At 59.1% G+C, this 67,857-nt stretch overlaps 1 protein-coding gene across 1 annotated transcript; it reads left to right on the top strand.

Annotated features, from left to right (window-relative positions):
• The first annotated feature begins 12,563 nt into the window (after positions 1–12,563).
• Positions 12,564–64,271, top strand: LOC104297811 (tetraspanin-15). The gene is made up of 8 exons (XM_009897809.2): positions 12,564–12,792; positions 23,295–23,480; positions 31,448–31,522; positions 38,016–38,111; positions 47,053–47,166; positions 48,127–48,180; positions 49,592–49,708; positions 63,832–64,271. Exons 1-8 carry the CDS (start codon positions 12,706–12,708, stop codon positions 64,069–64,071), a joined length of 969 nt encoding a protein of 322 aa, XP_009896111.2. The 5' UTR covers positions 12,564–12,705; the 3' UTR covers positions 64,072–64,271.
• The last annotated feature ends 3,586 nt before the right edge of the window (positions 64,272–67,857 follow it).

Genomic DNA, 67,857 nt, shown 5'->3' with positions numbered 1-67,857 from the left:
AGAAATTTTTCCTCATGGGCAACCTGAACCTGCCCTGGGGTGACCTGAGGCCATTTTCTCTTGTCTTGTCCCTTGTGCCTTGGCAGAGGAGTCCAACCCCCACCCGGGTGCAGCCTCCTCTCAGGGAGCTGCAGAGAGCCAGAAGGTCTCCCCTCAGTCTCCTCTGCTCCAGGCTCAACATCCCCAGCTCCCTCAGCTGCTCCTCCCCAGCCCTCTTCTCCAGACCCTTCCCCACCTTCCTTGCCCTTCTCTGGCCCTGCTCCAGCCCTCAAAGTCCTCCTGGCAGTCAGGAGCCCAACCCTGAGCCCAGCCCTCAAGCTGTGGCCTCCCCAGTGCCCAGCCCAGGGGACAATCCCTGCCCTGCTCCTGCTGCTCACTCCAGGCCAGGCTGCTGGTGCCCTTCTCGGCCACCTGGGCACCCCCTGGCTCCTCTCCAGCTGCTGGCACCCAGCACCTCCAGGGCCTTTCCCACCAGGCACTTTCCAGCCCGGAGCCTTCCTTGGGTCATTGTGCCCAGCCCTCGGCCCCGTTGGACCTCATCCCATTGGCCTTGGCACATCCACCCAGCCTTGGCACAGCTCCCTCTGCCCCTCCACCAGCTCCCCACAGCCACCCAGCTTGCAGAGCTTCCTGAGGCATCCTCTGTCCTCTTGCCCGCATCATTGCCGCAGCCCCCGAAGCGCCCCGGCCCCGGCGCTGCCCCGGGGGAGCACGAACCGCCGGCTCCTGGCCAGGCCGTGACCTCAGCGACTCTTTCCCAGCTCCCAGCTCTACGTCGGTCCTTTAGCCATGGCGCTGAGGGTCCGAGCTCCGCCATCGCCTCCGCGCCCGGTGCCGTGGCTGCGCGGCAGGATGCCGCAGCTCCCCGGCTGACGCCGGCTGACGCGGGCTCTCCGGCGCGCTCGGCTCCGGCCTGACATCGGCTTCCCGCAGGGGCAACGTTTGCCGGCGCTGGGATTGCGGCTGGATGATGGAGTGCTGGCTGCTGGGGAGCCGTGACTCCTGCTCTGGGCAGCTGGGGACTTCCAAGAAGTCGTTGTGCTGTCTGCTGCTGCGCTGCCTGTCGCTGCCGTTTGAAACGGGGAACAGGAGCGCAGCGGAAAGGGGGAAGGGAAAGAAAGACAGAGGAGGAAAAGCTAAGCTTGGGCTAATTTGTGGATGGTTAAACTCCCTCTGGAGAAGAGAGGAGGCCCCCCCTCCCCCCCCCCCCGCCATTCCCCCTCCATGACTTTGTGGTTTAGCACATTCAGCTTGGGAGCTCGGGGCTGGGACTGAGTCTGAACCCAGCAGCGAGAAATCCTACAGTGGGTTGGGTTGGAAGGGAGCTCAAAGCTCAGCCAGTGCCAACCCCCTGCCACGGGCAGGGACACCTCACACCAGCACAGGTTGCTCAAGGCTTCATCCAGCCTGGCCTTGAATAGCTCCAGGGAAGGGACATCCACAGCCTCCCTGGGCAGCCTGTGCCAGGCTCTCCCCACCCTCACTGCAAAGAATGTCTTCCTCATCTCCAGTCTCAGTCTCCCCTCTCCCAGCTCAAAGCCATTGTCCCTCATCCGGGCACTCCCAGCCCTTGTCCAAAGTCCCTCCCCAGCTCTCCTGGAGCCCCTGCAGGTACTGGAAGGCTGCTCTGAGGTCTCCCTGGACCTTCTCTTCTCCAGGCTGAAGTGCCCTACCAGCCCTTGTATGGATACAGGAGGGAAACTGCAGCACCTCCATCCCCAGCCTGCGCCACGAGGAGAGGCTGAGAGCCCTGGGGGTGCTGAGTGTGGAGAGGAGAAGGCTGAGAGGGATCTGCTCAATGGCTCTCAAGAGCTGAGGGCTGGGGGGCAGGAGGGAGGGGACAGGTTCTGCTCAGCTGCACCCTGGGACAGGCCAAGGGGCAAGGGATGGAAAGTGCAGCACAGGAGGTTGCAGCTCAGCAGGAGGAGGAACTTCTGCCCTGGGAGGCTGCCAGAGGCCTGGAGCAGGCTGCCCAGAGAGGTTGTGGAGTCTCCTTGTGTGGAGCCTTTGCAGCCCTGTCTGGATGTGTTCCTGTGTGCCCTGGGCTGGGTTCTCTGTTCCTGCCCTGGCAGGGGGTTGGGCTGGGAGATCTGTGGAGGTCCCTTCCACCCCCTAACATCCTGTGAGCTGTGATCCCGTGTCCCAAGTGGACAATCCTCTCTGCATCCCTCCCAGAGCACAAGGTCAAGGTCCAGAGAGGTTATTTTCAGTGCTGGATTATTTTTAGTGGTGGGAACCCACACAAGGAGTTTGTGATTTGTTAGAATCCCTGAATGGGTTGGGTTGGAAGCGACCTTCAAGCTCATCCAGTTCCTACCTCCTGCCATGGGCAGGGACACCTCCCACCAGCCCAGCTTGCTCAAGGCCTCTTCCAACCTCTGAAGGCTTTCCAGGGTTGGAGTCTCCCTGAGCACCCTGCTGCCATTTGCTGTGGGTGAGTTCATGAAGGAGAGCTTTTGAATGGGGAGCCCCTGGGTGACTCAGTGCTCTGGGAAGAGGCTTTGGGGCTGCGTTTTCCCCTCCACCCCTCCCACAGTTCCCCTCCAGTGCTGGGGGTTTTGCTCAGCAGCTCAGGCAGAGCAGAGCTGGCACAGAAAATGGACTCAGCCCCCTGCTTGCTTCAGGTTTATGAACTAATAAATAATCTTTAAAGTGAAAGGGAAAAGAGGAGGGGTGGAGGGGGAGGGTAAACAAAGAGCCAGGAGAAGGCAAAGCTGCCAGCTGTGAGCTACAACTTCACCTGGGTTCTGCAGTTAGGAGTTCTCTGCTGGCAGAGCCTGGTTGCCTGGGGCTGTGAGTGTGGCCATCCCTGCACCCTTTAGCCTCAGTGATTGGAGGTACTTTGCTGAAGGGAGGTCTGCCAGGGGTCCCTCCATGACTTTCTAAGCCCAGCTGAGCTCTAGAGGTCTCTGCCTCCAGCTGCATGGCTCCAACACTGTGCCTTGGAAGAGCAAGTGGCCAGAAAGGAGACACCAAGAGAGTTAAAAAGTGAGGGAACAGAGGGGGAAAAGAAGTGATCCCAGAGAATGTGACCTGCAGCAGCTGTAAGGCAGGAGGCAGAAACTCTGGGTGCATCTGAACAGCAGCCTGGCCTGGGGCAGCAATGGAGTGGGCAGCAGGAGCAGGGCAGGGATGGTGCCCCTGGGCTGGGCACTGGGGAGGCCACAGCTTGAGGGCTGGGCTCAGGGTTGGGCTCCTGACTGCCAGAAGGACTTTGAGGGCTGGAGCAGGACCAGAGAAGGCAAGGAAGGTGGGGAAGGGTCTGGAGAAGAGGGCTGGGGAGGAGCAGCTGAGGGAGCTGGGGGTGTTGAGCCTGGAGCAGAGGAGGCTGAGGGGAGACCTTCTGGCTCTCTCCAACTCCCTGAGAGGAGGCTGGAGCCAGGTGGGGATTGGCCTCCTGTGCCAAGGCACAAGGGACAGGTCAAGAGGAAATGGCCTCAGGTTGCCATGGGGAGGTTCAGGTTGGCCCTGAGGAACAATTTCTTCCCCTTGAGGGCTGCCCAGGCCTGGCCCAGGCTGCCCAGGGCAGTGTTGGGGTCTCCATCCCTGGAGGGGTTTGAAAGCCCTGGAGCTGTGGTGCTGAGGGTCATGGTTTGGGGCTGCCCTGGCAGTGCTGGGTGAAGTGCTGATCTTAAAGGTCTCTTCCAAGCTAAACCATTCCACAACCAATTGAAACAAACTGGAAGGGCAGGGAAGCTGGGGAAGGGTCTGAAGAAGAGGGCTGGGGAGGAGAAGCTGAGGGAGCTGGGGGTGTTGAGCCTGAAGGAGGCTGAGACCTTCTCTGCAGCTCCCTGAGAGGAGGCTGGAGCCAGGTGGGGGTTGGACTCTTCTGCCAAGGGACAAGGGACAGGACAAGAGGAAATGGCCTCAGGTTGCCCCAGGGCAGGTTTAGGCTGGACATTAGAAGAAACTTCTCGAAGGACACTGAGACTCTTGAAGGTGTCCAGAGAAGGGCAATGAGACTGGGGAGAGGCCTCTCTGTGAGGAGAGGCTGAGGGAGCTGGGGTTGCTTAGCCTGCAGAAGAGGAGGCTCAGAGGAGACCTCATTGCTGTCTCCAACTCCCTGAAGGGAGGTTGTAGCCAGGTGGGGGTTGGTCTCTTCTCCCAGGCACCCAGCACCAGAACAAGAGGACACAGTCTCAAGCTGTGCCAGGGGAAGTTCAGGCTGGAGGTGAGGAGAAAGTTCTTTCCCAGAAAGAGGAATTGGCCACTGGGCTGTGCTGCCCAGGGAGGTGGTGGAGTCCCCATCCCTGGAGGTGTTCAAGAGGGGATTGGATGTGGCCCTTGGTGCCATGGTTTGTTAGTCATGAGGTGTTGGCTGATAGGTTGGACTTGATGATCTCTGAGGTCTTTTCCAACCTTATTGATTCTATGATTCTGTGACTGAAATGGCTCTCAAAGCCTGGCCCAGGCTGCCCAGGGAGGTGGCTGAATCCCTATCCCTGGAGGTGTTTCAAAGCAACCCAGATATGGAACTCAAGGAGATGATGTAGTAGTGGTAGAGTTAGATAAAGACTGGACTTGGTCAAGATCTTTTCCAATCATAGTGACTCTGGAAACCACAGAAGAGAGCAACTGTGGAATGGGGACACTGAGACTGGAGATGAGGAAGAAATTCTTGAGAGTGAGGGTGAGGAGACCCTGGAACAGGTTGCCCAGGGAGGTTGTGGATGTCCCCTCCCTGGAGGTGTTCAAGGCCAGGTTGGATGAGGCCTTGAGCAAGCTGGGCTGGGGGGAGGTGTCCCTGCCCATGGCAGGGGGTTGGCACTGGCTGAGCTTTGAGCTCCCTTCCAACCCAAACCCATTCCATGTCTTCTCCACATCCCTTTCACCATCACCTTGGGCATCGCAGCCTGGCGTCTCCCACCCCACTCCCTTCCTTCTCCTGCTCCTGTAATCAGCAGTGGTTTGCAAATCAGCCAGTTGCACAGGGACACCACTTTGGGTTCCTTCCTGCTCATCCTCCTCCAGCCTTGCTTGCTTATTATCTTAACTCCCGGGAGCAGCTCCTCCTCCCCCCTGCCGCTGCTGGCTTTGTTCTCTGCCGGTCGCGGGGAGCCAGCTGCGCCGAGGAGCAGCTGAACGTTTCCCACTTTAATCACTGCCTGGGAAGAGTGAAACACAGGGGAAGGCCAAGGGGAAGGAAAAAGCAGAGGCCAAGTTGTCAGAGGAGGAATGCAGCTGCCCGTTGGGAGCTCTCCCCGTGCGCCGCTGTGGTTACGGTGGGGCCGGTGCCCTCCGGCCGCTGCAGGAGCTGATGGGAGCAGGCAAGGGGGGACCTGGGGCTTAGAGCCAGGCCTTGGGCTGCAGCACCTGGGGTTGGGTGGAATCAGAGAATGCCAGGTTGGAAGGGACCTTGAGGGAATGGATGGAAGCTGGAGGAGGGCAAAGTGAGCTGGAGCCCTGGGTCCGGGTCTGGGCTCCTCGGTTCCAGAGACACAGGGAACTGCTGGGGAGGCACCAAAGTCATCAGGAAGCTTGAGGAGGGCAGGTTGAGGCTGGAGATGAGGAAGAAATTCTTCACAGTGAGGCTGAGGAGAGCCTGGCACAGGTTGCCCAGGGAGGCTGTGGCTGCCTCCTCCCTGGAAGTGTTCAAGGCCAGGCTGGATGAGGCCTGGAGGAAGCTGGGCTGGTGGGGAGGGGTCCCTGCCCATGGCAGTGGGGTTGGAAGTAGATGACCTTTGGGGTCCCTTCTGACCCAAACCATTCTCTGAATCTATGAATTGGTTGCCCAGGGAGGTGGTGGAGTCACCATCCCTAGAGGTGATGTGAAGATATGGCACCTGGGGACATGGGGAGATTGAGATTGGCTGTGAGGAAGAAGTTGTTCCCCAGGAGGGTGGTGAGAGCCTGGCACAGGCTGCCCAGGGAGGTGGTGGAAGCCTCATCCCTGGAGGTGTTTGCAGCCAGGCTGGAGGTGGCTGTGAGCAACCTGCTGTGGTGTGAGGTGTCCCTGGCCATGGCAGGGGGGTGGAACTGGCTGAGCCTTGAGGTCCTTTCCAGCCCTGCCAGCTCTGTGATTCTCTGACTCTCTGGGTTGGTTGGGTGAGGCAGCTGGGCCAACCTTTCCAGGTGATGGTAGAGTGGCAAGGAGCTGGCCCACAAGCCTGGCAAACTGAGTCTGAAACCTGCCCCATGTGGGGGACCCCACTGCTTCCCTTGGGGAATTTAAGGAGATTCAAACTGGAGAGACAGAAGATATCTTTGACCCTGAGGGTGGTGAGAGCTTGGCCCAGATTGCCCAGAGAGGTGAGAGCTGCCCCGTGCCTGGAACCACTCCAGGTCAGGTTGTTTGGGGCTCTGAGCAACCTGCTCTGGCTGGGGAAGTCCCTGCTGGACTGGATGACCTTGAAAGGTTCCTTCCAACCCAAGGCAGCCTGGGATTCTATGATGATTCCAGCATCCAGCTGTCCTCATGGGCAAACATTTCCTTCTGGACTGCAAGGGGAATGTCCCCAGCAGTAACCTCATCACCTCTTGTCTTTTCCATGGGACTCCTTGTCTCCATCCTCCTGCTAGCCACCCTTGATGTCCTAATCCATGGCAATAAGGTCTTTCCTTAACCTTCTAGATTCACAGTACCACAGAATCACCAAGGTTGGAAGAGACCTCAAAGATCATCCAGTCCAACCTGGCACCACAGACCTCATGACTAAACCATGGCACCAAGTGCCACATCCAATCCCCTCTTGAACACCTCCAGGGATGGGGACTCCACCACCTCCCTGGGCAGCACATTCCAATGGCTAACAACTCTCGCTGGGAAGAACTTTCTCCTCACCTCCAGCCTAAACCTCCCCTGGCACAGCTTGAGACTGTGTCCTCTTGTTCTGGTGCTGGGTGCCTGGGAGAAGAGACCAACCCCCACCTGGCTACAACCTCCCTTCAGGGAGTTGGAGACAGCAATGAGGTCTCCCCTGAGCCTCCTCTTCTCCAGGCTAAGCAACCCCAGCTCCCCCAGCCTCTCTTCACAGGGCTGTGCTCCAGACCCCTCCCCAGCCTTGCTCTGGACACCTTCAAGTCTCTCAATGTCCTTCTTGAACTGAGGAGCCCAGAATTGGACACAGGACTCCAGGTGTGGCCTAACCAGTGCTGAGCACAGGGCAGGATGACTTCCCTGCTCCTGCTGGCCACACTCCTCCTGATGCAGGCCAGGTGCCCAGTGACAGCTCAAGACACAGACCTGAGCATCAGAGGTTCCACCTAACCACCAGGAGGAACTTCTCTAATTGAAGGGTGACAGAGCCCTGGAGCAGGCTGCCCAGAGAGCTGGTGGAGTCTCCACCTCTGGAGATATTCCCAACCCACCTGGATGTGCTCCTGTGTGACCTCCTCTAGCTGACCCTGCCCTGGGAGGGGGCTGGGGCTGGAGGGTCTCCAGAGGTCCCTTCTGTGACTCTGTGACCCCTGCACGTGGCTCAAGCACCGGGGTGGAGAAGCTGCTCAGCTTCTTTGGTTTATTCCCAGCTGGGAAGATGTGGGAGAAGGAGGAGCTTGGACTTGCTGTTGGAAAAAGTAATCCTGAGAATATATCCATGGGGGAGTTGGGGGGGGGGGAGAGACAAATCAGGGGAAGAAAATCCTTTGTGCTTTTAAACAAGGGATTCTGACTGCTGGAGGCAAATGACCTGAAGGCAGAAGTGATCAAATGAGGCTGGAGAAGTCCCACCTGAGAGCCTGGGCCTGGGGTTAAGACTAACACAAATATTTGCTCAGGGAGTTGGAGGAGCAAGCAAAGGCTTTCTGTGCCTCTGGGATGGCCAGGAGGAAAACAGCACCTCCAGACCTGGGCTTGCATTTGGGCTCCTCGCTCCAAGAAGGGGTTTTGAGGGCTGGGGCAGAGCCAGAGGAGGGCAACAAAGCTGGGGAAGGGTCTGGAGGACCTTCCATTTCCATCCATTTCTTCCCAGTCCCTCTCAAAAACAAACCCCAACCCCTTTCCCCCCCTCCTGCTTTCACCTTTCCCCCCCCCCCCCCCATCAGCTTCCCAGTGCAGCCAAGGGATCCACCTGAAACCCTCCTTAAGGATGCTCTCCATGCTCCTGAGGAGACAGCTGACAGGCTCAGGCTGGCCAAGCCAAGCAGCACTTTGGTGCCCAGCCTCATCCAGCCCTGCCAGGGAGGTGCAATTAATATGCCAAGGAGCTTCACTCAGGGGAAGCAGCAGCAGCTTCCTTGCAGGCATTTGGCATTGCAGCTGCCTGTGGAGCCAGCCCAGCCACCACCAAAGGCACAGCCTGGCCCTTCACAGGCTTTCAGATGCTGCCCTGCAGCCTCAGCTTTTGGCTTCCCTGGGTGACTGCTGGGAAACTTTCTGCCTGTAAAGCCCGGGCAGGGACTTGTGGGGTGGGAAGGGAATCAGGGGATGATAGAATGGGTTGGGTTGGAAGGGACCTCAAAGCTCCTGGGGAGCACCCAGCACCCCCAGGGCTCACTCTTCAGGGCTGCTCTCAACCCACTCTGCCCCCAGCCTGGAGCTGTGCCTGGGACTGGCCCAAAGCAGCAGCACTGTGCTCATATGGACTTGCTCCAACAGTTCCATGTCCCTCTCATCCAGCTCCAACCCCCTGCCAGGGGCAGGGACACCTCCCACCAGCACAGCTTGCTCAGGGCCTCATCCAGCCTGGCCTTGAGCACCTCCAGGCTTGGAGTCTCCACAGCCTCCCTGGGCAACCTGTGCCAGTCCCTCCCCACCCCCACTGCAAAGAATTTCTTCCTCATCTCCAGTCTCAGTCTCCCCTCTCCCAGCTCAAAGCCATTGTCCCTCATCCTGGCACTCCCAGCCCTTGCCCAGAGTCCCTCCCCAGCTCTCCTGGAGCCCCTTCAGCTCCTGGATGACTGCTCTGAGGTCTCCCTGGAGCTTTCTCTTCTCCAGGCTGAACAGCCCCAGCTCTCCCAGCCTGTCCCCACAGGGGAGCTTCTCCAGCCCTCTGATCATCTTGGACCCTCTGCATCAGCTCCAGGTCCTTCTTGCTTTGGTGGCTCCAGAGCTGGACACAGTGCTTCTTGAGGCAGTGAAGGGAGATGAGGCTCTGCTGGTGGAGCATCTGCCTCCAGCAGCAGTTTCAGCCCCCCAGAGGGCTCCAGCCCCTCAAATGTTGGCCAGGCAGTGGTTGATGTCCAGTGACTCAAATGGTCCCTTCTGGTGCTGAGTGTTGAATGCTGGCTGAGTCACTTCTTCCTGCAGTTAATGATTGCCTGGGCCTGAGGCTGCCAGGAGCAAGGTTGTGTTAATGATTAAATCATAGAATCAGGGAACTGTTGAGGTGGGGAAAGCCCTCTGAGGTGTATCAATCCAACCTTCTCCCCAGCACCTTCATGGCCACCTCCTGACCTTCCACATCAGCTTGCTTCTGGAGCACCTCCAGGGGGGGTGACTCCACCACTTCCCTGGGCAGCCTCTGCCAACCCCTTGACCACTCTCATTCTCCACACCCCACAACCTTCCCCCAGCCCCAGCAGCGCTGCCAGAGGGGGCAAGAGATGTGCTGAGACACTGGAACAGGTGGCCCAGAGAAGCTGTGGATGCCTCATCTCTGGCAGTGCTTAAGACCAGGTTGGATGAGGCTTTGAGCAAGCTGGGCTGGTGGAAGGTGTCCCTGCCTGTGGCAGGGGGTTGGAGCTGGATGAAGAGGACATGGAACTGCTGGAGTGGGGCCAGAGGAGGCCACAAAGATGCTCCAAGGGCTGGAGCAGCTCTGCTGTGAGCACAGGCTGAGGGAGCTGGGGCTGTGCAGCCTGCAGAGGAGAAGGCTCCAGGGGGACCTCAGAGCTGCCTGCCAGGAGCTGAAGGGATCCTGCAGCAAGGCTGCAGAGAGACTTCTACTGAGGGTGTCTAGAGCCAGGCCAAGGGGGAATGGTTTGAAGGTGAGGCAGAGCAGGGTTAGAGTGGAGCTGAGGAAGAAGCTCTTCAGTGTGAGGGTGGTGAGAGCCTGGCCCAGGCTGCCCAGGGAGGCTGTGGCTGCCTCCTGCCTGGGGGTGTTGGAGGCCAGGCTGAATGAGCAGCTGAGCCTGGCTGAGAGCTGTCCCTGCCCATGGCAGGGGGGTTGCAGCAGATGATCTCTGAGGTCCCTTCCAAACCCATTCTCTGATTCTGTGTACTCAGGAGAAAGCCCTCCCTGTTCCCATCACCCTTCTGGATCCCTCCATGCCCCAAGTGATGTTCAACAGAGCCAAGAAGCTTCAAGTCCTGGCTTGCAGAATTTCAGTCCATTCAGTGTTAAGCTCTTTAAAGGGCTGCACCTGCCTCTCCCTGGGCTCCAGCAGTGTCTGGGCAGCATGGTCCCAGGATGGCAATGGGAGAACAGCTAAATGAATGGTTTCTGGTCAGCTCTGGGTGTGCTCATGGCTGGAGATACCTCAGAGTGAGGTTGTGCTGCTGGAGGAGCACTGATCCCTCCCCAGCTCGTTAGCAGAAGGGAAAGCTGGGAGTGGAAAACCAAAAACCCAACAAAAAGTTATCATCTCTGGAGGTCTGGTGGAGGCAAAGAAGATGATGATGAGCAGTCAGCATGGATTCAATCATGCTTGAGCAGTCTGATGGCCTTCCATGGCGGTGGTTCTGGCTGGGCAGATGAGGGGAGAGCAGTGGGTGGTGGCCACCTGGATTTCAGCCAGGCTTGGGGCACTGTCTCCTGAGGTATCCTCACAGGGAATCACAGGATCACAGATCAGAGGATGTTAGGGGGTGGAAGGGACCTCCACAGATCTCCCAGCCCAACCCCCTGCCAGGGCAGGAACAGAGAACGCAGCCCAGGGCACACAGGAACACATCCAGACAGGGCTGCAAAGGCTCCACACAAGGAGACTCCACAACCTCTCTGGGCAGCCTGCTCCAGGCCTCTGGCAGCCTCCCAGGGCAGAAGTTCCTCCTCCTGCTGAGCTGCAACCTCCTGTGCTGCACTTTCCATCCCTTGCCCCTTGGCCTGTCCCAGGGTGCAGCTGAGCAGAGCCTGTCCCCTCCCTCCTGCCCCCCAGCCCTCAGCTCTTGAGAGCCATTGAGCAGATCCCTCTCAGCCTTCTCCTCTCCACACTCAGCACCCCCAGGGCTCTCAGCCTCTCCTCCCCAGGCAGTGCTGCAGTCCCTTCAGCAGCCTTGCAGCCCTCCCTTGGCCTCTCTCCAGCAGCTCCCTGTCCCTCCTCAGCTGGGGAGCCCAGAGCTGGATGCAATGTTCCAGGTGTGGCCTCAGCAGGGCAGAGCAGAAGCTCAGGCAGTGAGGGTTAGATGAGTGGACAGTGAGTGGGGTGGAGAACTCAGAGGGGAGTTGGAGTGGATGATCCCCAGAGGTCTCTTCCAGCCCCCACCATGCCTGGATTCTGTGTGAAGTGGTTTGGGTGCTAAGCTGCTCTGGCTTTGCTTGCTGCTGGCTCTGACTCCTCATAGGAGACTCCTGGCTCTGTCCCAGCTGTCTCTGGGGTGATTTTTGGGGAGCTTATTTTTTGGCACACCAACCCCTACCAGGCCATGATTCTATGGCTGTCTGTGCCTCCTCTTGATAGATTTTGAGGTGCCTCATCACCCCCTGCAGCTCATGGCGGTGGCTGCAGGATTGCAAGAGACTCTTCCAACATGGTGACAAGGACAGGAGACCCCAGGGGCAACACATTTGCTGTTGGTGCAGCCATGGACTGAAATTTGGGGGACTTGGTGGAGCAGCTCCACACAGAGAGAGCTTTGCTGGGCTCCTGGTGGCAGATCCAGATGGATTGGTGGAGCACAGAGAGCTTTGCTGGGCTCCTGGTGGCAGATCCAGATGGATTGGTGGAGCACAGAGAGCTTTGCTGGGGCTCCTGGTGGCAGATCCAGATGGATTGGTGGAGCACAGAGAGCTTTGCTGGGGCTCCTGGTGGCAGATCCAGATGGATTGGTGGAGTAACTCCACTTAAAGAGGTCTTCCCTGGTGCTCCTGGTGGCAGATCCAGGTGAATTGGTGGAGCAAGCCCACTTGCAGAGAGCTTTGCTGATGCCCTGGCAGCAGATCCAGATGGATTGGTGGAGCAACCCCACTTGCAGAGAGCTTTGCTGGTGCCCTGGCAGCAGATCCAGATGGATTGGTGGAGCAAGCCCACATGCAGAGAGCTTTGCTGGTGCCCTGGCAGCAGATCCAGATGGATTGGTGGAGCAAGCCCACATGCAGAGAGCTTTGCTGGTGCCCTGGCAGCAGATCCAGATGGATTGGTGGAGCAACCCCACTTGCAGAGAGCTTTGCTGGTGCCCTGGCAGCACATCCAGATGGATTGGTGGAGCAACCCCACTTGCAGAGAGCTTTGCTGATGCCCTGGCAGCACATCCAGATGGATTGGTGGAGCAAGGCCACATGCAGAGAGCTTTGCTGGTGCCCTGGCAGCACATCCAGATGGATTGGTGGAGCAAGCCCACTTGCAGAGAGCTTTGCTGGTGCCCTGGCAGCACATCCAGATGGATTGGTGGAGCAAGCCCACTTGCAGAGAGCTTTGCTGGTGCCCTGGCAGCAGATCCGAGCCACGACCTCAGCAAAGGGTTAACCGCGGCCGCTCGCCGCCGCCTCCCCCTGCGCCGCTCTCCGCTCCTGGCAGGCGGAAGCTGGAGCCGGCAGCTGAAGTTCAAGGCTCCTCTGTTGTCTGCATGTGGAGGCTCTCTGGGCTCGGCGGAGGAGGGCAGAAGCCGGCTGGCGAGGGGAGGGTCCGGCGGGCAGCCCCCAGCCCCCTCGCAGCGCAGCTCCAGGGATGGCTGCGGGCTCCGAGTGCCGGAATTCCCTCCTCTATTACTACAGCATCAAATTCGCCCTCTCCGCCTACGCCACCCTCTTCTCGGTAGGTGCTCTCCTTGCTTTTCTCTCCTGCCCGGTGTTTCCCCTCCATCATCCCACCCCCTCTCCCCCCGCCCTGGGCTGCATTTCACTCGGCAGTGTCCGCACCTCCCCTTCCCAGCCCCCGAATCCTCGCAGCGAAGCCTGCTCGGGGCTCTTGGGGCTCCTCGGGACCAAACCGGGCAGTTTGGGGGTGAAACCAGAAGGCTTTGGTGGCTTTGAGAGCGGCTCCCTTGGGGCTTACCCTTCCCTGGAGATGCTCTTGCAAATCCCTTGGGGCTGCAGGTTGGGATGTGGGGCATGTGGAGCACGAAGGGGGAGTTAATTGGGGGGGGGGGGGGTATTTGGACCACCACAGCGTTGCCAGCTGGGTGCCCTCCGCCCCTCTGGGTCAAGAGATGAGAGCAAACATCGAGGGGCTGGGGGTTGTAGCCAGGCTGGTCCTTTCAAGAGGTCTAAACCCCCTCATTCTGAAGCAGTTTGCGATTGTTGAGCTACAGGTGGAGGGAGGCAGCCCTGGCACCGGGGAGGAACCGGCAGGGGAAGGCTGGGGGGAAGCAAGAAATTCCCCATCCCTTCGGGCTCTGGGTGTCCCGGGGTAAAGGCAGGAGATGGGAAGCTGGCAGCTCCCCGGGGTTGGTCTTGCATAACCCTGCAGGTACCTGCAGGTGTTTCCTCCGGGGGGGCCAGGGAGCCTCCTTGCCCCGCGGGCAGTGCGGCACATCGGGGCCGGGCCGCGGCAGAGCCGCCCCAGGGTGGGATGGGAGAGGGGGAGGAGGTGAGAAGCAGAGCCTGAAAAACGCTTTTGCTGTCCTGATTTGTTTGTTTTTCTCCGTGCCTGAGCTCTTTGGCAGGACTCAGCTTGCCCTCTCGGGCTTGGGGACAGCAGGAGCTGGTGTCTCACTGTGCCAAACAAGAGCCCAGCCCCGGGCATGAGGGAGAACGAGAAAACAAGGAGGCTTCTAGCTCATTGTCTCTGATTTCCTCATGGTCTGCTGGCTAGGAAGGCTCTGGAGGGGAGAGGAGACTCTGAGCATCTCATCGAGTGGTTTTGCTTGGTAAAGACCTTTCAGATCCTCCACTCCAGCCACTCTCTGGCTCTGCCTTGGCCCTCAGCACCTCAGCCTTGACACACCTCCAGGGGTGGGCATTCAACCACCTCTCTGGGCAATCTGTTCCAGGCTTTGAGAACCTTTCCAGTGAAGAATTTTCTTCTAATATCAAACCTAAAACTCCTCTGGTGACACCTGAGGCCATTTCCTCTTGTCCTGTGCCTTGGCAGAAGAGATCAACCCCAGTCTGGCTCCAGCCTCCCTTCAGGGAGCTGCAGAGAGTCAGAAGGTCTCCCCTCAGCCTCCTTCTCCTCAGCTCCCTCAGCTTCACCTCCACAGCCCTCTTCTCCAGACCCTTCCCCACCTTCCTTGCCCTTCTCTGGCCCTGCTCCAGCCCTCAAAGTCCTCCTGGCACTGAGGAGCCCAACCCTGAGGCCAGCACTCAAGCTGTGGCCTCCCCAGTGCCCAGCCCAGGGGCACCATCCCTGCCCTGCTCCATGCTCTTGGTAATCCAAGCCAGGCTGCTGGTGGCCTCCAAACATCTCCCACAGAGTGTCCAGGACCTTCCTGCTGCTCAATGAGACTAAAAGAATCCAGATTTCTTCACCCATTTGTGGGGTTTGAGGGCTTGGGTGAGGATTGTGCAGTAGCTTTGCTTATGACATGAAGCTGCTGGAAGACCTTTCCCCATAGGTTTGGTTTCTCCCAGGAGCTGAGCTCTGCTCAGCTGGGGGTTCCCACCCCTGAAAACACCTTGGGGCAGCTGCAGGGATTGGGGGAGGAGGAGGAGATGGAGGCTTTGCTCCTGATTAATCTGGATGTTTAGCAAAGGTAGATCAAGGCTGGGGTGCAGCAGCACAACCACACTGCCAGGTGCTTGGTGACTCCTGGGATCTGCTGAGGGCTCCTGGAAGCTTCCTCCAGCAAGAACCACAGAATTGTCAGGGCTGGAAGGGACCTCAAGGCTCAGCCAGCTCCAACCCCCTGCCATGGCCAGGGACACCTCACACCGCAGCAGGTTGCTCACAGCCACCTCCAGCCTGGCTGCAAACACCTCCAGCCAGGAGGCTTCCACCACCTCCCTGGGCAGCCTGTGCCAGGCTCTCACCACCCTCCTGGGGAACAACTTCTTCCTCACAGCCAATCTCAATCTCCCCACTTCTAGCTTTGCTCCATCCCCCCCAGTCCTATCCCTCCCTGACACCCTCAAAAGTCCCTCCCCAGCTTTCCTGGAGCCCCCTGCAGATCCTGGAAGGCCACAATGAGGTCTCCTGGGAGCCTTCTCCTCTCCAGCCTGCACAACCCCAACTCCCTCAGTCTGTCCTCACAGCAGAGCAGCTCCAGCCCTCTGCTCCTCCTCGTGGCCCTGCTCTGGACACCTTCCAGCCCCTCCAGAGCCTTCCTGGCACAGAGGCTCCAGAGCTGGCCCCAGAGCTCCAGCTGTGGTCTCAGCAGGGTAGAGCAGAGGGGCAGAATCCCCTCCCTGGCCCTGCTGGCCACACTTCTCTTGCTGCAGCCCAGGCTCTGCTTGGCTCTCTGGGCTGCAAGTGCTCCCTGCTGGCTCCTGTTAAGCTTCTCCTCTCCCAGCAGCCCCAAGGCCTTTCCTTCAGTGCTGCTCTCCAGCCAGTCCCTGCCCAGCCTGTATCAGTGCCTGGGATTGCCCTGAGCCAGCTGCAGGACCTTGTATTTGGTCTTGATGAACCTCCTGAGGTTGTCCTGGGCCCAGCTCTGCAGCCTGTGCAGGTCCCTGTGGATGGATCCCTTCCCTGCAGACTGTCCAGGTCCCTGTGGCTGGATCCCTTCCCTCCAGCCAGTCCAGGTCCCTGTGGATGGATCCCTTCCCTCCAGCCTGTCCAGGTCCCTGTGGATGGATCCCTTCCCTCCAGCCAGTCCAGGTCCCTCTGGCTGGATCCCTTCCCTCCAGCCTGTCCAGGTCCCTCTGGTGGGATCCCTTCCCTCCAGCCTGTCCAGGTCCCTGTGGATGGATCCCTTCCCTGCAACCTGTCCAGGTCCCTCTGGATGGATCCTTCCCTGCAGCCAGTCCAGGTCCCTCTGGAGGGATCCCTTCCCTCCAGCCTGTCCAGGTCCCTGTGGATGGATCCCTTCCCTGCAACCTGTCCAGGTCCCTCTGGATGGATCCTTCCCTGCAGCCAGTCCAGGTCCCTCTGGAGGGATCCCTTCCCTCCAGCTGTCTGCTGCACCACACAGCTTGGTGCTGTCAGCAAACTGACTGCTGAGGTGCAGAAGAGTCCTAAGAATTTCCCAGTGAGTGGCAGAGAGCTGCAAAGGGGAAATGAAATGAAATGAAATGAGGGGAATAATACATCTAACCCCACCCCCCCCAACCCAACCCTTTGAATCCTTCTGCCCCAGCCTGCCTTCAGCCCTGGCTGCTCCTCACACAGCTCCACAGGGATTGCTCTGCTCCTGAGAGCCTTCCAGCTGCCTGACCTACTTCTGGCCTCATTTGCACATCACTGCTGTGCTAATTGCCGGGCGCTGCGGAGCCCTGCGGGGCCTCATTAGCCAGGGGCTGGCTCTGCCTTTCTCCCCGGCCAAATGCACAAGGAAAGACCCCCACTTGTGCAGGAGAAGACCCCCATTTTGTAGGAGAAGACCCTCAGTTTTGCAGGAGGAGACCCCAATTGTGCAGGAGGAGACCCCCAATTGTGCAGGAGACCCTCCTTGTGCAGGAGGAGACCAGGTCCCTGCGCAAGAGAAGACCCCCATTTTGTAGGAGAAGACCCTCAGTTTTGCAGGAGACCCCCAGTTGTGCAGAAGGAGAGCCCAGTTGTGCAGGAGAAGACCCCCATTGTGCAGGAGGAGCCCCTCCTTGTGCAGGAGGAGACCCCCAATTGTGCAGGAGACCCTCCTTGTGCAGGAGGAGACCCCCATTGTGCAGAAGACCCTCCTTGTGCAGGAGACCTCCATTGTGCAGGAGGAGACCCTCCTTGTGCAGGAGACCTCCATTGTGCAGAAGGAGACCCCAGTTGTGCAAGAGAAGACCCCCATTTTGTAGGAGAAGACCCTCCTTGTGCAGGGGAAGATCCCAATTGTGCAGGAGGAGACCCCCATTGTGCAGGAGGAGACCCCCATTGTGCAGGAGCCCCTCCTTGGTCAGGAGCTTCTCCCTTGCATTGAATGCTTTGGACCTGAGTGAGGATTCAGGTTAATCAGACAATGACAGAAAGGGTTTGGGCTGGAAGGGACCTCAAAGACCCTCCAGCTCCAACCCCTTGCCATGGGCAGGGCCAGCTCCCCCCAGCCCAGCCTGCTCCAGGCCTCATCCAGCCTGGCCTTGAACACCTGCAGGGAGGAGACATCCACAGCCTCCCTGGGCAGCCTGTGCCAGGGTCTCCTCACCCTCCCTCTCAAGGCTTTCTTCCTCACCTCCAGCCTAAAGCTGCTCCCCCCCAGCCCTGCTCTCCAGACCCTTCCACACCTTTGCTGCCCTGGAGCTGCTGTCCTTTCCTTCTGCTCCTCCCCACCCCAGTGCTCTGCCACCTCCCCCAGCTGCCAGGGTCGGTGTGGGCTCCGAGCCACCCTCAGGATGAGGGTTTGGTGTTCCCAAATAAGGAGAACTTGCAGCCTTGCCTTGGCTTGGCCAGCATTGACTCAGCCTTTAGTGTCCTTCCCCCTGCATCTGCTGCTGGGCCCTGGGTAGCCTTCCAGGTTGTGCTGCTGTCCCCATGGGTTTGTGCCACTGCTGCTGCCCCTTGGGTCCTGTGGGTCTGCAATGGAGGTGACACCAGGTCTGTGCCCCTGTGGTTTGGGTTGGAAGGGACCTTGAAGGCCATCCAGTTCCAACCCCCCTGCCATGGGCAGGGACCCCTCCCCCCCAGCCCAGGCTGCTCATGGGGGATCTGGGGGGATCTGGGGGTGAAGGTTCAGCCAGGAGGAGAGCAGAGTCCTGCAGCTGGGCAGGCAGAAGAAGCTGCAGCAGCACAGGTTGGGAGGGGATCTGCTGGAGAGCAGCCCCAAGGAGAAGGAGCTGGCAGTGCTGCTGGGCAGCAAGGGCTGCAGGGCACAGCAATGAGCCCTGGGGGCCAAGAAGGCCAAGGGGGTCCTGGGGGCATTCAGAGGAGTGTGGCCAGCAGGGCCAGGGAGCTTCTCCTCCCCCTCTGCTCTGCCCTGCTGAGGCCACACCTGGAACATTGCATCCAGCTCTGGGCTCCCCAGCTGAGGAGGGACAGGGAGCTGCTGGAGAGAGGCCAAGGGAGGGCTGCAAGGCTGCTGAAGGGACTGCAGCACTGCCTGGGGAGGAGAGGCTGAGAGCCCTGGGGGTGCTGAGTGTGGAGAGGAGAAGGCTGAGAGGGATCTGCTCAATGGCTCTCAAGAGCTGAGGGCTGGGGGGCAGGAGGGAGGGCACAGGCTCTGCTCAGCTGCACCCTGGGACAGGCCAAGGGGCAAGGGATGGAAAGTGCAGCACAGGAGGTTGCAGCTCAGCCTGAGGAGGAACTTCTGCACTGTGAAGGTCCCAGAGGCCTGGAGCAGGCTGCCCAGAGAGGTTGTGGAGTCTCCTTGTGTGGAGCCTTTGCAGCCCTGTCTGGATGTGTTCCTGTGTGCCCTGGGCTGGGTTCTCTGCTCCTGCTCTGGCAGGGGGCTGGGGCTGGGAGATCTTTGGAGGTCCCTTCCAAGCCCTGAGCTCCTGGGAGCTGTGATCTCTTTGGTGTTTAGTGGGGTTGGGGTTGATGGTTGGGCTCAAAGGTCTCAGAGGTCTTTTGCAACCAAGACAATTTCATGATTCTGTGACTGGTTAGAGGTTCAGCAGAGGCTGGGTAGGCACAGGCTGGGTAGGCACAGGCTGGTTAAGCACAGGCTGGTTAAGCACAAGCTGGTTAAGCACAGATTGCCTTCTCCTCTCCAGAGCTCTTGCAGAGCAATTGTAATGATGCTTGTTGCCTCTTCTGGTGCTTGCACTGCTATTAAGGTGATCACTGAGTAATTAATGAGTAAGTACAGAGGAGGTACCAGCAAACTTCATTAGGAGGCTCCCCATGGCATCAGGGGTGGGTGGTGGAAGGGCTGTGATGCCAGGAATCCTGAATGTCTCTCTGGTATACATCCAGACACAGCTGAGTCAGTTCAGAGGGCAACAGAAAAAACCACCTCCAGGAGGAACCAGAGGTGGGAGCCCAGGCAGCTGGGTTTGGCAAGGGGCTGGGCAAACTCTTCCTCCTCATCCCTGGCCAAAGGGGGATGAGCTGATCCAGTCTCTGATGGAAAAGTGCAAGGTCCTGCAGCTGGGTTGGGCCAGCCCCAGGCACAGCTCCAGGCTGGGGGCAGAGTGGGTTGAGAGCAGCCCTGCAGAAAGAGCCTTGGGGGTGCTGGGTGCTGAGCAGCTCCCCAGGAGCCAGCAGTGCCCTCCTGCAGCCCAAAGGCAGCTGGGTGCTGGGCTGCAGCCAGAGCAGGGTGGGCAGCAGGGCAGCAGAGGGGATTCTGCCCCTGGGCTCTGCTCTGCTCAGACCTCATCTCCAATCCTGCCTCCAGCTCTGGGGTCCCCAGCAGGAGGAGGACACAGAGCTGCTGGAGTGAGGCCAGAGGAGGCCACAAAGATGCTCCAAGGGCTGGAGCAGCTCTGCTGTGAGCACAGGCTGAGGGAGCTGGGGCTGTGCAGCCTGCAGAGGAGAAGGCTCCAGGGGGACCTCAGAGCTGCCTGAAGGGATCCTGCAGGAAGGCTGCAGAGAGACTTTTGCTGAGGGTGTCTAGAGCCAGGCCAAGGGGGAATGGTTTGGAGCTGAGGCAGAGCAGGGTCAGAGTGAAGCTGAGGAAGAAGCTCTTCAGTGTGAGGGTGGTGAGAGCCTGGCCCAGGCTGCCCAGGGAGGCTATGGCTGCCTCCTGCCTGGGGGTGTTGGAGGCCAGGCTGGATGAGGCCTTGAGCAGCTGAGTGTAGTTGAGAGCTGCCCCTGCCCATGGCAGGGAGGTTGCAGCAGATGATCTCTGAGCTCCCTTCCAAGCTGAGCCATGCTGGGAGTCTCTGAAATCCCTGGCTCCATAGGTGCTGGCAATGACCTGGATGCTCCAAACCCACAGTCATCCCCAGACACAGCCCTTCTTAGAGCATGCTGATCTTTCTGACCAGCTCTTTCCCACTCACATCCCTCTGCCAGCATCACTCCTTGGCTGTCCTTCCAAAGCTCATTATCTCCCAGCAAGTCTTCCTTTGCAATCTGCCTGTGCTGGGAGGTGTGCCAGCGCCTCCCTTCCCTTCCTCGAGGTGTGTGATGCTTTACAAGGTGCTTCCTTGTGCCTTCTTCTGCTTTGATTAGAGCAACAAATTGGGTGGAGATGAGGTGCAGAGATGGGCTGGGGTCCAGCCTGCAGCACTGATCACACAGTCATAGAATGCTTTGGGCTGGAAGGGATCAGCCAGTTCCAGCCCCCTGCCGTGGGCAGGGACACCTCCCACCAGCACAGCTTGCTCAAAGTCCCTCCCCAGCTCTCCTGGAGCCCCTTCAGGTACTGAAATGGCTCCAGAAGGTCTCCCTGGAGCCTTCTCCAGGCTGCACAACCCCAACTCTCTCAGCCTGGCCTCCCAGCAGAGCCCTTCCAGCCCTGCCAGCATTGCTGTGGCCTCCTCTGGCCCTCTCCACCAGGTCCCTGTCTGTGCTGAGGGCTCCAGAGCTGCCCCAGCACTGCAGGGAGGTCTCAGCAGAGCACAGCAGAGGGGCAGAATCCCCTCCCTGCCCCTGCTGCCCACACTGCTGGGGCTCAGCCCAGGCCAGGCTGGGGCTGGCAGTGCTTGGTGCCAGCTCCTGTCCAGCTGTGAGTCCTTCCCCTCAGGGCTGCTCTGCAGCCATTCTGCACCCAGCCAGGATCAGTGCTTGGAATTGCCCTGACCCAGCTGCAGGACCTTGGCAAATCCTTAGCAGATCTCTCTGCATTCCACTTCCTCTCTGCACTTCCACTTCGTCTCTGCATTCCATTTCCTCTCTGCACTTCCACTTCCTCTCTACATTTCCATTTCTTCCCTGCACTTCCACTTCCTCTCTGCACTTCCACTTCCTCCCTGCACTTCCATTTCCTCTCTGCATTCCATTTTCTCTCTGCACTTCCACTTCCTCTCTGTACTTCCATTTTCTCCCTGCACTCCATTTCCTCCCTGCACTTCCATTTCCCCATCTCAGTCACCTTTTCCCCCTGCCAGGTGCTGTGTTCCCCCCCTCTAAACCCATGCATGGCACCACTTGGGGTTCTCCCAGCCCCGTGGTGATGCTGGGGGGAAGGTCTGGGCCTGCTCTGCAGCAGCCTCACCCACACCACATCCTTCCAGCTTCCCAGGGATACTTCTCAGCCCTGGGAAAGTTGGTTGGGGTTTTTTTTTTTCCCCTTCAAGCTTTTCAAGGATCCTTTTTAGCTCTTCAAAAGCTGTTTGGAAGCAGCTCAGGTGCCCACCCTGCAAGGCCTCCTTGCTTGCCAGCAGGTGAAGCCCATCCCATGCATGCTGCCTCCTCAAGCATCCAGCCCTTGAACTCCCCCCTCCCCCCTCCTGCCTTTGCTCTCTGCACTCCCTCTGATCTCTTTCCTCACTCTCATCACACATGGATGAATTAAAAGGGGGAGAGTGGCTCTGATTAGCCCAGGGAAGAGCAGCCTGGGGTGCACTAATGTCTGCCCCCCCCCCCACCTCCAGAGCCAAGTGGCAATCCTGGGACACCCTCTAAGAGAGAAACATCAAATCAAACCTCCCCCTCCCCCCCCCCCCAGCACCAACCTGGGGCTCAGAACAAAGGATTAAGATGAAACTGGGATTAAAAGGAGCAAGGGGGCTGCAGCTTTCCTCTCCAGTACCTGAAGTGCTGGAGCAGGGCCAGAGAAGGGCAACAAAGGTGGGGAAGGGTCTGGAGAAGAGGGCTGGGGAGGAGCAGCTGTTTGAGCCTGCAGAATAGGAGGCTGAGGGGAGAGCTTCTGGCTCTCTACAGCCCCCTGAGAGAAGGCTGGAGCCAGGCTGCTGTTGGTCTGTTCAAGTAACAAGTGGCAGCACACTGCTTGAGGGCAGCCTGCAGGAGAAGGCCTTGGGGGTGTCAGGTGGTGACAAACTCCCCAGGAGCCAGCAGTGGTCCCTGGCAGCCCAGAGCCAGCTGAGTGCTGAGCTGCAGCCAGAGCAGGGAGAGCAGCAGCACAGGGAGGGGATTCTGCCCCTCTGCTCTGCTCTGCTCAGCCCCCACCTGCAGCACTGCCTCCAGCTCTGGGGCCCCAGCACAGGAAGGACCTGGAGCTGCTGGGGAGGGTCCAGAGGAGGCAACCAAGATCCTCAGAGGGCTGCAGAAGCTCCCCTGTGGGGCCAGGCTGGGAGAGTTGGGGCTCTTCAGCCTGGAGAAGAGAAGACTCCAGGGAGACCTCAGAGCAGCCTTGCAGTCCCTGCAGGGGCTCCAGGAGAGCTGGGGAGGGACTTTGGACAAGGGCTGGGAGTGCCAGGATGAGGAACAATGGCTTTGAGCTGGGAGAGGGGAGACTGAGACTGGAGATGAGGAAGAAATTCTTTAGCTTGAGAGTGGGGAGACACTGCAGGGAGGCTGTGGATGTTCCTTCCCTGGAGGTGTTGAAGGCCAGGCTGAATGAGGCCCTGAGCAAGCTGGGCTGGAGGGAGCTGTCCCTGCCCCTGGCAGGGGGTTGGAGCTGGCTGAGCTTTGAGCTCCCTTCCAACCCAACCCATTCTGTGATAAGAGGAAATGGCTTCAAGCTGCCCCAGGGGAGGTTCAGGTTGGATATGTAGAGGAGTTTTATCCCCAGGAAGGGTTCTCAGGCCCTGGCCCAGGCTGCCCAGGGAGGTGGTGGAGTCCCCATCCCTGGAGGTGTTTAAGAGCTGTGCAGACAATAGTGCTTGGGGACAAGACTTAGTCAAGGACTGGTCCATGTTAGGCTAAGGATTGGACTCAAGGCTCCTGAAAGCCTTTACCAATGTACTGTGTCCAGTTCTGGGCTCCTCAACTTGAGAAGGACATTGAGAGACTGGAAGGTGTCCAGAGAAGGGCAAGGGGGCTGGGGAGGGGTCTGGAGCACAGCCCTGTGAGGAGAGGCTGAGGGAGCTGGGGTTGCTCAGCCTGGAGAGGAGGAGGCTCAGGGGAGACCTTCTTGAACTGAGGAGCCCAGAACTGGACACAGGACTCCAGGTGTGGCCTAACCAGTGCTGAGCACAGGGCACAATGACCTCCCTGCTCCTGCTGGCCACACTGTTCCTGACCCAGGCCAGGATGCCACTGGCCTTCTTGGCCGCCTGGGCACACTGCTGGCTCATGTTCAGCTGCTGTCCATCAGCACCCCCAGGTCCCTCTCTGCCTGGCTGCTCTCAGCCACTCTGTCCCCAGCTGGTTTGGTTTGGAAGGGACCTGAAAGCTCACCCTGTGGGGGGAGCTTGGCTTGGCTGGATGGAACATCTCCTACCTCCACCTCTCTGGGGTTTGCTTTCCCCTCCCACCGCTGCCCCAGGTCCCATCCTGTGCTTGCCTTGCAGGTCCTGGGCCTGGTGATCCTCTGCATTGGGATCTATGCTGAGGTGGAGAGGCAGAAGCACAAAACCTTGGAAGGGATCTTCCTGGCTCCAGCCATCATCCTCCTCCTGCTGGGCTTCACCATGTTTGGAGTCTCCTTTGTGGGCATGGTTGGGAGCCTGAGGGACAACCGCACGCTGCTGAAGATGGTAAGGATGGAGCTGGGCTCCCCCCAGGCTGCCCTGGGGGCCCTCTGCAGGGCTTCTGGAGTCCCCTGGGGGCCCTCTGCAGGGCTTCTGGAGTCTCCTTCCCTGGGGAGGTGGTGGAGTCTCCTCTGGAGAGGTGGTGGAGTCTCCTTCCCTGGGGAGGTGGTGGAGTCTCCTCCCGTGGGGAGGTGGTGGAGTCTCCTTCCCTGGGGAGGTGGTGGAGTCTCCTCTGGAGAGGTGGTGGAGTCTCCTCCCCTGGGGAGGTGGTGGAGTCTCCTTCCCTGGGGAGGTGGTGGAGTCTCCTTCCCTGGAGCCTTTGCAGCCCTGTCTGGATGTGTTCCTGTGTGCCCTGGGCTGGATTCTCTGCTCCTGCTCTGGCAGGGGGCTGGGACTGGAAGATCCTTGGAGGTCCCTTCCAACCCCTAACCTCCTCTGATCCCATGGGTGATCTGAAGGAGGAAAACTGATGTGTCCCAAGGAGTCTCCAGCCCAGGTTGCTCAAAGCTAGGTGGGAAGAGCAATTTCTGAGGGTGGAGAAGCAAAGCTGAGCTTCTCTTGACCCCCTGGCAGTTGGAAGGGACCTTCAAGATCATCCAGTTCCAACCCAGTTCCATCCACCTCCCACCAGCCCAGCTTGCTCAAGGCCTCATCCAGCCTGGCCCTGAACAGCTCTGGGGAGGAGGCAGCCACAGCCTCCCTGGGCAGTCTGTTCCTGTGCCTCCTCACTCTCACTGGGAAGAATTTCTTCCTCATCTCCAGCCTCAATCTGCCCTCCTCAAGCTTCCATCCCTTCCCCCTCATCCTCTCACTCCCAGCCCCTGTCAGAAGTCCCTTCCTCACTTTCTTGCAGGCACTCTTCAGGTACTGGAAGTCTGCTCTAAGGTCTCCCTGGAGACTTCTCTTCTCCAGGCTGACCAGCCCCAACTCTCTCAGCCTTCCAACCCTTTCAGGAGGTCTTTCCCCCCCCCCTAATATCTAACCTCAAACCTCCCCTGGGGCAATTCCAGGCCATCCTAAGCCGTTCCCTCCATTCAGATGAAGGTCAGAGCTCTTCCACCACCCTCATCCATGGGCAAGGTCCATCACTGAGCTCTGTGGCAGCTCTGCTGTCTCTGTGGCTGCCTCTGATGCTCTCTCAGTGGAGAAAGAGCCTTTGGATGAATAATCCATGCTGGTGCACAGAGCTTCCCTGCCAGAGCCAGCTCGTGCCTTGCATGCAAAGGGTTTGCTTAACACCTCCACCTCCCACTGCTCTGGGCTGATTGGTGTCTTCACATCAACCACTCCAGCAGCCAGGGCTCACTGGAGCTGGCTGGCTGGAATAATCAGCCAGGATTTGCACTGCCAGGGGCTGCAGAGCCCAGAGCAGCACAGCAGTGAGCTCCTGGCTGCTGCAGGAGAGGCAGAAATGCTCTCTGCCCCTCCACAGCTCTGCGTCGGTGCCACCCGGGAGACACCCCCAGAATGGGCTGGCCTGGAAGGGGCCTGAAGGATCCTGCAGTTCCAACCCCCCTGCCAGAGAAGGAGACTCCTCAGCCTCTCTGGGCAGCCTGCTTCGGGGCTGGGCAGGGACCTTTAAAGCTCTGAGGTGCTCCAACACTCCTGGCTCATGAAGTCACAGCTGGGGGGCAGCCAGGGTGGCCCTGCCTTCACCCCAGGCTTTCCCTGCCTTCACCCCAGGCTTTCCCTGCCTTCACCCCAGGCTTTCCCAAGCCTCTGCTGCCAGCTCACAGAACCATGGAAGCCCAGACTGGTTTGGGTCGGAAGGAACCTTTCAAAGCTCCTCCAGTCCAAGCCCCTGCAGCCAGCAGGGCCATCCCTACCCACAGCAGGTTGCTCAGAGTCCCATCAAGCCTGACCTGGGATGGTGCCAGGGCTGGGGCAGCTCTCACCTCTCTGGCAGCCTGGGCCAGGCTCTCCCCACCCTCAGGGTCAAACATTTCTCCCTTCTCTCCACTCTCAATCTCCCTCTTTGAGTTCAAGCCATCCCCCCTTGGCCTGTCCCCCACAGGCCCTGCTCAAAACTCTGTCCCCAGCTTTCTGACAGCCCTTGGAGCACTGCAAGGCCACCAGGAGGTCTCCCTGGAGCCTTCTCCTCTCCAGGCTGCACAACCCCAGCTCTCTGAGCCTGGCCTCCCAGCAGAGCCCTTCCAGCCCTGCCAGCACTGCTGTGGCCTCCTGCTCCAGCAGGTCCCTGTCTGTGCTGAGGGCTCCAGATCCTCTCTGCCAGGCTGGGGACAGGACACCTAGCACCCCCCTCCTGCTCCAGGCCATCAGCCAGCAGCTCCCTGCCCCCAGCCAGCCCCAGCAGCCTGCCCTGCTTCCCAGCAGAGCTGTGCTCCACAGGGAATTCCCTTCCAGCCCCTGCTGGGGCTTTGCCTGGGTGCCTCTGGGAGCTGTGCCCAGCTCCAGGCAAGGTGCTGCATCTGCTGCAGGCACTCCAGGCAAGGTGCTGCATCTGCTGCAGGCACTCCAGGCCCTGCAGCTCACTTGTCCTCCTGAGGACCCCAGAGCCTCACTGGCAGGCTGGGGAGAGGACTTCCCTGGCCCATCCCAGGCTCAGTCTCTCTCCAGTCTCAGCCTAAGCTGGAGCTGTGCTGCTTGTGGAGAAGCCTTCATCTGCTCCTCCCTTTGTCTGCTGCTTTTCAAGCTCTGCTCATCCCCTCCAAAGAGGGCTTAGTGCTCCAGCTGTCTGATGGCATCTCCCTTTCTGTGCTCAGGCTCCTGGATCACAGCTAATCCTCTGCTCCCACACCCAGAGCCCAGCTTGGGAGTGGAGAATTGACACATCAGAGGGGAGGAAATCTCAGCCCCGCAGCAGCCCAGGGGCGACAGAGCCTTTGCAGCTCATTAAGAGCATTTCACAAGGGCTGTCTGCCCAATCAGTGCTGCAAAGGGCATGAAGTACAAGCAGTGCCCCCTCGGGCTGCCTCCTGCTCCCCGTGGGCACCAGCAGCTTCATGCCTGCCACCTGCAATAAAGGAAGGAACCTCTGAGGAAGTCATCCCCACAATGGGAGCCCCAAGCAAGGGGATGGCTCTGCTGTCATCCTGGAGCTCTCTCCCCAGCAGGATTTACTCTGTGATTCTGTGACAGGAGGAACAATTTCTTCCCTTGGAGGATTGTCCAGGCCTGGCCCAGGCTTCCCAGGGCAGTGGTGGAGTCCTCATCCCTGGAGGGGTCTCAAAGCCCTGTGGTGCTGCTGAGGGCCATGGTTTGGGGGTGCCCTGGCAGTGCTGGCTTAAATCTGGGCTTGATGACCTGAAAGGTCTCTTCCACCCCAAACCATTCTATGATTCTGTGTGCTGAGGTATCACAGAATGCCAGAATGGCTCAGGCTGGGAGGGACCTCAGAGATCATCTTCTCCAACCCCCCTGCCATGGGCAGGGACAGCTCTCATTAGATCAGGTTGCCCAAACCTCATCCAGCCTGGCCTCCAACACCCCCAGGCAGGAGGTTGCTGAGGGAGGTGGCTCAGGGTCAGTGGCTCAGCAGCAGCTGTGGATTGTGAGCTCTGGGTGAGTGCTTGGACTGGCTGATCCCCAAGGCCTCTTCCAGCCTCAGCATGGCTCTGTGACAAAGTGCTGGTGGAGTTAAAGAGGGAACAGGAGATCTGTGAGGAGATGTGATGATGTGGTGTGATGATGTGGTGATGTGGTGATGTGGTGATATGATGATGTGATGCTGTGGTGATATGATGATGTGATGCTGTGGTGCTGTGATGGTTTCTTTATTTGCTGTTCCAGCTTCATAGATTCACAGAATGGGCTTGGAAGGGACATTAAAGCTCAGCCAGTTCCAATCCCCTGCCATGGGCAGGGACACCTCCCACCAGCCCAGCTTGCTCAAGGCCTCATCCAGCCTGGCCTCCAACACCCCCAGGCAGGAGGCAGCCACAGCCTCCCTGGGCAGCCTGGGCCAGACTCTCACCACCCTCACACTGAAGAGCTTCTTCCTCAGCTCCACTCTAACCCTGCTCTGCCTCAGCTTCAAACCATTCCCCCTTGGCCTGGCTCCAGACCCCCTCAGCAAAAGTCTCTCTGCAGCCTTCCTGCAGGATCCCTTCAGCTCCTGGCAGGCAGCTCTGAGGTCCCCCTGGAGCCTTCTCCTCTGCAGGCTGCACAGCCCCAGCTCCCTCAGCCTGTGCTCCCAGCAGAGCTGCTCCAGCCCTTGGAGCATCTTTGTGGCCTCCTCTGGCCTCCCTCCAGCAGCTCTGTGTCCTCCTCCTGCTGGGGACCCCAGAGCTGGAGGCAGGATTGGAGGTGAGGTCTGAGCAGAGCCAAATCCAGCTAAGCATCGGCAGCAAGATGTGAGGAGCAAACTCCACTGAGCCACCACCACCAACCTTCACCACGTCTTTTATTGGCCTCTTTTGTATTTTCCCTCTCCAGGCTGCCTCAGGATGTGACTTCCCCTTGCCTCTGCAGCTCCTGATTGCAGGAGTAAACAGAGAGATTAGAGGCTGGAACCGGTTGGAGATGTTGGGCTTGGAGAGGGACTGCTGGGGGATGGTTGGCAATCACTGAGCTATTGTGTGGATGGAGAATTGTCCTCCTCCTGGCAGGATGAATTTCCCCCCTTGAAGAGACTCAGCTTGCTGCAGTGATTGGAAGGTTTGAGGGCCCTGAATGAAAGCAATCAAACAACACAGGAGTCGTCTGAACAGCAGGGGGAACTTCTTTGGCTTAAAGGGTGGGAGGCCTGGAGCAGGCTGCCCGGGGAGGTGGTGGAGGCTTCATCTCTGGGGAGCTTCCAAACCCACCTGGATGTGTTCCTGGGTGCCCTTCTCAAGGTGATCCTGCTCTGGCAGGGGGTGGGGGTTGGACCTCCACAGATCCCTTCCAGCCTCTACCATTCTGTGATCCTGTGAAGGAGCATTTTGAGGTCTGAGCTGCTTCAGGCAGCTGGGGGTGGAGGAAAGGGCATCAGACAATGTGGAAGCCTCTGTGCCAGTGGCTCAGGTGTCCCTCAGCCACATCACCAATGAACTCCATACCCCACAGCAGCTGCTGAAATCACTTTGAAGTCAGAGGAGCTGAAAGTTTCAGCAAGCAGCAGCTACCCCTTAGATTTCTTCTGTGTTCAGAACCATCCAGGGAGAGTTAAAAATGTCCTTTGGCACCCACAGGTGCAGCTTGCCCAGGGGCACAATGCCCAGGGGGGGTTGGGAGCTCTCCACACCAGGAGGCTCCACAACCTCTCTGGGCAGCCTGCTCCAGGCCTCCAGCACCCTCACAACAAACAACTTTCTCCCCAGGGGCAAACAGAACCTCCTGGCTGCCACTTTGTGCCCTCTGCCCCTTGCCCTGTCCCTGGGCACCACTCAGCAGAGCCTGGCCCCAGCCTCTTGCCCCCCACAGCTCCTTTAGCTCTTGCTGAGCATTGCTCAGCTGCCCTCTGGAGCTGCTCTTCTGCAGGCTCTCAGCCCCAGGGCTCTCAGCCTTTGCTGCTGCCAGAGCTGCTCCAGGCCCCTCAGCAGCTTCCCAGCCTGCCCTGGACTCTCTCCAGCACTTCCCTGTCCCTCTGGAGCTGGGGAGCCCAGAGCTGGACCCAGGACTGCAGCTGTGTCCTCAGCAGGGCAGGGCAGAGGAGCAGGAGAACCTCCCTCACCCTGCTGTCCACACTCTTCTCCATGCCCCCCAGGACACCACTGGATGCTTCTTGGCCCCCAGGGCACACTGCTGGCTCCTGGGCACCTTCTTGTCCCCCAGCCCTCCCAGCTCCTTCTCCTGGAGCTGCTCCCCAGCAGGTTCCCCTCCCCTGTGCTGCTGCAGGAGGTTGTTGCTCCCCAGGGGCAGGACCCTGCCCTTGCCCTGCTTGCCCTCCATGAGGTTCTTCTCCCCCAGCTCTCAGCCTGCCCAGGGCTCCCTGGCTGCCAGCACAGCCTGATGGAGGTCACCTCTCCTCCCAGCTTGGTCCCATCAGCAAACTTGCTTTGACAGGCCTGGAGTGCTGAGCAGGGAAGGGAACTTTCCATCCCCCTGAAGGAATCAGGAGGGTGAATGAATCAAAGGGTGTCCTGGGCAGAGGAATTTTGCTGTGGAGCCAAACCTGAAGATGCTGTGCAAAAAAAAACCAAATCATCTCTTCACCTGGGCTTTGCTGTCCTCATTTTATCTGTGGAGGAGACAGCTCCTGCCAGGCTCTGGGCTGTTGTTTGGGCTTCAAAGCAGCCAAACTGAGAGCTGCTTCCATGGGGGAATAAACACTGTTGGGAGGGGGTTTCAGGGGAAGGCCTCCATGGCTGCCTGTCAGCAGGCATCCAAGCCTGGGGAAGGTCCACAGTGGGTGGGAGGATGCTCCAGAGAGTTGCTGGGAAGGTGGTGGTGCTCTAAAAGCCATCACTTCACCTTTCAGCCTGTGGCAAACCCACCCTGGCTTTGTGCTGCTCTGCTCACTTGAAGCCGTGGAGCTCCCCCAGGGCTGCTCTTGAGGACAGGAGGAGGTGGTGGCTGCTTGCTCAGGGGATGATTTAATGGCCTCCCAGATGGAATGAGAGCTCTATCCATCAACACCCACGTGTGCCAGGTGGCTGCACCTTCAGGCTGGCTCCAGCTGTCAGCAGGGAACAAGTGGTTCCCTCTGCAGGTGTCCCAAAACTGTGCTCCCCCCCTAATGGCAGTGGGGAGGCCACAGCTCCGTAGCTGGGTTCAGCCTGGGGGCTCCTCACTCCAAGAAGGACAATGAGAGGGCTGGAGCAGGGCCAGAGAAGGGCAAGGAAGCTGAGGAAGGGGCTGGAGGAGAGGGCTGGGGAGGAGCAGCTGAGGGAGCTGGGGAGAGGGAGGCTGAGGGGAGACCTTCTGGCTCCCTGCAGCTCCCTGAGAGGAGGCTGGAGCCAGGCTGCTGTTGGTCTCTTTTCCCAAGGCACAAACAACAGGACAAGAGGAAATGGGCTGACACTGTGCCAGGGGAGGCTTAGGCTGGAGAGCAGAAGAAAATTCTTCCCTGAAAGGGTTCTCAAGCCGTGGAGCTGAGGCTGCTCTCTCAGGACATTGATTTCCAGCATGAGCTTGTTGCCACAATCAATCCTGGCAGAGGCAGGAGCTGCTGCCTGTGCTCTGGAGATGGATGAGCTCTGCTGGCTGCCCAGCTTGGAACCACTGGTGTTCAGCCATGTGCCAGCATCCCAGCACAGAGGGATGCTGCAAGCCTTTATCCACCCAGAGATGACATTTGCTCCCCACTTCATCCATCTGCTTCCATTTCACCCACCTTCCCTTCCCTTCCCTTCCCTTCCCTTCCCTTCCCTTCCCTTCCCTTCCCTTCCCTTCCCTTCCCTTCCCTTCCCTTCCCTTCCCTTCCCTTCCCTTCCCTTCCCTTCCCTTCCCTTCCCTTCCCTTCCCTTCCCTTCCCTTCCCTTCCCTTCCCTTCCCTTCCCTTCCCTTCCCTTCCCTTCCCCTCCCTTCCCCTTTCCTCTCCTTCCCCTCCCTTCCCCTTTCCTCTCCTTCCCCTCCCTTCCCCTTTCCTCTCCTTCCCTTCCCCTCCCTTCCCCTTCCCTTCCCTTCCCTTCCCTTCCCTTCCCTTCCCTTCCCTTCCCTTCCCTTCCCTTCCCTTCCCTTCCCTTCCCTTCCCTTCCCTTCCCTTCCCTTCCCTTCCCTTCCCTTCCCTTCCCTTCCCTTCCCTTCCCTTCCCTTCCCTTCCCTTCCCTTCTTCTCCTATCTTTGCTTCCTCCTTCCTCTCCTTCCTTCCCCTTTTCTCCCCTTCCCTTCCCCTTTCCTGTCCTTCCTTCCCTTTTTCTCCCCTTCCCATCACCTTTCCTCTCCTTTCCTTTCCTTCCTCTTTCCTCTCCTCCCCTCCCCACTCTCTTACTCCCTTTTAGGGCCAAGACCTTCCCCGGGGAGCTCCTACTGAACTCTTTGGATTTCCAGATGTTTGGGAGCAGCCCCAGGTGGCCCTTGCTGGGGTCCAGCACTGGCAGAGGGCACAGCCTGGCCTGGGGCAGGGCTAATCCTTGCCTTTCTCTTTCCAGTTCTTCTGGGTCCTTCTGGTGATCTTCCTCACAGAGCTGCTGCTCCTCTTCATCGAAATCATCTTTGAAAGCAAGGTGAGTGCCAGCAGGAGGCCTTGGCTGGCTGCATGGTGACAGAGAGCAGCCACAGCTGTCCCCAGGGAGGGAAAATCCTCCTCTGCTGTAGAATTAGAGCAGCATTCAGGTTGGAACAGGCCTTTGAGCTCACCCAGCACTGCCAGGGCAGCCCCAACCCATGGCCCTCAGCACCACAGCTCCAGGGCTTTCAAACCCCTCCAGGGATGGAGACCCCAACACTGCCCTGGGCAGCCTGGGCCAGGCCTGGGCAGCCCTCAAGGGGAAGAAATTGTTCCTCAGGGCCAATCTGAACCTGCCCTGGGGTGACCTGAGGCCATTTCCTCTTGTCCTGTCCCTTGTGCCTTGGCACAAGAGTCCAACCCCCACCCGGGTGCAGCCTCCTCTCAGGGAGCTGCAGAGAGCCAGAAGGTCTCCCCTCAGCCTCCTCTGCTCCAGGCTCAACATCCCCAGCTCCCTCAGCTGCTCCTCCCCAGCCCTCTTCTCCAGACCCTTCCCCACCTTCCTTGCCCTTCTCTGGCCCTGCTCCAGCCCTCAAAGTCCTCCTGGCAGTCAGGAGCCCAACCCTGAGCCCAGCACTCAAGCTGTGGCCTCCCCAGTGCCCAGCCCAGGGGCACCATCCCTGCCCTGCTCCTGCTGCCCACTCCATTCCTGCCCCAGGCCAGGCTGCTGTTCAGATGCACCCAGAGTTTCTGCCTCCTGCCTTACAGCTGCTGCAGGTCACATTCTCTGGGATCACTTCTTTTCCCCCTCTGTTCCCTCACTTTTTAACTCTCTTGGTGTCTCTTTTCTGGCCACTTGCTCTTCCAAGGCACAGTGTTGGAGCCATGCAGCTGGGGGCAGAGACCTCTAGAGCTCAGCTGGGCTTAGAAAGTCATGGAGGGACCCCTGGCAGACCTCCCTTCAGCAAAGTATCTCCAATCACTGAGGCTAAAGGGTGCAGGGATGGTCACACTCACAGCCCCAGGCAACCAGGCTCTGCCAGCAGAGAACTCCTGACTGCAGAACCCTGCCCTGCTCCTGCTGCCCACAGCACTGCTGCTCCAGGCCAGGCTGCCTGTGGCCCTTCTTGGCCACCTGGGCACACTGCAGGCTCATATCTTGCCAGTTATTGACCTGTACTCTGAGGACCTTCTCCTCTGGACCCTTTCCAGCCCGTAGCACACACCCTGAGTGCTGAAGGGTTTTATCACTCTTTCTCCTCTGGGGCTGCCCATGGTGCTCCAGAGCTGTGATGGATCTCCAGCACCACCCAGAGCTGCAGCTGCAGCTCCTTTTAACAGACTCCCAGCCAAAAACTGAAGCTGTTTGGGTCTTTTTTTTTCCCCCTTTCTTGAGGACTCATTAAACTCCTCACCTCTCCATTAGGCCAACCCCTGGCTTGCATTTCCACTGACAGGTTTGAGTTAGAGCTGAGCTGGCAAGGTGGTTAATGCTTCCAGTGGATGTCCTTGCTGGCCACCCACCTTCTGCTGGAGGAACCCTGCCATTTTCAATTTAATCTTCCCCCTGCAGTTGATCAAATGATTAAAAGAGCTGAGCTCAAGCTCTGCTGGCTTGGTGAATGCTCAAGGCAGGAGAAAAACTTGGAAGGGCTCTGAAAACCAAGTGCCCTTTGCACCAAGAGCTTGGGGGCTGCAAACCCAGCTGGGGTCTGGGGTTGGAGTTGGTAGGCGTGTGTGCTTGGGAAGCCCCAAAGACAGGTTGGGATTAGGAGTTGTGTGCTGGGGAACCCCAAAGAGAGGTTGGGATTAGGAGTTGTGTGCCTGGAGAGATCCAAAGAGAGGCTGGGACTGGGAGATGTGTGCTTGGAGAGCCCCAAAGAGAGGTTGGGACTGGGAGTTGTGTGCTTGGAGAGCCCCAAAGAAAGGTTGGGATTAGGAGTTGTGTGCCTGGAGAGATCCAAAGAGAGGTTGGGACTGGGAGATGTGTGCCTGGAGAGCCCCAAAGAGAGGTTGGGATTAGGAGATGTGTGCCTGGAGAGATCCAAAGAGAGGTTGGGACTGGGAGATGTGTGCCTGGAGAGATCCAAAGAGAGGTTAGGACTGGGAGATGTGTGCTTGGAGAGCCCCAAAGAGAGGTTGGGATTAGGAGATGTGTGCCTGGAGAGATCCAAAGAGAGGTTAGGACTGGGAGATGTGTGCTTGGAGAGATCCAAAGAGAGGTTGGGATTGGCAGTTGTGTGCTTGGAGAGCCCCAAAGAGAGGTTAGGACTGGGAGTTGTGTGCTTGGGGAGCCCCAAAGAAAGGTTGGGACTGGGAGATGTGTGCTTGGGGAGCCCCAAAGAGAGGTTGGGATTAGGAGTTGTGTGCCTGGAGAGATCCAAAGAGAGGTTGGGACTGGGAATTGTGTGCTTGGAGAGCCCCAAAGTCAGGCAGGTGTTGAGAGCTGTGTGCTTGGTGACCCCAAAGTCAAGGGGAGGCAATGAGGGAGGTCACTGAGCTCAGGATGCTTCAGCCAACTCCACCCAGCAGCTTCCCAGAGCTCTCCAAACCCCTCTGAGCCCAGACCAATGTGGTGCAGCTGTAGGCAGCTGTGCTGCTCCAGGGACATCAGATCCCTTCAGTCTTTCCATGCAGAGGACTCCAAGATGTGCTCTGTTTCTGTGACATTCCTCAGGAAACACATTCCTGGATTCACAGAGTGGGTTGGGTTGGAAGGGAGCTCAAAGCTCAGCCAGCTCCAACCCCCTGCCAGGGGCAGGGACACCTCCCCCCAGCCCAGCTTGCTCAGGGCCTCATCCAGCCTGGCCTTGAGCACCTCCAGGGTTGGGACATCCACAGCCTCCCTGGGCAACCTGTGCCAGTCCCTCCCCACCCTCACTGCAAAGAATTTCTTCCTCCTCTCCAGCCTCAGTCTCCTCTCTCCCAGCCCAAAGCCATTGTCCCTCATCCTGGCACTCCCAGCCCTTGCCCAGAGTCCCTCCCCAGCTCTCCTGGAGCCCCTGCAGGTACTGGAAGGCTGCTCTGAGGTCTCCCTGGAGCCTTCTCTTCTCCAGGCTGGACAGCCCCAACTCTCCCAGCCACAGTGGAGCTTCTGCAGCCCTCTGACCATCTTCTTCGTGGCTCCACCTTCGAGCCTCCACGGCGCTGCCGAGGTGCCCAGCACCACCCTGCGCTGAGCAGGGGATGCAGCAGGGAAGCGGTGGGAGCATCGAGGAGCAGGGATTGCAGCCTGCTGCCTGAGCTTAAGTGCTCAAATCGGGGGCCTTAATTTAAATTTAACGGGGGCCATCCAAACCTAATTAAACATCAAACAATGAGGGAGAGAGAGAGAGAGGGGGAGGGAGGGAGGGAGGGAGGAGGGAGCCGGGAGCCGCGGAGCGATGGATTCGCCTGCGACCCAAAGCTGTTTGGAGGTGCAAAGCTGCCTGTGGAACAATGGTTGTTTATGAAAGTCATTAAAACCACATTTAATTGGATTGCAGATTAAATCAGCAGGGATGACAGACGAGTTTAGAGGCCTCCCAGCTACTGCCGACTGAAATGGGCTCCATTGAGATGGAGATGGAGATGGGGGGGGGGAGGGGGGGGAGATCAGCAGAGAGGATGGGGGTTGGGTTGGTGAGGGGAAGGGACCTGGGCCAGGCTGGGTGGATGTGCCAAGGCCAATGGATGAGGTTCAGCAGGGCCAAGGGCTGGGTCCTGCCCTTGGGGCACAGCAACCCCAAGGAAGGCTCCAGGCTGGAAAGTGCCTGGTGGGGAAAAGGCCCTGGGGGTGCTGGGTGGCAGCAGTTGGAGAGGAGCCAGGGGGTGCCCAGGTGGGCAAGAAGGGCACCAGCAGCCTGGCCTGGAGTGGGCAGCAGGAGCAGGGCAGGGATGGTGCCCCTGGGCTGGGCACTGGGGAGGCCACAGCTTGAGGGCTGGGCTCAGGGTTGGGCTCCTGGCTGCCAGGAGGACTTTGAGGGCTGGAGCAGGGCCAGAGAAGGGCAAGGAAGGTGGGGAAGGGTCTGGAGAAGAGGGCTGGGGAGGAGCAGCTGAGGGAGCTGGGGAGAAGGAGGCTGAGGGGAGACCTTCTGGCTCTCTCCACACCCTTGAGAGGAGGAGGCTGGACCTGGGTGGAAGTTGGGCTCCTCTGCCAAGGCACAAGGGACAGGACAAGAGGAAATGGCCTCAGGTTGCCCCAGGGCAGGTTTAGGTTGGACATTAGATGAAGCCTCTTAACTGAAAGGGTTCTCAGAGCCTGGCCCAGGCTGCCCAGGGAGGAGGCTGAATCCCCATCCCTGCAGAGCTGTGGTGATGAGGGCCATGGCTTAACCCCAGCCCTGGCAGAGGCAGAGAATGCTTGGAGTGGACGATCTGGAAGGGCTTTCCCTACCCATTCCATGAGGCTAAGACCAAGAAATTCACAACTGAACCCTGTGGCATTTCTCTCCCACCTCAAACCTCATTCCCGAGGCTGCCTCCAAGCTGCCCTCCTCCAGAGGACCACAGGGGCAGCAGTCTGGGGGGAGCAGAAGGAAGGAAGGAGGCCAGGGTAAAGCCTGGGCACTGCCTGTTGGGTTGGTTTCGGTGCTGGGCAAACTGGGAAGCCAGATTTTAGCAAACCTCCCCAGGAAGAGCTCCCTGCAGGCAGCTTCAGCTCTCCCCAGCCAGCCCCTGGCTGCCTGCAGGCTTTGTTTGCCTCCCTGATGGATCTTCACTTCTCTTTCTTTCACGTTCTTCTCCCTGTTCCCTCTTTGCTCACCCTCTAATTTTCATGTCAGAATGAATTATGAAGAGCAGCATTTTCCTCTCCCCCCTCTCCCCACCCCTCCCCACCTCCCTTTTTCCCTGCTTCTAGCTCAGGGGGGGGAAAAAATCAATGCCTTTGTCAGAGAATCAGAGGCAAATGCTGGAGCAGCCTGTTCCAAGCCCTCACCACTAGCACTTTCCACCCTCCACAACCTTCCCCCAGCTCCAGCACCACTGCCAGAGGGGGCATAGATGTGGTGAGACACTGGGAGAGTTGGGGCTGCTCAGCCTGGAGAAGAGAAGGCTCCAGGGAGACCTCAGAGCAGCCTTCCAGTACCTGCAGGGGCTCCAGGAGAGCTGGGGAGGGACTCTGGGCAAGGGCTGGGAGTGCCAGGATGAGGGACAATGGCTTTGAGCTGGGAGAGAGGAGACTGAGACTGGAGATGAGGAAGAAATTGTTGCAGTGAGGGTGGGGAGGGACTGGCACAGGCTGCCCAGGGAGGCTGTGGATGTCCCCTGCCTGCAGGTGTTCAAGGCCAGGCTGGATGAGGCCCTGAGCAAGCTGGGCTGGGGGGAGGTGTCCCTGCCCCTGGCAGGGGGTTGGAGCTGGCTGAGCTTTGAGCTCCCTTCCAACCCAACCCACTCTGTGAATCCAGGAATGTGTTTCCTGAGGAATGTCACAGAAACAGAGCACATCTTGGAGTCCTCTGCATGGAAAGACTGAAGGGATCTGATGTCCCAGGAGCAGCACAGCTGCCTACAGCTGCACCACATTGGTCTGGGCTCAGAGGGGTTTGGAGAGCCCTGGGAAGCTGCTGGATGGAGTTGGCTGAAGCATCCTGAGCTCAGTGACCTCCCTCATTGCCTCCCCTTGACTTTGGGGTCACCAAGCTGGAGCTGGATGAGAGGGACATGGAGCAAGTCCATATGAGCACAGTGCTGCTGCTTTGGGCCAGCCCCAGGCACAGCTCCAGGCTGGGGGCAGAGTGGGTTGAGAGCAGCCCTGCAGAAAGAGCCTTGGGGGTGCTGGGTGCTGAGCAGCTCCCCAGGAGCCAGCAGTGCCCTCCTGCAGCCCAAAGGCAGCTGGGTGCTGGGCTGCAGCCAGAGCAGGGTGGGCAGCAGGGCAGCAGAGGGGATTCTGCCCCTGGGCTCTGCTCTGCTCACCTCCAATCCTGCCTCCAGCTCTGGGGTCCCCAGCAGGAGAAGGACACAGAGCTGTGGAGTGAGGCCAGAGGAGGCCACAAAGATGCTCCAAGGGCTGGAGCAGCTCTGCTGGGAGCACAGGCTGAGGGAGCTGGGGGTGTTCAGCCTGGAGAGGAGAAGGCTCCAAGGGGACCTCAGAGCTGCTGCCAGGACCTGAAGGGATCCTGCAGGAAGGCTGCAGAGAGACTTTTGCTGAGGGGGTCTGGAGCCAAGGGGGAATGGTTTGGAGTTGAGGCAGATCAGGGTCAGAGTGGAGCTGAGGAAGAAGCTCTTCAGTGTGAGGGTGGTGAGAGTCTGGCACAGGCTGCCCAGGGAGGCTGTGGCTGCCTCCTGCCTGGGGGTGTTGGAGGCCAGGCTGGATGAGGTTTGGGCAACCTACTGGGAGGTGTCCCTGGGCATTGTGCTCCTGGGCAGGCTGCTGTGGGTACCCTGCTGTGGCAGGGGGGTTGGACTGGGTGAGCTCCAGACCATTTGCCATCCCCACACTGCAGGGACTCTGGGACTGTCCCTCTGGTGCCAGCTCTCAGCTCTTGCTCTCCACAGCTCCTTGCTTTGCAGTATGTTCCTGTGCTGCCTTTTCCACACCTGAGCTGAGGCTTTGCTTCTTCTGTCCCCAGATGAATGCAGTCTTGCACTCCAACATCCAAGAGGGCATCAGACACTATTATGATGACCTTGACTTCAAGAACATCTTGGATTTTGTGCAGGAAAAGGTTTGCTTTTGGGGGGTGGGGAGGGAGGGTGGCATGGGGGAGCTCTTGTTGGGAAGTTCTTCAAGGGATGATTAACTCTGGGCCTCAGTTTTTCTTCCCTGGATTTTTTGCTTCTTCCCATCCCTAGGAAGCCTTCTGAAGGAATCTTGATCTTTCTTGGGGTGCATGACCCTTTGGGGCACAGCTGTGTGGTGTGCTGCTCTCCAAGGCCACCCTGCTGGGCCTTATCTTGAGCCCTTCTGTCATCTGTGTGCCCTGCAAAGAACTTCTCCTGCCCCACACCACCCCAGGAACCATTCCAGGGCAGTCCCAGTTCCCAATCCTGATGGCAAACTGGTGCCCAAAGCCTGAAGGCTTTTTGGTTTGACTCCATCCTGCCGAGGGGGAGAGGTGGGAGGCTTACAGGAACCCTGTGCTAAAGCTGCTTGAAGGCTGCAACCTTAGGGTCTCCTTAGGTAATTCTCTACTCAGGCTGCCATCAGCAGGAGGCCAAGCCCAAGGGGATGTTTCCAAGCACTAGATGAATGGAAAGGAGACCTCCAGCCTCTCCATGCTGCTGTTGGGACTGGTGGCAGCTATGTCCAGTGCCAGCCCTGGCCCTTGGCACATTCTGCTGGACTCTTTTTAGGTGTTCTGCTGCATTTTCTGCCTCATTTCCAATGCTTTGAGCCTGCCAGGTGCTGGCAGGATCCATTCCCCCTTCCTGGAGCCAAGCTGCAGGTCCATGAAAGCCTCCTCAGAAACCTGAGGAGCTTTTCAACCACTCTCTGGACATGCTGCTGTGGTTGCCTTGGCTTTCATGCACCACAGAGCTTGCCTGAGGTGATGAAGATTTAATGAAGCCTGAAATTCAAATGACTTCTTGGTTCCTGCCACGGTGAGATGAAGGTCAGGACTTCCAACCCTCCTTGGGTGTTGAAATGATTGGAGGGAGTCCCCATCCCTGGAGGTGTTCAAGAAGGGATTGGATGTGGCACTTGGTGCCATGGTTTAGTAGCCAGGAGGTCTTGGGTGACAGGTTGGACTTGATGATCTTTGAGGTCTTTTCCAACCTTATTGATTCTATGACAGATGAGGAGGAAAGGGGAGCTGGAGAAGAGAGGATTGAGATTGGGTGTTAGGAACAGGTTCTGCACCATGAGGGAGGTGGAACACTGCAGCAGGTTGCCCAGGGAAGTGCTTGAGGCTCCATCCCTGGAGGTATTGAAGGTGAAGCTGGAAGAGGGCTCTGGGCAGCCTGATCTGGTTGGGGATGGCCCTGCTGAGTGCAGGGGAGTTGGACTGGATGAGCTTTGGAGGTCCCTTCTGGCCTGGACCATTCCCAGCCCCATGCAGCTCTACAGGCTGGGATCAGAATGGCTGAGAGCAGCCAGGCAGAGAGGGACCTGGGGGTGCTGGGTGACAGCAGCTGAACATGAGCCAGCAGTGTGCCCAGGTGGCCAAGAAGGCCAAGGGCATCCTGGCCTGGGTCAGGAAGAGTGTGGCCAGCAGGAGCAGGGAGGTCATTGTGCCCTGTGCTCAGCACTGGTTAGGCCACACCTGGAGTCCTGTGTCCAGTTCTGGGCTCCTCAGCTCAAGAAGGACATTGAGAGACTTGAAGGTGTCCAGAGAAGGGCAACAAAGCTGGGGAGGGGTCTGGGGCACAGCCCTGGGAGGAGAGGCTGAGGGAGCTGGGGTTGCTTAGCCTGCAGAAGAGGAGGCTCAGGGGAGACCTTCTTGCTCTCTCCAACTCCCTGAAGGGAGGTTGTAGCCAGGTGGGGGTTGGTCTCTTCTCCCAGGCACCCAGCAGCAGAACAAGAGGACACAGTCTCAAGCTGTGCCAGGGGAGGTTTAGGCTGGAGGTGAGGAGAAAGTTCTTCCCAGGAAGAGGAATTGGCCACTGGGCTGTGCTGCCCAGGGAGGTGGTGGAGTCCCCAGCCCTGGAGGTGTTCAAACAAGGCTTGGATGTGGCCCTTGGAGCCAGGGTTTAGCTGTCAGGAGGTGTCAGGGGGTAGGTGAGAGGTTGCACTTGCTGATCCCTGAGGCCTTTTCCAACCTGGTTGGTTCCATGCCTCTGTGACTGTGTTATCATGAGGAGAAGAACCTGACAGAGGGAAATGCCAGTGATGCTCCACCTCCTGGGCTGGCTATGGAGGGCAGAGGCTGGCAGTTTGCTGGCAAAGCTGCCTCCAGCTCAGCTTTGCCTGATCTCACCTCAGTTTGATGTCTCCCCTTTCATTATGGCTCAGAGCATCCTAACTACCTGAGGCTTATTTCTTGCTTTGAAGCAAAGGAGCCAGGGAAGCTCCTTCTGCTTTGATGGGGTGGGATGTGAGGCAAGGTGGTGCCCTCCAGGCTCCCCTCTCTTGGCTTGGAATCCTCCCTGGGGTCAGCTGAGCACATTGATGATGCTGGGAGCCCCCTGAAGGTCTCCTGTGAGAGGAATCTCAGCCTTTGAAGCTTCCCCCAGCCGCTCTGAAGCTGATGTGGTGCTGTCAGGTTGTAGGCTGAGGATCTCAGAGGTCTTTCCCAGCCTCAGCAATTATTCTGTGATGCTCTGATCCAGGCTCTCAGTGTGAGTGACAAATGGATGCTGCCACAAGCAATGCTCCACGTTGAGGCCATCCTCAGCCAGCCCTGCTCTGGCTCCTTCTCCTTCCCCCTTGCCCCTGCCCAGCTGCTCTTGCAGCAGCTTGCCGCTGGCCTCAGGGGCTGGGTGCCCATGGAGAAGGCTTCTCAGCCCCCAGGCTCCCAACCCAGGACTCCTTGGAGACCCCTGCCCTGCCCAAGCAGCTCTGCAAGCAAGGGGCACAGGATGAATCAGGTTGCAGAGGACTCTGGAAGGTCACTTTGTCCAAGATGGTCCTTCTGGATGGCCTGAAGCTGTGCCAGGGGAGGGTCAGGTTGGAAAGCAGGGGCAGTGTGGCACAGGAGTGAGTTGAGAGCCCCAGGAAGCCTCTCCCAGCTGGCATCTCCACCCTGGGAGATCTCCCAGCCTTGGCACAGCCAGAGGAGGGTTGGGATGGGTGACCTTGAAAGGCTTTTCCAACCCAACCCATTCCATGAGTCTGTGACAGCAAAGAAAGGGCCAAGCCCTCGTGGCTCCTTCCCAGCCAGCTGAGCAGCAGCAGAGAGCTCAGAGCTCAGCCCCAGGCAGAGCCCTGGGGGTGTGACACAGCCTGTGCTGCTTGGGCTCAGTGGTGATGCTCCAAGGTGAGGAGATGTGCCCATGGAGAAGGCTTCTCAGCCCCCAGGCTCCCAACCCAGGACTCCTTGGAGACCCCTGCCCTGCCCAGGCAGCTCTGCAAGCAAGGGGCACAGGATGCCTCAGGTTGCAGAGGACTCTGGAAGGTCACCTTGTCCAAGATGGTCCTTCTGGATGGCCTGAAGCTGGGCCAGGGGAGGGTCAGGTTGGAGGGGAGGGCAAATTTCTTCCCTACAAGAGTGGTCAGGGATTGTCCCAGGCTGCCCAGGGAGGTGGTGGAGTCCCCATGCCTGGAGGGGTTCCAGAACCCTGTGGCCCTGGCTCTTGGGGCCATGGTGGTGCTGGGTTGATGTTGGGCTGGCTGATCCTGGAGGCTCTTTCCAGCCCAATCAATTCTATGTTGCTATGAGTCCATGAATGTGGCAGTGAGAGAAGTTCAACTCTCCCCCCCCCTCCCCTCCCCAGAACTGTCACAATGAAATCCCTTCAGCAAACCTCCTCTGCAAAGCCCTGGGAAGGGCCAAGCTGGAGCTGCATCCCCTGAGGCCAGCAGCAAGCTGCTGCAGGAGCAGCTGTGCAGGGGCAGGGGAAAGGAGAAGGAGGCAGAGCAGGGCTGGCTGAGGCTGGCCTCAACATGGACTCACTGGAGCCATGGTTTGGTGGCCATGAGGGGGGGATGGGGGTTGGGTTGCTGGTTGGGCTTGGATGCTCTCAGAAGGCTTTTCCAACCCAACCAATTCCCTGCTTGAAAGCAGAGCCAGCTGCCTGCACACTTGGAAACCAGCATCAATAACCTTTCCTGGTGGTCCAGGGGGGCAGCCTTGGTGGTGATGCTGCAGCCTGGCCTGGCAGGTGTGTGCAGGGAGCTGTTTGGTGAGGCTTGGGCCTGATGAGTCACATCTGAAGGTCTTTTCCAGCCAGGCAAGGCTGTGATGATGAGCTTCCTCTGGGAGATAATGTGGTTTTTACCTGTCACCACCTTCTGGCTCTGGCTGGCTGTGAGCAAGCAGAGATGGGAATAAATTGCCCTCAAGGAAATCAAAGCATGCTTTGAGCCCCTGCCCTTTGCAGCCCTGGATGTGAGGCTGGAGATGAGGATGACTCAAAAGCCCAACTCTGATGCAAGTCACCGGCTGCAGCTCTCCGCTGCTCCCCACTCGATGCTTCTCAGAATGGTTTTCTGAGCCCAGGTGGAAGAGGAAGGCTTCAGAGCCCTTGGCTGAGCCCAGGAGCTGAATCTCAATGAGCTGCTGGGGCTGTGGTGCTTTGCTCAAAGCCAAGCAGCTCTGAGTTCAAAGTCGTGAAGGAACCTCTCAGGCTGCGCTGCCAGCCAAGCAGATCCAGACAGGCTGAGAGCTGGGCAGAGGGGAACCTCATGGAGGTCAACCTGGACAAGTGCAGGGTCCAGCATCTGGGGAGGAACAACCCCAGGCTGAGAGCTGGGCAGAGGGGAACCTCATGGAGGTCAACCAGGACAAGTGCAGGGTCCAGCATCTGGGGAGGAACTGCCCCAGGCTGAGAGCTGGGCAGAGGGGAACCTCATGGAGGTCAACCTGGACAAGTGCAGGGTCCAGCATCTGGGGAGGAACTGCCCCAGGCTGAGAGCTGGGCAGAGGGGAACCTCATGGAGGTCAACCAGGACAAGTGGAGGGTCCAGCATCTGGGGAGGAACTGCCCCAGGCACCAGCACAGCCCAGGACTTGTCCTGCTGGACAGCAGCTCCCTGGAGAAAGACCTTGGAGTGCTGGTGGGCAGCAAGTTCTGCATGGGACAGCAAAGTGCCCTTGGGGCCAAGAGAGTCAATGGGATCCTGGGGGGATCAAGGAGAGTGTGGCCAGCAGGGCTGGGGAGGTTCTCCTGCCCCTCTGCTCTGCCCTACTGAGACCACACCTGGGATGCTGTGTCCAGCTCTGGGCTCCCCAGGTCAGGAGAGACAGAGACCTGCTGGAGAGAGTCCAGTGGAGGCTCTGAGGATGATGAAGGGACTGGAACCTCTCTGGGGCTGTTCAGGGTGGAGAAGAGAAGGCTGAGAGGGCTCTGACCAATGCCTATCAGTATCTGAGGGCTGGGTGGCAGGGTGGAGGTGCCAGGGCCCTTTGGGTGGTAACCTTCATGGTCAGGGTTTTGTGCCAGCTTGCCATGGAATCACAGAGCCCTTTTGGGTGGAAAAAAGGCTTTCAGATGGACACCACTCAGCTGGGTGCCAGCTGATGGTGCCTGGATCCCTCTGTCTATACATTGATGAACACAGCAGAGGTCTCTGAGCAGATTTCACTCTCTGAGCATCTCCTCTCCTCCTGCTGGCTTGGTGGCCAGGTGGGAAGAGGAGAAGAGACACAAGGTCTTGGGGGTCCCCCTGGCCTCCCCTCAGGCCAAAGGTATGGCCAGGAGCAGCCAATGCACAGATCCACAACCACCCTGAACTTCCTGCCTTGCAGCCCTGTGTGGCTTTGGGCCCTCTCTGGGTGGTGGTGGAGAGCACCCTGCAAAAGCTGTCTGGGAAGAGAAGAGGAAAAGCACCAAAGGGGAGGTCAGCTACTGCTGCCCATGTGAGATCCTCATCCCCCCCCAAGTTGTGCCATTTGCTTTTGTAGCTGTGGGAAAAGAATGCTACAGGAAGGAGATTGAGAGGCTGGAGCAGGTCCAGGGAAGGGCAACAAAGCTGAGCCTGACAGAGCAGGGCCAGGAAAATGCTCAGGGGGTTGGAGCAGCTCTGGATGAGGACAGGCTGAGGGAGCTGGGGTGCTCAGCCTGGAGAGGAGGAGGCTCTGGGAGACCTAATAGCAACCTGCCAGTACCTGAAGGGGCTCCAGGAAGGACAGAGAGAGGCTGTTTGCAAGGCCTGCAGGGACAGGAGCAGGGACAATGGCCTTGAGCTGGAGAAGAGAGGATTTAGATTGGGTGTTAGGAACAGGTTCTGCACCATGAGGGAGGTGGAACACTGCAGCAGGTTGCCCAGGGAGGTGCTTGAGGCTCCATCCCTGGAGGTATTGAAGGTGAAGCTGGAAGAGGGCTCTGGGCAGCCTGATCTGGTTGGGGATGTCCCTGCTGAGTGCAGGGGGGTTGGACTGGATGAGCTTTGGAGGTCCCTTCTGGCCTGGACCATTCCCAGCCCCATGCATCTCTACAGGCTGGGGTCAGAATGGCTGAGAGCAGCCAGGCAGAGAGGGACCTGGGGGTGCTGGGTGACAGCAGCTGAACATGAGCCAGCAGTGTGCCCAGGGGGCCAAGAAGGCCAAGGGCATCCTGGCCTGGGTCAGGAAGAGTGTGGCCAGCAGGAGCAGGGAGGTCATTGTGCCCTGTGCTCAGCACTGGTTAGGCCACACCTGGAGTCCTGTGTCCAGTTCTGGGCTCCCCAGCTCAAGAAGGACATTGAGAGACTTGAAGGTGTCCAGAGAAGGGCAATGAGGCTGGGGAGGGGTCTGGGGCACAGGGCTGGGGAGGGGTCTGGAGCACAGGGCTGGGGAGGGGGCTGGGGCACAGGGCTGGGGAGGGGGCTGGGGCACAAGGCTGGGGAGGGGGCTGGGGCACAGGGCTGGGGAGGGGGCTGGGGCACAGCCCTGTGAAGAGAGGCTGAGGGAGCTGGGGGTGTTCAGCCTGGGCCATTCTGTGATTCTCTGTTCCTTGCAGAGCTCAGGGCTCAGAGCCGGGGGGGTGCTCAGAGCCAGGGGGGTGCTCAGAGCCAGGGGGGGGCTCAGTGCCATGGGGGGTGCCCAGTGCCATGTGGGGGGGGTGCTCAGAGCCAGGGGGGATGCTCAGAGCCAGGGGGGATGCTCAGTGCCATGGGAGGGTGGTGCTCAGAGCCAGGGGGGGAGCAGTGATTTTTGTTGCTCTGGCTCATCCAGCACTCAGACCTCTCCTGCCCACCTCAGGCTCTTCTCCCCAGGAGCACATGGAAAGTGCCCAGCCTGTTTACCAGCAGAAGGGAGGCCTTGATGCAGACTAAACCCAGCCTGGATTCTGGGGGGAACAGAAGATGACTTTCATTAAACCTTTTTGATCCATCCCCACTCTTTTTCTCCTATCTTTTCATTTCCCATTGTCAGAACAGAAGACAAAAAGAAGCTTTTTTGGATTGTGGGGTTTTTTTTCCCCCTCCCCTCTCTCTCCCTCTCTCTCTCCCTCTCCTCCTTTGTAGCTGCAGGATTTGATCTCTAATTTATCTTGACGGGAAGAGAAGTCCCTGGTAGACTGCAGGAGCTTATTAGCATCTTGTCAGATGGCACCAACTGGCCCCAGCTGCCTTCAAGAGCAACCAAAGACAGTCACTGGAGGTGCTGAGAGAGCCTTGCCCTGCCTGCCTGCCCTGGGAGGAGGGGGAGGGGGAGGGGGGAGATTAGTCACCTGTAATTAAATCAGAGAAACATGAATGAGCCTCAGCTCCCCTGCCTCTGAGAGATGAATTCCAGGAGAGAAGCCTCAGATCCCAGCGAGCTGGGGGTGGGAAGGGAGCTCTGGAACTCACCCAGTCCAAGCCCTCCCTGCTCCAGCAGGGCACCCCCAGCAGCTTGCCCAGCAGCACAGTGCCCAGGGCGGGTTGGGAGCTCTCCACACCAGGAGACTCCACAACCTCTCTGGGCAGCCTGCTCCAGGCCTCCAGCACCCTCACAACAAACAACTTTCTCCTCAGGGGCAAACAGAACCTCCTGGCTGCCACTTTGTGCCCCTTGGCCTGGCCCTGGGCACCACTCAGCAGAGTCTGGCCCCAGCCTCTTGCCCCCCACAGCTCCTTCAGCTCTTGCTGAGCATTGCTCAGCTGCCCTCTGGGGCTGCTCTTCTGCAGGCTCTCAGCCCCAGGGCTCTCAGCCTTTGCTGCTCCCAGAGCTGCTCCAGGCCCCTCAGCAGCTTCCCAGCCTGCCCTGGACTCTCTCCAGCACTTCCCTGTCCCTCTGCAACTGGGGAGCCCAGAGCTGGGCTCAGGGTTCTGGATGTGTCCAGCTTCTCCTCATGTTGCCACAGTGAAAGCATCTTTGCTAGAAGCATTCCTGGGCTCTCCTTTTCCTTGCAGGGGGATAAAGAGCTGACGGGGAAGAGCTGCAAACCTTCAGCCATGGAGGTTCTCCTCTTCTGCAAGCCCTGCCCAAACCTCTGCCTTGCCCCAGGAGGTGCAAGTTGTGCCTGCTTGGGGATTTGAAGCCTGGGGATGCCCTTTGGGAAGGCTCTGCATGGCAAGGGGCTCCACTGTACCCTTTCTGGTGCCTGGGCACACCAAGATCCTGGGCACACCTTTGGCCTGGGCACACCTAGGTCCTGGGCACACCTGGGTGCTGTGCACATCTGGGGATCTAGCATCAAGCCACTGCTTTTCAGGAGATCAGGCAAACCACCTAACTCTAAGGACCCAGGGTCACAGCTCCCAGGAGCTCAGGGGCTGGAAGGGACCTCCAAAGAGCTCCCAGCCCAAGCTCCCTGCCAGAGCAGGAGCAGAGAACCCAGCCCAGGGCACACAGGAACACATCCAGACAGGGCTGCAAAGGCTCCACACAAGGAGACTCCACAACCTCTCTGGGCAGCCTGCTCCAGGCCTCTGGCAGCCTCCCAGGGCAGAAGTTCCTCCTCCTGCTGAGCTGCAACCTCCTGTGCTGCACTTTCCATCCCTTGCCCCTTGGCCTGTCCCAGGGTGCAGCTGAGCAGAGCCTGTCCCCTCCCTCCTGCCCCCCAGCCCTCAGGGCAAGGCTGGAGGGGGGATGCATGGCTGGGCTGGAGATGTCCAAGGGTTGTTCACATCTCCTCCTCTGCTTTCCTTCTCTCCTGCAGTTCTCTTGCTGTGGTGGTGATGAGTACCGGGACTGGGAGGTGAACCAATACCACTCCTGCAATGGCAGCGGACCCCTGGCCTGTGGGGTGCCCTACACCTGCTGTGTCAGGAAGGTAAGGAGGCAGCTGAGGCACCCAAGAGGCCTTAATGGGTTTTCAGTCTGGGTTTCAGCAAAACAGCCTCCACCACCTCCCCCTGAGCACTGCCTGACCCCTCCTGGAGCAGCTCTGGCAGCAGCAAAGGCTGAGAGCCCTGGGGCTGAGAGCCTGCAGAAGAGCAGCCCCAGAGGGCAGCTGAGCAATGCTCAGCAAGAGCTGAAGGAGCTGTGGGGGGCAAGGGGCTGGGGCCAGTGGTGAGTGGTGCTCAGGGGCACAAAGTGGCAGCCAGGAGGTTCTGTTTGCCCCTGAGGAGAAAGTTGTTTGTTGTGAGGGTGCTGGAGGCCTGGAGCCGGCTGCCCAGAGAGGTTGTGGAGTCTCCTGGTGTGGAGAGCTTCCAACCCACCCTGGGCACTGTGCTGCTGGGCAAGCTGCTGGGGGTGCCCTGCTGGGGCAGGGGGCTTGGCCTGGGTGAGCTCCAGAGCTCCCTTCCCAGCCCTACCACACTGGGATCTGAGGATTCAGTAATGTGTTGAACCTCCCTAGCAAATAAGATCCTCTCTGCCCCTCTGAGCCTTCCAGGTTTCACACCTTGAAGCCTTCCTCCCTGGGCCAGGCTACCTTGGATCCATTCTTCATGCCCTGTGCCCCTGGGCAAGCTGCTGTGGGTGCCCTGCTGGAGCCAGGGGGTGGTGTTGGACTGGATGAGCCCCAGAGCTGCCTTCCAACCTCTACCATGCAGAAACCAGAGACAAAATTGGTTGGAAAGAGAAGAAAGACACAAATGCCAACAACCTGCTGCCAGCACTGATGGAGTCAGCATTGCTGCTGGGCAAGAAGCAGCACAGGGAGGGCTGGGGGGGAGCTGCTTGCCTTCTGCTGCCTGGAATGGTTGAGGCAGCTTCAAGTTCTTCTGGGCTCTAACTTCCCCTTTGGCTTCCTCAGGGCTGAGCCTGTTCAATGCTTCTCTGTCCTCAGGTCCCTGCAGGAGTCATTAACACCTTGTGTGGGTACAGGACGATCAACAAAGAGGTAAGGAGGACTCCCTCCTTCACACAGGGCAGAGTTCAGTCTCCTTCCCCAGCCCCCCTCAAATGAACCTCTTCCCTGCACACCTTCCCCACCCAGGATGGCTCTGACTGCAGCTGGGCTTAGATTCATTCTTCTTCACAAAGAATCCTCAGATCCCAGCGTGGTTGGGGGTGGGAAGGGAGCTCTGGAGCTCACCCAGTCCAAGCCCCCTGCCCCACCAGGGGCACCCCCAGCAGCTTGCCCAGCAGCACAGTGCCCAGGGGGGGTTGGAAGCTCTCCACACCAGGAGACTCCACAACCTCTCTGGGCAGCCTGCTCCAGGCCTCCAGCACCCTCACAACAAACAACTTTCTCCTCAGGGGCAAACAGAACCTCCTGGCTTCCACTTTGTGCCCTCTGCCCCTTGGCCTGGCCCTGGGCACCACTCAGCAGAGCCTGGCCCCAGCCTCTTGCCCCCCACAGCTCCTTCAGCTCTTGCTGAGCATTGCTCAGCTGCCCTCTGGGGCTGCTCTTCTGCAGGCTCTCAGCCCCAGGGCTCTCAGCCTTTGCTGCTGCCAGAGCTGCTCCAGGCCCCTCAGCAGCTTCCCAGCCTGCCCTGGACTCTCTCCAGCACTTCCCTGTCCCCCTGGAGCTGGGGAGCCCAGAGCTGGACTCAGCACTGCAGCTGTGGCCTCAGCAGGGCAGGGCAGAGGGGCAGGAGAACCTCCCTCACCCTGCTGCCCACACTCTTCTCCATGCCCCCCAGGACACTGTTGGCTTCCTGGCAGTTTTCCTTGCTTTCCCCTGGTATCCCAGGCTGCTGCTCAGCCTCTCAGAGCACAGCCAGGCTCATGGCACACTTGGGTAGTCCCTAGAGGCTTTGCTGTGGCCCTTCTACATCTGCCCAAGGAAATGCTGGTCCTGGGTTGGGGTTGGAGGCTGGGTGGCAGGAGAGAAGCTGACTTGGAGGCCTCCAAGGCTGGCCTCAGGGCTGTCTCACAGCAGAAAGCTGCAGCACCTCCATGCAGGTGGTCTCTAGCTCCCAGGGGGAGGTTTCTGGCAGGAAAAGCCAGGCTGCAGTCACAGAAATCCAAACACTCCTGGGGCTTGCAAGAAACCACCTCTCCAAACTCAACAGCCCAGTGATTCATTGACTCATGGAATGGGTTTGGCCTGGAAGGGAGCTCAAAGCTCAGCCAGCTCCAACCCCCTGCCATGGGCAGGGACACCTCCCCCCAGCCCAGCTTGCTCAGAGCCTCATCCAGCCTGGCCCTGAGCACCTCCAGGGAGGGGACAGCCACAGCCTCCCTGGGCAGCCTGTGCCAGGCTCTCCCCAGCCTCACTGTGGAGAATTTCTTCCTCATGTGCAGCCTCAATCTGCCCTCCTCAGGCTCCCTGATGGCTCTGACCCTTCCCTCCCCTCTCCCTGCAGCGCCTGGAGCTCCTGGACGTCATCCACGTGCGAGGCTGCATCCACGCCGTCGGCCTCTGGCTCAAGGACAACTTCGAGGCCACTTTGGGCATAGTTTGCTCCCTGCTGCTTCCACAGGTGGGTGGTGGAACTCCAGGGCTTCACACGGGGGGCTGGAACCCAGGGAGCTCCATGGGGGTGGGGGATGGAACTCCCGGGGGGTGGAACCCATGGGGTGCTGGATGCGGTACCCTGCCTGGAGCTCTGGGGCCAGCTCTGGAGCCTCTGTGCCAGGAAGGGTCTGGAGGGGCTGGAAGGTGTCCAGAGAAGGGCCACAAGGAGGAGCAGAGGGCTGGAGCTGCTCTGCTGTGAGGACAGACTGAGGGAGTTGGGGTTGTGCAGGCTGGAGAGCAGAAGGCTCTGAGGAGACCTAATTGTGGCCTTCCAGTATCTGCAGGGGGCTCCAGGAAAGCTGGGGAGGGACTTTTGAGGGTGTCAGGGAGGGACAGGACTGGGGGGGATGGAGCAAAACTAGAAGTGGGGAGATTGAGATTGGCTGTGAGGAAGAAGTTGTTGCCCAGGAGGGTGGTGAGAGCCTGGCACAGGCTGCCCAGGGAGGTGGTGGAAGCCTCCTGCCTGGAGGTGTTTGCAGCCAGGCTGGAGGTGGCTGTGAGCAACCTGCTGTGGTGTGAGGTGTCCCTGGCCATGGCAGGGGCTTGGAGCTGGCTGAGCCTTGAGGTCCCTTCCAGCCCTGACAGCTCTGTGATTCAGTCTGGAAGAAGCTGGATTGAGATTGGACATTAGGAGAAAGTTCTTCCCCTTGAGGGTGGTGAGAGCCTGGCACAGGCTGCCCAGGGAGGCTGTGGCTGCTCCCTCCCTGGAGGTGTTTGCAGCCAGGCTGGAGGTGGCTGTGAGCAACCTGCTGTGGTGTGAGGTGTCCCTGCCCATGGCAGGGGCTTGGAGCTGGCTGAGCCTTGAGCTCCCCTCCAGCCCTGACAGTTCCATGACTCTGTGCCCACCCGGGTCAGGTTTCTTTGTCCCCCTGGGGCTAGGTTCTTCTCCCCCTCCCTCCCGGGCTGGCTGTCACCTGGCTCAAGGAGGGAGAAGTTTGTGCCCCGGTGCTGGCTGTGATGCTCCACAGCTTCCTAAAGTGCTTTCTCCAAAAGCATGCAAATGAGCTTCTGCTGTGCCCCTGCTGGGAGATGCAAAGTGGCCCCGGAGTGGGGTGAGAAGAGGCCATCCTGGAGGCCACTGCTTCCATCTGCCTGGCAGGGGGTTGAGAGCTCATCACAGGAGCCTCCTGTTGCCTTCCCCATTAAGATGCCAACGTGAGGCTCTCAAAGTGGGGAGGCAGAGCAGGGATGGCAGGCAGGGCAGGGCAGGGCTGCTGCTGAGTAGTAGCAAGTGGCTCTTGGAGCACTTTCTGGCCCTGCTGCTCCCTGCTCCTCAGCTGAAGGAAGCTCCTTCTTCCCATCTGCTCCTCATTTCCAGCTTTTAAATATAAATCAGATTTGCTGCTGTCAAGTTTTTGAAGGGAATTAAGTTAGAAATGGCCATCTGTGTTGTCAGGGGCTGTCAGCTCCAGAAGCAGCTTCACAACCCCCCAATCCCACCCCAGCAGCTGCCAGCAGAAAGCTGGAGTGAGAATCTTGTCCTCAGATTGCTGATCCAAGGGGGGAAAGGCTTGGTTGGCACTGGGGATGTGGGGAGGTGACAATGCCTTGAGCTTGGAGAAGAGAGGGTGTGATGATTGGTCCCATCTCTGGACTTTGGGCTCTTTGCCATCACAGAATGGCTTAGGTTGGAAGGGACCTTCAAGCTCATCCAGCTCCAGCCCCCCTGCCATGGGCAGGGACACCTCCCCCCAGCCCAGCTTGCTCAAGGCCTCATCCAGCCTGGCCTTGAACACCCCCAGGGAGGAGGCAGCCACAGCCTCCCTGGGCAGCCTGTGGCAGGGTCTCACCACCCTCACACTGAAGATCTTCCTCCTAAGGTCCAGTCTCAACTTCCTAAGATCCAGTCTAACCTCCCTGAGGTCCAGTCCTGTCCCATACATGGTCTGTGCCTCTCCATGGAGCTGCAAACCACCTTGGTGGGAAGCTGGGAGGATGCTGGCTTGGGAGCAGGATCCATGTCCTGTGATCCAGCACCTCAGTGTCTGGGGGCAAGGGTTTGAAAGTGGAGCAGGGCAGGTTTAGGTTGGACATCAGCAGCAAGCTCTGCACAGGGAGGCTGCTGAGACACTGGGACAGGTTGCTCAGGTTGAGCTTGAGGCTCCAGCCCTGGAGATCAGCCTGGCTGTGGCCCTGGGCAGCCTGCTCCAGCTGGAGATGTCCCTGCTGAGTGCAGGGGGTTGGACAAGATGCCCTTGGAGGATCCCTTCCAACCCCAGTGACTCAGAATGTTCTCCTTGGAGTGAAGAGCCCAAAACTGAACCCAGGCTCAGAGGTGCAGCCTCAATAGTGCCCAGGGGCACAATCCCTGCCCTGCTCCTGCTGCCCACACCATTGCTGCTCCAGGCTAGGCTGCTGGTGGCCTTCTTGGCCACCTGGGCAGCCCCTGGCTCCTTTCCAGCTGCTGGCACCCAGCACCCCCAGGGCCTTTCCCACCAGGCAGTTTCCAGCCACTCTGCCCTCAGCCTGGAGCCTTCCTGGGGTTGTTGTGACCCAAGGGCAGGCCCTGGGCAAAGAGCAGGGCAAGGTGAAGCTGTAGCCATTGCAGTAAGGTGGAAATGAGTGCATCAAAGCAGCTCTTCATCCTTTGTTCTCCATCCTAGAGCAGCAGAAAGTGGCCAGTGTCCAATTAAAGAAGGGAAAGCCCTGTGAGAGGTCAGAGCCAAGGGTCAGCACCTATTAACTCCATGGTGAATTGGTGCTGACTCCATCTGGCTCTGCCCTTTCATCAACCTCCAAAGCTCTGTGCTGGGAGCAGCTGCAGACTAATCAAGGATCAGTGTGGAGGTCAATGCTCCCTGCTAGGAGGTGTAAAGGCAGAAGGTCAACGGTGCCAGTCCTGAGGATGCAGAGCCCATGGGAGGCTGAGGGCTTCCTGTGTCCCCCAGGGCTCAGGACTGGCTCCAGGCTTGGTCAAAATCTTCATCATTGCCCTGGGTGAGGGTAAAAGTGAACCCTCAGGCAGTGTGCTGATGGGACCAATCTGGGAAGAGAGGTGACCTCCATCAGGCTGTGCTGGTAGCCAGGGAGCCCTGGGCAGGCTGAGAGCTGGGGGAGAGGAACCTCATGGAGGGCAAGCAGGGCAAGGGCAGGGTCCTGCCCCTGGGGAGCAACAACCTCCTGCAGCAGCACAGGGGAGGGGAACCTGCTGGGGAGCAGCTCCAGGAGAAGGAGCTGGAAGGGCTGGGGGACAGCAAGGTGCCCAGGAGCCAGCAGTGTGCCCTGGGGGCCAAGAAGGATCCAGTGGTGTCCTGGGGAGCATGGAGAGGAGTGTGGGCAGCAGGGCAAGGGAGGTTCTGCTGCTCCTCTGTTCTGTCCTGGTGAGGCCAAATCTGGAACCCTGGCTCCAGCTCTGGGCTCCCCAGCTGCAGAGGGACAGGGAAGTGCTGGGGAGAGTCCAGGGCAGGCTGGGAAGCTGCTGAGGGGCCTGGAGCAGCTCTGGGAGCAGCAAAGGCTGAGAGCCCTGGGGCTGAGAGCCTGCAGAAGAGCAGCCCCAGAGGGCAGCTGAGCAATGCTCAGCAAGAGCTGAAGGAGCTGTGGGGGGCAAGAGGCTGGGGCCAGGCTCTGCTGAGTGGTGCCCAGGGCCAGCACAAGGGGCAGAGGGCACAAAGTGGCAGCCAGGAGGTTCTGTTTGCCCCTGAGGAAAAAGTTGTTTGTTGTGAGGGTGCTGGAGGCCTGGAGCAGGCTGCCCAGAGAGATTGTGGAGTCTCCTGGTGTGGAGAGCTTCCAACCCCCCCTGGGCACTGTGCTGCTGGGCAAGCTGCTGGGGGTGCCCCTGGTGGGGCAGGGGGCTTGGACTGGCTGAGCTCCAGAGCTCCCTCCCCACCATGCTGAGCTTCTGGGATGCTTTCATCTCTCAGTGACACCAGGGTTAAATGTTGCCTCGTGCAGAGGGCTTTGCTTTGCCCAAGCTCCTCTCTTTTTCCCCCTCCCTTTCCTTTGCAGATTAATTTGTATCTTGTTTGCTTTTCACTATCTGAGCTGCTCCAGGGGCTCTGGGATGTTCTCAGGTGGCTGAGGTGTAGTGCTTCATGTAGGAGGAGAAGAGAGACTAGAAGGAGTTTCTCTCCCCTGCAGTCCATGACCTCTCCAAGAGCCTGCTCTATAAATACCAGTTTGTGGAAGGCAAAAGCCAATGGAAGACAAAAGCTTCCCATTTACTTGATGAGCTCTGGAAGAGCCTGGAATGATTCAGCTCTCCTCTTCAGCAGGATCCAAGCCTCACAGGCACCCCAAGCAGGTGGCTCCAGAGCCAGGAGCAGCCTGGTGAGGTTTGAATGGAAAATCACACAGAGTGCAGCAGGTTGGAAGGGATCCTCCAAGGGCATCTTGTCCAACCCCCCCTGCACTCAGCAGGGACATCTCCAGCTGGAGCAGGCTGCCCAGGAACACAGCCAGGCTGATCTTGAGTGTCTGCAGGGATGGAGCCTCCACCCCCTCCCTGGGCAGCCTGTCCCAGTGTCTCCCCAGCCTCCCTGTGCAGAACTTCCTCCTGATGGCCAACCTAACTCTGCCCTGCTCCAGCTTCACACCATTGCCTCTCAACCTATCCCTTCAGGCCCTCCCCAGCCTGCCTGTAGGTCTCCTTCAGGTATTGAAATGCAGCTCTAAGGTCTCCCTGGAGCCTTCTCTTCTCCAGGCTCAACAGCCCCAACTCTCCCGGCCTGTCCCCACAGCAGAGGTTCTCCAACCCTCTGATCATCTTTGTAGCCTCCTCTGGACCCTCTCCAGCAGCTCCAGGTCCCTCTTGTGTTTGGGGTCCCACAGCTGGCCCCAGCCCTGCAGGTGAGGTCTCACAGAGCAGAGCAGAGGGGCAGGATCCTCTCTCTCCAGCTCTGGCCACACTGCTTTGGATGCAGCCCAGGCTGCCCTTGGCCTCCTGTGCTGCCAGTGCCCAGTGCTGGCTCCTGCCCAGCCTCTCTCCCAACAGAAGGAGTTTCTTTAGCAGGTTTTGCTTTCACAATCCCCTCCTTGGGCTGAGGGATTCTCTTCTCCTTGGCCAGTGAGGATTGTGTTGGGATCATGACCCATCAGGATGTGGCTCTTCAGGCTGCCAGCCTTGCAAGGGCTCTCCAGCCTCATTCTGTTGCTCTGTTCTCTCCTTGGTAGAATAGAATAGAATAGAATGCAGAATACAGAATTAACCAGGTTGGAAGAGACCTTTGAGATCATCCAGTCCAACTTCTCACCCAGCACCATCTGATCAACTAAACCATGGCACCAAGGGCCTCATCCAGGCTCTTCCTAAACACCTCCAGGGATGGGGACTCCACCACCTCCCTGGGCAGCACATCCCAGTGGCCAATCTCTCTGTCTGGGAAGAATTTATTCCTCACCTCCAGACTGACCCTCCCCTGGCACAGCTTGAGACTGTGTCCTCTTGTTCTGGTGCTAGGGGCCTGGGAGAAGAGACCAACCCCCACCTGGCTACAACCTCCCTGCAGGAAGCTGCAGAGAGCAAGAAGGTCTCCCCTGAGCCTCCTCTTCTCCAGGCTAAGCAACCCCAGCTCCCTCAGCCTCTCCTCGCAGGGCTGTGCCCCAGACCCCTCTCCAGCTTCATTGCCCTTCTCTGGACACCTTCCAGCATCTCAACATCTTTCCTAACCTGAGGAGCCCAGAACTGGACACAGGACTCCAGGTGTGGCCTGAGCAGTGCTGAGCACAGGGCAGGATGACCTCCCTGCTCCTGCTGGCCACACTATTGCTGACGCAGGCCAGGATGCCCTTAGCCTTCTTGGCCCCCTGGGCACACTGCTGCCTCATGTTCAGCTGCTGTCCACCAGTACCCCCAGGTCCCTCTCTGCCTGGCTGCTCTCCAGCCAGCAGTGCTGAATTAACCAGGTTGGAGATGACCTTGGAGACCATGGAGCCCAACCTGCCACCCAGCACCATCTCATCCACCAAACTTTTGTCCTTAGCAAGAAAGACCTAAACCTGAGCCTCTCAGCTGTGGCTGCCCAGGAAAGGAGCCCTGCAGTGACCCAAACCACAGCTTTCCCACCCCAGACTGTGCCAGTGCTGCCATGCAGCTGCCCACATGGCCATGCAAAGCCCAGGAGCCCACAGCTGTGCTCTTTGCAGGCCTTGCTCAGGTTGCATTGTGCTGTGGGGAAAAAATTAGGAGAGCCTCTTCCTTCTTTGCTTCCAAAGGTGTTCTTCACCCCAAGGCTGCAGAGGAGACATCACAGAATTATAGAAGGATGGAATGGTCAGAGCTGGAGGGGACCTCGAGGCTCAGCCAGCTCCAACCCCCTGCCATGGGCAGGGACACCTCACACCACAGCAGGTTGCTCACAGCCACCTCCAGCCTGGCTGCAAACACCTCCAGGCAGGAGGCTTCCACCACCTCCCTGGGCAGCCTGTGCCAGGCTCTCACCACCCTCATGGGGAAGAACTTCTTCCTCACAGCCAATCTCAATCTCCCCACTTCTAGCTTTGCTCCATCCCCTCCAGTCCTATCCCTCCCTCACACCCTCAAAAGTCCCTCCCCAGCTTTCCTGGAGCCTCCTGCAGATCCTGGAAGGCCACAGGGAGGTCTCCTGGGAGCCTTCTCCTCTCCAGCCTGCACAACCCCAACTCCCTCAGTCTGTCCTCACAGCAGAGCAGCTCCAGCCCTCTGCTCCTCCTCGTGGCCCTTCTCTGGACACCTTCCAGCCCCTCCAGATCCTTCCTGGCACAGAGGCTCCAGAGCTGGCCCCAGAGCTCCAGCTGTGGTCTCAGCAGAGTGGAGCAGAGGGGCAGAATCCCCTCCCTGGCCCTGCTGGCCACACTTCTCTTGCTGCAGCCCAGGCTCTGCTTGGCTCTCTGGGCTGCAAGTGCTCCCTGCTGGCTCCTGTTGAGCTTCTCCTCCCCCAAGCACCTCCCAGTGAGGAGAGCACTGCAGTGAGGTTGCTGGACCTGAGAGACACAGAGTGCAGAGTGGTTTGGGTTGGAAAGGACCTTTCAGATCCTCAGGCCCAGCCTTTATCAGATCAAACCTGGTGCTGAGCTGTGGCAAAGGGTTTGTGCAAAGGGCTTTGTGATGGCACTGAGCCAGATCTGGCAATCATAGAATCCCAGAATGGCTTCCAACCCCCCCTGGGCATTGTGCTGCTGGGCAAGCTGCTGGGGGTGCCCTGAGCAGGGGGTTTGAACTGGGTGCTCTCCAGAGCTCCCTTCCCACCCACACCATGCTGGGGTTCTGTGATTTTATGGTTCTATGACCCTGTGACCCAGTCCAACCCCCCCTGCCCCACCAGGGGCACCCCCAGCAGCTTGCCCAGCAGCACAGTGCCCAGGGGGCTTGGGAGCTCTCCACACCAGGAGACTCCACAACCTCTCTGGGCAGCCTGCTCCAGGCCTCCAGCACCCTCACACCAAACAACTTTCTCTCAGGGGCAAACAGAACCTCCTGGCTGCCACTTTGTGCCCCTTGGCCTGGCTCTGGGCACCACTCAGCAGAGTCTGGCCCCAGCCTCTTGCCCCCCAACAGCTCCTTCACCTCTTGCTGAGCATTGCTCAGCTGCCCTCTGGGGCTGCTCTTTCTTGCTCCCCTCTGGGGCTCTCAGCCTGGACTCCACATCAGCCACCTTGAGACCTATTCCTAACTTCAAACTTTAATCCCAAGTAAGAAGTGACAGGAGAAGAGGGAATGGCCTCAGGTTGCCCCAGGGCAGGTTCAGGTTGGCCACAAGGAACAGTTTCTTGCCCTTGAAGGCCTGGCCAGGGCTCCCCAAGGCAGTGGTGGAGCCTCCATCCCTGGAGGGGTTTGAAGCCTGGGGAGCTGTGGTGCTGAGGGCCATGGCTTAGTGCTGCCCTGGCAGTGCTGGGTGAAAGGTTGGACTGGATGAGCTTCAGAGCCTCTTCCAACCCAGCCCATGCCATGACTCCATCAGCCCATGACTCCATCAGCCCATGACTCCATCAGCCCATGCCTCTGTGGTGTCCCCTGCTGAATGCCTCTGTGTGCTTCCTTGATCCCTTTGCCAGCTGAAGTGATTTGGTGCCCAGAGCTGGGCTCACACTGCAGGATCAGCTCCTTGACCAGCTCAGCCCCACACACCAACCTGCCCAGGGCTGGGGAGCAGCAGGGCCAGAGCCCTCCCCAGGCAGCAGCAGCAGCAGCAGCAGCAGCAGCACTGTCTGCTCCTTCCCTGAGCAGGAGGAGAAGGCAATTTTGCTGCCATCCAGCAGAGCTCAGGCAGTGCCTGGCAGCAGCTTGCTGGTGACTGGCACCAGAGTGGGGGGAGGGGAAGCTGGGGGGGTGGTGAAAAGCAGCATTTTAATTTCCCAGCCTCATATTTGGAGAGGTTTTGCTGCCAGCAGCCTCCTGCCTCCAGAGCCCAGGACAATAACAGCTGAAGTCTCTTTCCTCCTGGCAGCCCCAGTGCCCTGGGTGCTGGGGAAATTGGATGCATCTGTAACAGCTGACAGCTTCTGCTGCTCTCATTAAGAGACTGAGGCTGCTGGGAAGAGAGCAGCACTGCAAAGCTGCTCCAGAACTCAGAGCAGAGAGGAGGCTGTGGGAGGCAGGCTGCAGGGGTGTGCCAAGCTGGGAGGAGTGGCTGACACCCCCCAGGCTGTGCTGGCAGCCAGGGAGCCCTGGGCAGGCTGAGAGCTGGGGGAGAGGAACCTCATGGAGGGCAAGCAGGGCAAGGGCAGGGTCCTGCCCCTGGGGGGCAACAACCTCCTGCAGCAGCACAGGGGAGGGGAACCTGCTGGGAAGCAGCTCCAGGAGAAGGAGCTGGGAGGGCTGGGGGACAGCAAGGTGCCCAGGAGCCAGCAGTGTGCCCTGGGGGCCAAGAAGGATCCAGTGGTGTCCTGAGGGGCATGGAGAAGAGGGTGGGCAGCAGGGTGAGGTGAGGAAGGTTTTCCTCTTCCCCTACTCTGCTCTGCCCTGGTGAGATCACATCTGGAGCCCTGTTTCCAGCTCTGGGCTCCCCAGCTGCAGAGGGACAGGGAAGTGCTGGGGAGAGTCCAGGGCAGGCTGGGAAGCTGCTGAGGGGCCTGGAGCAGCTCTGGGAGGAGCAAAGGCTGAGAGCCCTGGGGCTGAGAGCCTGCAGAAGAGCAGCCCCAGAGGGCAGCTGAGCAATGCTCAGCAAGAGCTGAAGGAGCTGTGGGGGGCAGGAGGCTGGGGCCAGGCTCTGCTGAGTGGTGCCCAGGGCCAGGCCAAGGGGCAGAGGGCACCAAGTGGCAGCCAGGAGGTTCTGTTTGCCCCTGAGGAGAAAGTTGTTTGTTGTGAGGGTGCTGGAGGCCTGGAGCAGGCTGCCCAGAGAGGTTGTGGAGTCTCCTGCTGTGGAGAGCTCCCAACCCCCCCTGGGCACTGTGCTGCTGGGCAAGCTGCTGGGGGTGCCCCTGGTGGGGCAGGGGGCTTGGCCTGGGTGAGCTCCAGAGCTCCCTTCCCACCCCCAGCACGCTGGGGTTCTGTGGCTTGGGGTTCTGTGGTTTTGGGGTTCTATGGTTTGGGGGTTCTGTGACTCTGTGATGCAGCAGCTGAGGTACCTCTGTTCCATGCAAGCAAAGCTGTGTTCCATGCACAGGATGTCTGGAGGAGAGGAGCCAGGAGGGGGTGGGGAGGGTGGGGAGGTCCCTGCTGGACCTGCCTGGATTGGCAGAAGTGGATTCAATTGCATTCAATTCACTGGAAACACAAATCCTGCCTGGTCTGCTGCTGGGTTAAGGGAGGAAGGGAGGGGAGGGGAGGAAAAAATGACACTTTTGCCTTCATCTTTGTCATCTCCAAAGGCTTTCCTTGCTTGGCTCTTTCATGGTGTCTGGCAGTGGGGTTGGAATCTGCCCCCGGGGATGACAGGTTCAGAGGAGGAAATCATGCTGCAGCTTGACACCCAGTGAAAGAGTGCTTGAAAAGTTCTGAAATCCCTTAAAAGCTGCTGAATATGGATTAGCACAATCTCATTAAGCCACATCTGCATGGGACTGATTGCTCAGGGCTCTCCTGCAGCTCCTGGAGAGAGGGAGCCAGCTCCAAGCCTTGGCCGACAAGGTTTGCCCTCCTCCATCCCTGCCATGAGGCTGGGGAAGGGGCTGGGGAGCAGGGCTGGGGTGGAGCAGCTGAGGGAGCTGGGGGGTGTTGAGCCTGGAGAAGAGGAGGCTGAGGGGAGACCTTCTGGCTCTCTCCAGCTCCTTGAGAGGAGGCTGGAGCCAGGTGGAGCTTGGTCTCTTCTGCCAAGGAACAATGGAGAAATGGCCTCAGGTTGCCCCAAGGCAGGTTCTGGTTGGCCACGAGGAACAATTTCTTCCTCCTGAGGGTTGTCCAGGCCTGGCCCAGGCTGCCCAGGGAGCAGTCTCCATCCCTGGAGGGGTTTCAAAGCCCTGGAGATGTGGTGCTGAGGGCCATGGTGGTGCCCTGGCAGTGCTGGGTGAAGGGTTGGGCTCCATGACCTTAAAGATGGCATGGCATGACATGGCATGGAATGGCATGGCATGGCATGGAATGGAATGGAATGGCATGGAATGTAATGGAATGGCATGGAATGGAATGGCATAGAATGGAATGGAATGGCATGGCATGGAATGGGATTAACCAGGTTGGAAGAGACCTTTGAGATCATCCAGTCCAACCTCTCACCCAGCACCATCTGATCAACTAAGCCATGGCACCAAGGGCCTCATCCAGGCTCTTCCTAAACACCTCCAGGGATGGGGACTCCACCACCTCCCTGGGCAGCACATCCCAGTGGCCAATCTCTCTGTCTGGGAAGAATTTATTCCTCACCTCCAGACTGACCCTCCCCTGGCACAGCTTGAGACTGTGTCCTCTTGTTCTGGTGCTGGGGGCCTGGGAGAAGAGACCAACCCCCACCTGGCTCCAACCTCCCTTCAGGGAGTTGGAGAGAGCAAGGTCTCCCCTGAGCCTCCTCTTCTGCAGGCTAAGCAACCCCAGCTCCCTCAGCCTCTCCTCACAGGGCTGTGCTCCAGACCCCTCCCCAGCTTTGTTGCCCTTCTCTGGACACCTTCCAGCATCTCAACCTCTTTCCTAACCTGAGGAGCCCAGAACTGGACACAGGACTCCAGGTGTGGCCTGAGCAGTGCTGAGCACAGGGCAGGATGAGCTCCCTGCTCCTGCTGGTCTCACTCTCTCTCTCCCAGCCCAAGACTTTGGTTCCCTGTGTTGGGAGAGCAGCTCCCAGGATGTGCTTCTCCACTCCTCCTGACCTGCTGAAGGAACAGCTGTGGATGTGGGGGGTGTCCTGGGGGGGTCCCACCTCCAGCTGGGCTTGGGAAGGAGCAATAAACCCTGGGCTGGCTTGGGCTGGCTCCTGTGCCAGGCAGGAGCTGCTCACTGAGGACGAGGACGTTGCTCTGGCTCTGAAAGGCAGCTGACTAAACCCTGCTGGGGCTCTGCCTTTGCCTCCTCGTTGTCCTCTCCTGATCTGTTTCCTTGGGTTTGTTTTCTAGCCCTTCACCCTGTGGAGCCTCCACTTTCCCCCCAGCCTCTTTTCCCCTTCCCACCAGGGGTTAAAGTAGTCCCTAATTGAAACTCTTTGTTCTTCTCCACATCGATCTTCCTTCCTCTGAATGCTCCCAGACCTATTGAAGGGATCGATGAGGACCCAGGGAAATGATTTCTAGTGGCTGGGGCTGGGGTTGTTGGTTGGGGTTTTTTGTTCAGCTCCAAACCCAGTGTTCCACAGTGGTTGAGGAGATTGCAGCTGAGGGATGGCAGGGGTGCAGCTGAGCGATTTATGGAGCCTGGCTGACAAGGAGAATGGTGCAGAAAAGATGTCACCAACCAGCCTTGGACAGCACAGAATGACAGAGGAGGGAGTGGGAGGGGGTTGGAGAGGAGGAGGAGTAGAAGGAGTAAAGTGAAAGGAGAGCCTCCCTCACCCTGCTGGCCACAGTCTTCTTCATGCCCCCCCTGGGCACCACTCAGCAGAGCCTGGCCCCAGCCTCTTGCCCCCCACAGCTCCTTCAGCTCTTGCTGAGCATTGCTCAGCTGCCCTCTGGGGCTGCTCTTCTGCAGGCTCTCAGCCCCAGGGCTCTCAGCTTTTGCTGCTGCCAGAGCTGCTCCAGGCCCCTCAGCAGCTTCCCAGCCTGCCCTGGACTCTCTCCAGCACTTCCCTGTCCCTCTGGAGCTGGGAGCCCAGAGCTGGACCCAGGACTGCAGCTGTGGGCAGAGCAGAGGAGCAGCAGAACCTCCCTTGCCCTGCTGCCCACACTCCTCTCCATGCCCCCCAGGACACCACTGGATCCTTCTTGGCCCCCAGGGCACACTGCTGGCTCCTGGGCACCTTGCTGTCCCCCAGCTCCTTCTCCTGGAGCTGCTCCCCAGCAGGTTCCCCTCCCCTGTGCTGCTGCAGGAGGTTGTTGCTCCCCAGGGGCAGGACCCTGCCCTTGCCCTGCTTGCCCTCCATGAGGTTCCTCTGCCCCAGCTCTCAGCCTGCCCAGGGCTCAGTGGCTGCCAGCACAGCCTGAGGGGGGTCACCACTCCTCCCAGCTTGGTCCCACCAGCAAACTGGCTGAGGGGCCACAGTCTCCCTTCACCCAGGCCATTGATGAAGATATTGACCCAGCCCTGACCCCTGAGGAACACCACAAGCCACAGGCCTGCAGCTGGACCCTGTGCCACCCATCAGCACCCTCTGAGCTCTGCCCTCCAGCCAGTTCTCCATCCACCTCCTGTCCACTCATCTGATCCACCACTTCCTGAGCTTCCCTGTGAGGATGTGATGGGAGACAGTGTCCAGAGCCTGGCTGAAATCTTTGCTGCCAGAGCAGTCAGGGATTGTCCCAGGCTGCCCAGGGAGGTGGTGGAGTCCCCAGCCCTGGAGGGGTTCCAGAAACCTGTGGCCCTGGCACTTGGGGCCATGGTTTGGTGGGCTGCTGGCAGGGCTGGATGACCTTGGAGGACTTTTCTAACTCAGACAGTTCTGTGTCTGTGATTGTGTGGTGCCACTTGTGCTGGAAATGTTCCTGATTGCCTCCCTGCCCCTCATCAGGATCCGTGCTGCAAACAGCTCCTCATCAGGGCGTGCTGCTGACAGCCACAGAGTGCTTTAACCTGGGAGGGACCTTAAAGATCATCCAGCTCCAACCCCCCCTGCCACAGGCAGGGACACCTCCCCCCCCAGTCCAGGCTGCTCCAGGCCTCATCCAGCCTGGAATGAGCACCTCCAGGGAGGAGGCAGCCACAGGCTCCCTGGGCAACCTGTGCCAGGGTCTCTCCACCCTCACTGTGGAGGAGACTGAGAGGTGACCTCATGACTGTTTATAAACATGCCAAGGGTGAGTGCCAAGAGGCTGGAGCCAGGCTCTGCTGGGTGATGCCCAAGGACAGCACCAGGGGCAGTGGTGGAAGTTAGGAAGAATGGTGGAGCCAGGAAGAAGTTGTTCCCCAGGAGGGTGGTGAGAGCCTGGCACAGGTTGCCCAGGGAGGTGGTGGAAGCCTCATGCCTGGAGGTGTTTGCAGCCAGGCTGGAGGTGCCTGTGAGCAACCTGCTGTGGTGTGAGGTGTCCCTGGCCATGGCAGGGGGGTTGGAGCTGGCTGAGCCTTGAGGTCCCTTCCAGCCCTGACAGTTGTGTGATTCTATGGTAAGTCAAACTTGAGGCAATATGCCTCAATGGGAGCTGGGGCTGTTCAGCCTGGAGAAGAGAAGGCTCCAGGGGGACCTCAGAGCAGCCTTGCAATGCCTGAAGGGGCTCCAGGAGAGCTGGGGAGGGACTCTGGACAAGGGCTGGGAGTGCCAGGATGAGAGACAAAGGCTTTGAGCTGGGAGAGGGGAGACTGAGATGGGACATGAGGAAGAAGTTGGTGAGAGTGAGGAGGCACTGGCACAGGTTGCCCAGGGAGACTCCAAGCCCAGTAGTGTCCAAGGCCAGGCTGGATGAGCCCTTGAGCAACCTGGGCTGGTGGGAGGGGGTTGGAGCTGGCTGAACTTTGAGGTCCTTCTACAACCCAACCCATCCTGTGAATCCATGACCAGAACTAAGTTTCACCCCAAGCCTGCTGCTTGGGCAGAAGATCTGAGTGGATCTTTGTCCTCTCTTGGCCAGGTTGGGAAGCTGAGCTGAGAGCTTCCCTTGCAGGAGAAGACCTCCAGGAACGATTTGCATGGCAGCAGGGGTTGTGATGCTCATCTTTTGCAGGTGGTTGGCCTCCTGATGGCTTGGCTCTATTGGCAGAAGCTGGATGAGATCTACTCCCAGCTGGACAGTGTTGACTTCAGGATCCTGGAGATGAGGGACTTCAGCTTCGGGGCGCTGGACCTGAGTGGTGCTGGCTGGTGCTGGTGCTTGCCCAAGGAAGGAGGCTACATCCCTGTCAATGCAGAGGAGGAAGAGGAGGAGGAAGAGGAGGAGGTCACCATCTGCCAGAGCAAAGTGTGAGAAGGAGGAGGAGGAGGAGGGCTGGAAGCCAGCTTGGAGCCAAGCTCTGCGGGAGGTGGTGGATGGTGAATGAGGACAGGACTGGCCCTGGAGCAGGCTGCCCAGGGAGGCTGTGGAGCCTCCTTCTGTGGAGCCTTTGCAGCCCTGTCTGGATGTGTTCCTGTGTGCCCTGGGCTGGGTTCTCTGCTCCTGCCCTGGCAGGGGGCTGGGGCTGGAAGGTCTCTAGAGGTCCCTTCCAACCCCTGACATCCTCTGATCCTGTGATCTGCTCAGCTTCAGGAGATGCTTTGTGGGACACAGTGGACAGTTGAGTGCCCTCTGAGCTCCTAGGGTCCTTCTGCTGCCTTGGGGTGTTGAAGCCTTTGGACACCTTCCTCTCTGGGGGGGGGCTGGGATGGGCTGTTGGGGGTTGGTTTTTACACAATAAATGTGAATTTGTGGTGTTTTCTAAAGTCCTTTCCACTCACTGCACTCTGCTTGGCTCAGCAGGGCATGGGGGGCACCACCACCACTGCCTGAGGAGAGGCTGAGAGCCCTGGGGGTGCTGAGTGTGGAGAGGAGAAGGCTGAGAGGGATCTGCTCAATGGCTCTCAAGAGCTGAGGGCTGGGGGGCAGGAGGGAGGGGACAGGCTCTGCTCAGCTGCACCCTGGGACAGGCCAAGGGGCAAGGGATGGAAAGTGCAGCACAGGAGGTTGCAGCTCAGCAGGAGGAGGAACTTCTGCCCTGGGAGGCTGCCAGAGGCCTGGAGCAGGCTGCCCAGAGAGGTTGTGGAGTCTCCTGGTGTGGAGAGCTTCCAACCCTCCCTGGGCATTGTGCTGCTGGGCAAGCTGCTGGGGGTGCCCCTGGTGGGGCAGGGCGGGGGCTGAGCTAGATGAGCTCCAGAGGTCTTTTTGGAAGCCAGATCCTAGCCGATTTATTTGGCTGCCCAAGAAGGGAGATGTGGCTGAGCGCTGCTGTGCTTCTGCTGGGCTCTGTCTCCCTCTCCTGACTGCTGCCAGCCCTGCAGTGGCAGTGCTGTCCCTCTGGGGTCTGTACCGGCACCTGTGCACTCTCACCAGCATCTCCATCTGGCTGGGCAGAGCTCGGGTACAGCATAAGGAGTCATTAATACATTCATGTGGCTGGGCAGAGCCTGCTGATGCTGGCTCCAGGACCAGCAGGCACCAGCATCCTCATCTGGCTGGGCAGAGCTGAGGTACAGGACCAGCAGGCACCAGCATCCTCATCTGGCTGGGCAGAGCTGAGGTACAGGACCAGCAGGCACCAGCATCCTCATCTGGCTGGGCAGAGCTGAGGTACAGGACCAGCAGCCACCAGCATCCTCATCTGGCTGGGCAGAGCTGAGGTACAGGACCAGCAGGCACCAGCATCCTCATCTGGCTGGGCAGAGCTGAGGTACAGGACCAGCAGGCACCAGCATCTCCATCTGGCTGGGCAGAGCTGAGGTACAGGACCAGCAGGCACCAGCATCTCCATCTGGCTGGGCAGAGCCTCTGATGCTGGGCCTTGGCCCAGGCAGTGTTGGTAGGGGTGGATGCTGGCAGGTTTTCCTGCCTGGCCTGCTGCTGTTTGCAGCAGCTGGTGAGTGATGGGAGATGGGGAGGAGCTGATTCCTGCATCAGTTTGGCCACCTGGGTCCCCTGCACCCCATGGACCCATCTGGATGTGTTCTGTGTGACCTGCCCTGGATGCTCCTGCTCTGGCAGGGGGCTTGGGCTGGATGATCTCCAGAGGTCCCTTCCAACCCCCTCACACCCTGTGAGGCCATGACTGTATCAATGCATTTTGCTGAAGCTTTCCTCCTCCCTTGGAAACATCAAATAAAGAAATACCAAGGAAGTTCCCTAATCCACCCCAAATCCTGCTGCTTCAAATGGCTGCTGCCTGGCTCCCAACCTGACCCTGATGCACCTGGAAGAGCAAATCCAATGAAATGGGAGCTGGGGAATAAAAAGGGAGCAGGGATACAACATCAAAGAGGTTTTGCTTTGCTCCAGATCTGTGCCACAGAATGGTTGGGGTTGGAAAGGAGCTCTGGAGATCATACAACCCACCCCAGCTGCCAGGGCAGGACACCCAGGAACACATCCAGGTGGGGCTTGCAAGTCTCCACACCAGGAGGCTCCACAACCTCTCTGGGCAGCCTGCTCCAGGCCTCCAGCACCCTCACAACAAACAACTTTCTCCTCCTCTCCACATGGAACCTCCTGGCTGCCACTTTGTGCCCACCACCCCTTGGCCTGGCCCTGGGCACCACTCAGCAGGGCCTGGCCCCAGCCTCTTGCCCCCCACAGCTCCTTTAGCTCTTGCTGAGCATTGCTCAGCTGCCCTCTGGGGCTGCTCTTCTGCAGGCTCTCAGCCCCAGGGCTCTCAGCCTTTGCTGCTGCCAGAGCTGCTCCAGGCCCCTCAGCAGCTTCCCAGCCTGCCCTGGACTCTCTCCAGCACTTCCCTGTCCCTCTGCAACTGGAGAGCCAAGAAATGGAAACAGGGCTCCAGATGTGATCTCACCAGGGCAGAGTAGGGGAAGAGGAAAACCTTCCTCACCTCACCCTGCTGCCCACACTCTTCTCCATGCCCCCCAGGACACCACTGGATCTTTCTTGGCCCCCAGGGCACACTGCTGGCTCCTGGGCACCTTGCTGTCCCCCAGCCCTCCCAGCTCCTTCTCCCTGGAGCTGCTTCCCAGCAGGTTCCCCCTCAGCTGTGCTGCTGCAGGAGGTTGCTGCACAGAGCTGCTCCAGGCCCCTCAGCATCTTCCCAGCCTCCCCTGGACTCTCTCCAGCAGTTCTCTGTCCCTCTGCAACTGGGGAGCCCAGAACTGGACCCAGGGTTCTGGATGTGTCCAATTTCTCCTCATGTTGAGGTGGAACCTCCTGGGCTCCACTTTGTGCCCATTGCCCCTTCTCCTGCCACTGGGCACCACCCCAAGGACCCCCACCCCTCAGCCATTGACAGGCACTGATCAGATCCCCTCTCAGCCTTCTCCTCTCCGAGCAGCCCCGGGGCTCTCAGCCTTCCTTCACGGCAGAGATGTTCCAAGCCCCTTCATCATCCTCGCAGCTCTCCCTTGGACTCTCTCCAGCAGCTCCCTGCCTCTCTCGAACTGGGGAGCCCAAAAGTGGCTTTCTCTCCCCAGAGGCAAGAGAAAAGCCCCAATCTCAGGTGACCTTAGAGCACAGAGTCTGCCTGCCCGGCGCTGGGGCCGGGCGCTGCGTCGATAAGGATTTATCGATGCCCCTGGTTGAAAGGCGAAGCAGAGGGGAGGCAGCCAGGCATGAAACAGGAGCTGGCAGCTCAGGAAGGGCAGAGGCCACACTCCTGTGACCAGCAGCTTGGGCTTCATGAAATCCAATTGACATCTTCTACGTGGACAGAGCAAAGCGTGGGGGCCAGGCACGAGCTGGGACAGAGCACCACAGAGTCGTTAGGGCTGGAAGGGAAACTCAAGGCTCAGCCAGCTCCAACCCCCCTGCCATGGCCAGGGACACCTCACACCACAGCAGGTTGCTCACAGCCACCTCCAGCCTGGCTGCAAACACCTCCAGGCAGGAGGCTTCCACCACCTCCCTGGGCAACCTGTGCCAGGCTCTCACCACCCTCCTGGGGAACAACTTCTTCCTCACAGCCAATCTCAATCTCCCCACTTCTACTTTTGCTCCATCCCCCCCAGTCCTATCCCTCCCTCACACCCTCAAAAGTCCCTCCCCAGCTTTCCTGGAGCCCCCTGCAGATCCTGGAAGGCCACAATTAGGTCTCCTCAGAGCCTTCTCCTCTGCAGCCTGCAC

Source organism: Dryobates pubescens, chromosome 31, assembly GCF_014839835.1.
Source record: "Dryobates pubescens isolate bDryPub1 chromosome 31, bDryPub1.pri, whole genome shotgun sequence".
NCBI lineage: Eukaryota > Metazoa > Chordata > Aves > Piciformes > Picidae > Dryobates > Dryobates pubescens.
The sequence above is the reverse complement of the archived record's forward strand: the minus strand, read 5'-3'. Positions and strand labels throughout refer to the sequence as shown.

Bases quoted from the DNA above. Each gene is read 5' to 3' on its own strand.
- LOC104297811 (XM_009897809.2), top strand. From the start codon at position 12,706: ATGGCTGCGGGCTCCGAGTGCCGGAATTCCCTCCTCTATTACTACAGC. The intron at 31,523-38,015 runs GTGAGTGCCAGC...TTCTGTCCCCAG, and splicing joins AAATCATCTTTGAAAGCAAG to ATGAATGCAGTCTTGCACTC. The intron at 48,181-49,591 runs GTAAGGAGGACT...CTCTCCCTGCAG, and splicing joins ACAGGACGATCAACAAAGAG to CGCCTGGAGCTCCTGGACGT.